We start from the raw sequence: 72,089 nt of genomic DNA on the forward strand, positions 1-72,089 counted from the left end.
CGTATGTTTCTTTAGGTATTGCAAGGACGGACACCGAACGCACAAATCGTTCTGTGTGCAACAAAAGTAACCAAGGTAAAACGACAACGCCGGAACGTTGTTAAGGAAATAACCCAAGATGCACTATGATTTCCATGCCGCAAATCTCCGCTGTTGAAAACTAAATTGTAGTCCAAAAGAAATGTGAGATAATGTCTAGATGCTTTTTATAGTGGAGATCAAGTTTATAAATTGCCTGGCTGGGTTGATGAGACAGTGGATTGATTGTGCAGTCAGATCTTTATTTAGTATATATTTTTTTTAATAGATTTTTCATACATATTTTTTTATTATAACATTTCAAATTACAATACAAACGTAGGACATCAATACATGTATATTTTATCTGAAGAAACATAAAATGACATTAAAAGTAAGAAATTAAAAAAAACACACAAAAATGTACTTTCAAAAATTAAAGTTACTAAAATAAAATAAAGGCCAGGGGTTACAGTTGTACAAACATATGATAGAGTTGTAAGAATACAGTGGTTTTTTTTGTTATTGATGAATTCTAGAGATTTTATTAAATATTGGATTTCAACTAAAAAATGTATTGCATTTGGGGACAGATTTCAAATATTTGTTTTTGTGTATATTAAATTTACCAGAGAGAATGAGGAATGAATGACTAATTCAGTGGTTTTGTTTTCATTTGAATAATAACATTACATTTTTCATTGTAAATACCTGGGTCTTATTGATTAAATAAAAAATGTACATACTTAACTCGCTCCAAAATAACTTCACAGAGTCACACTCATAAAAAAAAAATTGTAAAACAGTTTCCCCTTCTTTATCACAGAAAAGGCATATTTCTTGTAAGTCCATGAGTAGACAAGATATTGCAAGGGTATATTTTGTGCAAGATTTTAAAGTGAATTTCTTTTACTTTATTTGATTTGAACAAAAAAAATGTGTGCGGGAGCAACCAAGCTTTCTTCCATTAAATTTCAGTAATATATGCGTTCCAGAAGATTTTCCATCAAGGAGGGATCTTGTTGTTGGAGTGAAAAAGTATTATTACATTTTCTATCCAGCAGGGGGCAACCTTCTAACATAAATTGTGCATCTATCTTGACGTGTTTTCCAAAACACAAATCAGATTTAATTAATTGAGTAAATCCTGAAGGTATTGCTTTGCATATAGAATTTAAATAATTTATAATGTATTGGTAAGTTATATGTTTCTAAGACCTTCCTATAAGATAGTATATTCCCTTCTTTATCAAAAAAATCAAGCACAAATATAATATTTATTACAAACCACTTAAGAACAAAGACTTGGTTTTTTAACAACAATATCTTTGTTGTTCCACAGAAGTGCCTTGTGTGGTTGAAGAGTTGTAGACAACATAGTTTCCAGGATAGAAGAGCCAGTTCATGAAATTTGGACAGTTTGATGGTAATTCTGCTGGAGAATAATTGCACATCCACAAAAAAATTGAAGACCTCCCCATTTCATAAAAATATGACAGGGAATGAAGAACCATATAGATTCAGAGCGAAGCATACAGCTTTTTATCCAGTTTACCTTTAAAAAAGGTATTGTTGATATCAATGAATTCTAGTACATCAAGCCCACCATAAGCTCTATGGTTTGATATTACAGACTTATTAAGTTTGCGTCGTTTATTTTTCCATATAAAGTCTAGGAAAGTTTTGTTGATATCCTTGCTGGTTTGATCAGATAGGGATAGAGCATGGTAGACAAACCGTGACAGACCATCTGCTTTGGACAGTAAAACCCTTCCAATAATAGAGAGAGAAATTGAGATGTTGACGGACAATATGATTTTTCGCCATGTGCACCCCTAAATATTTCACATTACCTTTCACTGGAATATTCTCAACAGATTGGTAATTTGAGTTATTATGGGACAATATTTCGCATTTATTTAAGTTAAATTCCAGACCAGAAGCAGAAGATAATGATTTGATAATATTAAGTCCAATAGGAACTTGATTCTTGTCTTTTAGAAGCAGAGCTGTATCGTCTCCTAATTGAGATATTTGTATTTATTTTCCAAAAATTGAAATACCTTGTAATTCAAGGGTTGTTTAAAATGCTAATAAATAGTAATTCTACAACTAAACGGAATAAGAAAGCTGAAAAAGGGCAACCCTGGCGTACACTACGGTGAATATTAAATATTTTAGATGTTCTATTATGATTCATCTTAACACAATTAATATCGTTATAAAAACAGATCGATCACAGAGAAAAGCTAGTACCGAAACCAAACGTGTGCAACGAATGTATTAGGGACTTGTGTTCTATTGTATAAAATGCTTTACAAAAGTTGAGGAATATTATAATACTGTCGGAGTCAACTGAATCAGCGCGAACAATCAAGTCTAAAACTAAACTAACGTTACAGCTGATGTGGCGACATTTCATGAAACCAATTTGGGTTTCATTAATAAGGTGGTTTTTGGCCCATTTTAAGTCTATTAGCTTATGCTAAAATTATCAATTTATTATCTGTATTTAATAATCTAATAGGTCTCCAATTAGAACAACACATTTTTGGTGAGTGTCCCTTGGACTGTTTAAAGTGGAACTGACAGCGTTTTAACTACTTTGCAGTCAAAAAGATCAAATTCTCAGTTTATGCTCAGAAACCAGGTTTTACAAATAGGTTATATTTGACTCAACATTCCATGACACACATGAAGGCATTGTTTTTGGTCGGCCAAAACATATTGCTATCACATTGTAAATTACAGCTGCCCTGGTACATTGTTCCTGCCTCCATTCGATATATACTGTTTCACTTTCAACGACTCAATATTTTGGACAGAATTTGACGAATGTAACTAAGGCTGGGAATGTCAATACAATCAAACTAGTAAGGCCAAGGCCAGTGGTCACAAGTCAGTTAAAATGTGGCTGATAGGCTAGCGTATCTATTTATGTAGCAAGCTAAAACACAGAGACTGAACTTAGCTAGCTGCTAGGAGGATGTCATCGGAGGAGTGGGTGAGTGACTGAATTTTCCGGTGGCTACAGAGATGGGGATGCAGGTGTCATTTGGTTTGCTAGCAAGACATGTTAATCGTTTAGCTATTCTGAAATTGAACGACTGTTATCCAGTTAGCATATCTCTTGCGTTTTGCAAATTCACTCTTGACTATTGTTAAGGCTGCATGTGTTCGAATCTGATATAGGAACAAAGAGTCAATTATATTTTATACTAATGTCAATATTTATTCATCAGTTAATAAATGGTAAATGCAAATTCCGTATATACGGGTTCACTGTAACATCACGCAGGATGAAAACAGAGAAGTCCCAACACCCCAACATCCCCTTGATTTATACTCTAACAGAGATAGTTCCTGTTTGCGAACAGGCCTATTAGAGTAGAGGCTCAGCATGGTTTAAACTTACTGGCCTATCGCTGGTGTTGGCGCTAAAGCTAGTCCAGCCCCTTAGCGCTGTAGCTCCGTGGTCATCTTTGCAGAAGCAGGGTCTCGGGTTGGCGCTCTCGTTGTTTGCACTGAAGTTTCCTGTTATGTTCTTTCTCAGTGTATTTCCATTGTTCTTTCACACTCTTTAAGCTGTTGCATTTAACACAGTTTAGATCGCACCCCACTTCCCTCGCATGCTCATATCTATGCATAGCACAAGTTCTTCAGTTTATTATACTCCATTATACTTAATAGCTTAAAAGTATAGCTTAAAGCTTAGCGCCCCATTATGAAGGGCCAAATCTCACAATATTTACTTCGATTTCAGAGCACTCTTGCCAGAGCCAAAATAACTGATGAATTCACCAATGCAACACCTGCTGAATAAGACTGGTGTCAGTAAATGTAGGCAATGAAAGTAAGTTAGTCACAAACATGCTAAATAACATGCAAACAGCCTAACAAGGGTGTTTGCATTCTGGGGTGAGTCAAAAGGTCAGAGTGAGGTGTTCTCTCATTTGTGTAGCTAGCTAGCCAACTTTTATTTTTTATTTAACCTTTATTTAACTAGGCAAGTCAGTTAAGAACAAATTCTTATTTACAAGGACGGCCTAGGAACAGTCTGTTAACCTCTATGGGCTACTCAACAGCCAGTTGAATCCTGTGGCGCGTTATTCAAATACCTTAAATATGATATTACTTCAATTTTTCAAAAATATGACTATTTTACACCATTTTAAAGATAAGACTCTCGTTAATCTAACCACACTGTCCGATTTCAAAAAGGCTTTACAACGAAAGCAAAACATAAGATTATGTCAGCAGAGTACCGAGCCAGAAATAATCAGACACCCATTTTTCAAGCTAGCATATAATGTCACAAAAACCAAAACCACAGCTAAATGCAGCACTAACCTTTGATCTTCATCAGATGACAAACCTAGGACATTATGTTATACAATACATGCATGTTTTGTTCAATCAAGTTCATATTTATATCAAAAACCAGCTTTTTACATTAGCATGTGACTAGCATGTGACTAGCATTCCCACCGAACACTGCCGGTGAATTTACTAAATTACTCACGATAAACGTTCACAAAAAGCATAACAATTATTTTAAGAATTATAGATACAGAACTCCTCTATGCACTCGATATGTCCGATTTTAAAATAGCTTTTCGGTGAAAGCACATTTTGCAATATTCTCAGTAGATAGCCCGGCATCACAGGGCTAGCTATTTAGACACCTAGCAGGTTTAGCACTCATCAAAGTCAGATTTACTATAAGAAAAATGTTATTACCTTTGTTGTCTTCGTCAGAATGCACTCCCAGGACTTCTACTTCAATAACAAATGTTGGTTTGGTTCAAAATAATCCATCGTTATATCCAAACAGCGGCGTTTTGTTCGTGCGTTCTAGACACTATCCTAAAGGGTAACTAAGGGTGACCAGCATTGCGCAATTCGTGACAAAAGAATTCTAAATATTACATTACCGTACTTCGAAGCATGTCAACCGCTGTTTAAAATCAATTTTTATGCCATTTTTCTCATAAAAAAGCGATAATATTCTGACCGGGAATCTGCGTTTAAATAAACAGACAAAAGAAAAGAAAGCATTCGGTCGACGCGGGCGCGCGCCTAAGCCCATAGTACTCTGAGTGGCCACTTGCCAAAAGCGATAAAGTGTTTCAGCCAGAGCCTGCCTCGATATCGTTCAACTTTTTCCCGGGCTCTGAGACCCTATGGAAGACGTAGGAAGTGTCACGTTATTGCACAGATCCTGAGTCTTCAATAAAAAGAGCCAAGATGAAACACTACTTCTCAGACAGGCCACTTCCTGCTTGAAATCTTCTCAGGTTTTGGCCTGCCATAGGAGTTCTGTTATACTCACAGACACCATTCAAACAGTTTTAGAAACTTTAGGGTGTTTTCTATGCAAAGCCAATAATTATATGCATATTCTAGTTACTGGGCAGGAGTAGTAACCAGATTAAATCGGGTAAGTTTTTTTATCCAGCTGTGTCAATACTGCCCCCTAGCCCTAACAGGTTTTAACTGCCTTGTTCAGGGGCAGATTTTTACCTTGTCAACAGATTTTTAACCTTGTCAGCTCAGGGACTTGATCCACCAACCTTTCGGTTACTGGCCCAACACTCTAACCACTAGGTTACCTGCCGCCCAACTTTAGCCAGTTAGCCTGGGTGCTTGGTTGGGACAAGCATGCATTGGCAGGCAAGCAGCAGAAGGACGAGGAGGCTACAATTCCCCGTTGCTTATCAGTGCAGGTTTGACGACCAACTCGCTGAAACAGTTTGAGAGGGTTTATCTAATGTTCCTCCATTAGATTTGAGATAATCTTGCTCTGACTAGCATTAGTTGTTGATCTTGTTGTCGATGTGCATATAGGAAAAGATAGCCTACTTTGTCATGATTGTTTGATCAACAGGACTATAAAAGTTCCCAAATGTAAGAGGACTCCCATGGTATTTACATATTTACAGAAATCCATTCAGGTGTATTTTGTGGCTTTTGGTGAATGTGTTCTATTGACCTAAAGTCGCTCTGTTGCTACTTCCTGTAAACACACAGTCCAGTTCATAGTGAATGATGACAGGCCCTACTTCCTGTAAACACACAGTCCAGTTCATAGTGAATGATGGCAGGCCCTACTGCCTGTAAACACAGTCCAGTTCATAGTGAATGATGACAGGCCTGTGTGCAAATGGCATGTTTGTATATAGTCCTACTGTAGTTCTGATTGGCTATGGTGCACCAGTCTGCATAGACTCTGGTCCTGGACAAGAAATATGGTTTATTTACTGCAGTGTCTAATAAATTGTCCAAACGCAAGTCCACTTTCCCACTCTATATTGCTATGGAATTTTCACAAATGACTTACTATACATAATTCCCAAACATTCTATGAATTTATGAAACCGTGAAAATTACCAAATCTAAGTGCTCTCTTGTCAGAAATTCCTGGGTTGTAAATGAACAGATTTTAATATGATTTCATGTTTCTAAAACGCAGTCAGTTCCACTTTAAACCCAGGAAGCAGCCTTTCAATTTGACATTCACCAGCTTTTCAAGCTTAATACTGTCAAAATATATTTGGGAATTAGCTACCAAAGAATGGAGTTTCTCTGAGCAACTATCGTCATTACTGCCGTCACGACCTTTATGTACTTCCAAATAAGGTCTGAATAAAAAGATGCAAGCAACTGAAAAAATGCCTTGTCTGGAAAGAATCTATATTACGTTCTGGGTAGAGCAGGTGGAATATTATTACATTCTGGGTAGAGCAGGTGGAATATTATTTCGTTCTGGGTAGAGCAGGTGGAATATTATTTCGTTCTGGGTAGAGCAGGCGGAATATTATTTCATTCTGGGTAGAGCAGGTGGAATATTATTTCGTTCTGGGTAGAGCAGGTGGAATATTATTTCGTTCTGGGTAGGGCAGGTGGAATATTATTACGTTCTGGGTAGAGCAGGTGGAATATTATTACGTTCTGGGTAGGGCAGGTGGAATATTATTACGTTCTGGGTAGGGCAGGTGGAATATTACGCTCTGGGTAGAGCAGGTGGAATATTATTACGTTCTGGGTAGAGCAGGTGGAATATTATTACGTTCTGGGTAGACCTGGTGAATTAACTGATTAGATGTTATGTTCCTACACTGTTGTAGGTGATAAAACTGAGATCTTCTTTAATTACGAGATGCTCATGCCTCTGCTCTACCATTGGGAATCGTTGTCACAAAGGCGACAAGCTTAGGTCCAATATAAGCCAATAGAAACGATATCTGGCCATCCAGAAATACGACAATACAGATTTATTTCCCCATTGAAGCGAGCGTGTGGTTTTCGTGACGTTGTCAACTAACCCTAACTATTTGACCGATGTTTGCTGCTCCTCTTTCCTCTTGTATTTCAGCTAGCTATGGCCAGCCTGTCCAACTATGCTGTGCGTATGACACGTCTCAGCGCTCATATGTGATAAAGGAATTTCTATGTTTAAAGATAATGACTAAAGTATTCCACCCTGAAACCATATAACTGTTGTGTAAATGTATGTGAGACTGTTTCTGCTTGGAACAGATTAGCACGTTGTGAAAAAAGTGCCCAAAGGTGGCAGGAACTAAAATATTTATTGATTATTATGTCCACGATAATACATTTAACCTGTTATGGCTAGGGGGCAGTATTTTCACGGCTGGATAAAAAACGTACCCGATTTAATCTGGTTACTACTCCTGCCCAGTAACTAGAATATGCATATAATTATTGGCTTTGGATAGAAAACACTCCAAAGTTTCTAAAACTGTTTGAATGGTGTCTGAGTATAACAGAACTCAAATGGCAGGTCAAAACCTGAGAGATTCCTTTACAGGAAGTGGCCTGTCTGACCATTTCTTGAACTTCTTTGCCATCTCTATCTTTTACAAAGGATCTCTGCTCTAACGTGACACTTCCTACGTCTTCCATGGGCGCTCAGAGCCCGGGAAAAACCTGAATGTCGTCATCCCAGCCCCAGGCTGAAACACATTATCGCCTTTCTCAAGTGGCCGATCAAGGGACTGTGGGCTTAGGCGCGTGCCCTGGCCGCCCCCGTCTTTGTGATTTTTTCCTCTGTTTGCCGAAAAGGAGATTCCCGGTCGGAATATTATTGCTTTTTTGCGAGATAAATTGCATAAAAATGTATTTTAAACAGCGGTTGACATGCTTCGAAGTACGGTAATGGAATATTTAGATTTTTTTTGTCACGAATTGCGCCATGCGCCCGACCCTGATTTACCATTTCGGATAGTGTCTGGTACGCACGAACAAAACGCCGCTATTCGGATATAACGATGGATTATTTTGGACCAAACCAACATTTGTTATTGAAGTAGCAGTCCTGGGAGTGCATTCTGACGAAGACAACAAAAGGTAATCAAACTTTTATAATAGTAAATCTGATTTTGGTGAAGGCTAAACTTGCCGGGTGTCTAAATAGCTAGCCCGTGATGGCTGGGCTATGTACTTAGAATATTGCAAAATGTGCTTTCACCAAAAAGCTATTTTAAAATCGGACATATCGAGTGCATAGAGGAGTTCTGTATCTATAATTCTTAAAATAATTGTTATGCTTTTTGTGAACGTTTATCGTGAGTAATTTAGTAAATTGTTAGCAAATTCCCCGGAAGTTTGCGGGGGGTATGCTAGTTCTGAACGTCACATGCTAATGTAAAAAGCTGTTTTTTGATATAAATATGAACTTGATTGAACAAAACATGCATGTATTGTATAACATAATGTCCTAGGTGTGTCATCTGATGAAGATCATCAAAGGTTAGTGCTGCATTTAGCTGTCTTCTGGGTTTTTGTGACATTATATGCTAGCTTGAAAAATGGGTGTCTGATTATTTCTGGCTTGGTACTCTGCTGACATAATCTAATGTTTTGCTTTCGCTGTACAGCCTTTTTGAAATCGGACAGTGTGCTTAGATAAAGGAGAGTCTTGTCTTTAAAATGCTGTGAAATAGTCATATGTTTGAAAAATTGAAGTTTTTGTATTTTTGAGGAATTTGTAATTCGCGCCACGCCTATCATTGGATATTGGAGCAGGTGTTCCGCTAGCGGAACGTCTAGATGTAAGAGGTTAACATAACCCCAATGATAGGTTTCAGTCCGTGAATGTAGGACTTGTAAGATGTGTTGTTTTTGACTATGTCCCCCCCTGGTGTGCACTCAGAATGGTGTGTCGTAGGCTCAAAGGAGAGATGAGGAGATGCAGCCCTTGTACACTGAACAAAAATATAAACACAACATGTAAGGTGTTGGTTCCATGAGCTGAAATAAAAGATCCCAGAAATGTTCTATACGCACAAAAAGCTACCTCCGCCTTTGTGCAAGGAGGAGCAGGAGGAGCACTGCAAGAGCCCTGCAAAATGACCTCCAGCAGGCCACAAATGTGCACGTGTCTGCTCAAACGGTCAGAAACAGACTCCATGAGGGTGGCATGAGGGCCCGACGTCCACAGGTGGGGGTTGTGCTTACAGCCCAACACCGTGCAGGACGTTTGGCATTTGCCAGAGAACACCAAGATTGGCAAATTCGCCACTGGCGCCCTGTGCTCTTCACCGATGAAAGCAGGTTCACACTGAGCACGTGACAGATGTGACAGAGTCTGGAGACGCCGTGGAGAACTTTCTGCTGCCTGCAACATCCTCCAGCATGACCTGTTTGGCGGTGGGTCAGTCATGGTGTGGGGTGGCATTTTTTGGGGGGCCGCACAGCCCTCCATGTGCTCGCCAGATGTAGCCTGACTGCCATTAGGTACCGAGATGAGATCCTCAGACCCCTTGTGAGACCATATGCTGGTGTGGTTGGCCCTGGGTTCCTCCTAATGCAAGACAATGCTAGACCTCATGTGGCTGGAGTGTGTCAGCAGTTCCTGCAAGAGGAAGGCATTGATGCTATGGACTGGCCCGCCCGTTCCCCAGACCAGAATCCAATTGAGCACATCTGGGACATCATGTCTCGCTCCATCCACCAACGCCACGTTGCACCACAGACTGTCCAGGAGTTGGCGGATGCTTTAGTCCAGGTCTGGGAGGAGATCCCTCAGGAGACCATCCGCCACCTCATCAGGAGCATGCCCAGGCGTTGTAGGGAGGTCATACAGGCACGTGGAGGCCACACACACTACTGAGCCTCATTTTGACTTGTTTTAAGGACATTACATCAAAGTTGGATCAGCCTGTAGTGTGGTTTTCCACTTTAATTTTGAGTGTGACTCCAAATCCAGACCTCCATGGGTTGATAAATTGGATTTCCATTGATTATTTTGGTGTGATTTTGTTGTCAGCACATTCAACTATGTAAAGAAAAAAGTATTTAATAAGATTATTTCATTCATTCAGATCTAGGATGTTATTTTAGTGTTCCCTTTATTTTTTTGAACAGTATACTTCCCAAATGCACTGTACTGCTCTGTTCTGTGCTAGCTCTGGTTATTTAAAACATTTTAAAAACTTCTACCATTACCACGAAATACTTTTAGAGTTAAAGCAAGTCTCATAAATTGTACCTCATGTACATTTTACCATCTATTTATTATTATTATTATTTCTGCTGTTGAACAAATGTCCAAAAGGTTTTGTCTTTGAGAAGTTAGGAGGGATGTGATGTTCATGTTAAATGGGTGTCTGCCCCTTTTAAGAGCCCCTAAGACTGGGATAAGGGAGAGATGACCAGATAGAGAAACCTGTATTTGCAAACAAAGGACAGAATGTACATTTGATATCTGACTTTTTAACTTACAACAAATAACTTTAACTAGGACCTAAGTTCTCGCCAAGGATTTACTTACTGGTGAAAGAGTTATTTAATATTACACTTGTTGCCAATCCATGGGAGCATCTGCTAAATGACTACATTGTAATGTAAATTTAGTGCTATGTATATTATGTAGGTTATGTATTTGTTGTGTTGTTTCCTGTTTGGTCCCCGAGAAGAGTAGATCATTAGGAATCCTAATTAATGCTAAATATGAGGCCTTATTTGACCTTATTTGGTCATATTTGACCTTATTTGACTCTACTTTCTTATTTGGATGGATACTACATGTACAACTGGTTAGGGTTGGTTGGTAAAGGACTCTATTTTCAGGTTATTTCTGGTTTGGGTGTGGGTTACCGTGGTGATGTGTGTATATGTCCATGGAGGTACAGTTCAAAGGACTGAGGCTCCTCCTCCTCATTTGACTAGGCGTGCTGATTAGATCCACTAGTTTCATTTGAGATATCTTCATTTGATTGGACATTGCTTCTAGTGTAGCATAAGCTAAATATTTGCTGTCACTATTGGAGGAACAATGCGTTTCAGTTCAAATGTAAAGCAGTTTGTTCTCCTTATCATTGTTGGAATCTTCTTGCTTCTGGGGTATGTGTTTTTCTATATTTTATGTAATTACTGTGCATGTGCTATGTGTGTATGTAAATGGTGTTATTTTGGAACATCTAAATCTGTACTAAATAAATTGAAGTTGAATTAAAGTGATGTTATAGTACAATTTCATGTCAACTAAGTGTACTGAGTAAAGTATACTGACCCACCTAAAAGTGTTTGTAATACCCACCTTATCTACCCACCTTAAAACCTCTTGGGGCTAGGTGGGACGCTAGCGTGCCACCTGTGGTGCACTCCATCAACAGCAGGTGCATTTCAAGAGCGGCAAATTTGAATCCAAATAAATGTCAAAATTCAAATTTTTCAAAAATACAACTATGTTACACCATTTGAAAGATAAACATCTCCTTAATCTAACCACGTTTTACGATTTCAAAAAGGTTTTACGGCGAAAGCATAAATTTAGAGTATGTTAGGACAGTACATTTACAAGAGTTGTGTGTAATGTTTTGTCAAGTCAAAGACAGGGTCACCAAAACCATAAAACCAGCTAAAATGATACACTAACCTTTTACAATCTCCATCAGATGACACTCCTAGGACATTATGTTAGACAATGCATGCATTTTTAGTTCTATCAAGTTCATATTTATATACAAAAACAGCGTTTTACTATGGCATTGATGTTGAGGAAATCGTTTCCCTCCAATAACCGGCAGTCAAGTCAGCGTCAGAAATTAAATAATTAAAATTAGAAAACATTGTTAAAATATTATATTGTCATTTAAAGAATTATAGATTTACATCTTTTGAACGCAATCAACTTGCCAGATTTAAAAATAACCTTACTGGGAAATCACACTTTGCAATAATCTGAGCACTGTGCCCAGAAAAATACGCGTTGCGATACAGACTAGACGTCATGTTGGGGAGATCTAAAATCGAAAATACTATGTAAATAATCCATTACCTTTGATTCTCTTCATCAGATGTCACTTCCAGGTATCACAGGTCCATAACGAATGTAGTTTTGTTCAAAAAAGCTCATCATTTATGTCCAAAAATCTCCGTCTCGTTAGCACATGATGTAAGCCAGCCGGACTTCTCGTCATGAACGAGGGGAAAAAATATATTTCCGTTCGTTCAAACATGTCAAACGTTGTATAGCATAAATCATTAGGGCCTTTTTTAACCAGAACATGAATAATATTCAAGGTGGACGAATGCATAGCCTTTTATAACGTATTGGAACGAGGGTACCCAACATGAAGTAGCGCGCCAGGTGTCTAATGGGACATCACCGTTCCATGGCTCTTGTTCGGTCAGATCTCCCTCCAGAAGACTCAAAACACTTTGTAAAGGCTGGTGACATCTAGTGGAAGCAATAGGAAGTGCCAAAATATTCCTAAACCCCTGTGTCTTTCAATGGGATAGCTTTAAAGTCAATACAACACATCAGGTATCCACTTCCTGTCAGAAAATGTCTCAGGGTTTTGCCTGCCAAATGAGTTCTGTTATACTCACAGACACCATTCAAACAGTTTTGGAAACTTTAGAGTGTTTTCTATCCATATATAATAAGTATATGCATATTCTAGTTACTGGGTAGGATTAGTAACCAGATTAAATCGGGTACATTTTTTTTATCCAGACGTGCAAATGCTGCCCCCTAGACCCAACAGGTTAAACTGTACTTGAAAGATTTTATTTGAGTGTTCTCTATATACAGTCGGTGAATTTGTAGTGGCACTGAAAGATAATTGCAAATAGTAATGTTGCTAGCATATCCCATGTATACTAAAGGTGCACTTTATCTAGCTTTGGTGTACTATGTCAGTATACTTTTCATGGTTGTATTTTTATATACTATGCATGTATTTAATGTTACTTAAATGGTGTTACTTTGGGACACCTACATTTAAAGTAGAATTCAAGTAGTGTTTTTGTACTATTTCATGTCAACTAAGTGTACTTTGCGTGCTAATTTGTCCCACCTTAAAGTATACTTGCAATACCCACCTCATAGAGGATCTGAACCAGAAAAACAACTTCACTGGTTGAAATCATCCCGTGGCATCAATATTAGTCAAACATTGATTCAAGGGCCAAAGTTGACTACAAAGTGTAAATAGCATAATTCTGGTCTTAATAAAGATAGTATCTTCCAAAGATTTGCAATATTTAGGGAAAACTATGATGTTCCTAAATCCTTGCATAATGTCAGTCTCTGTAATAGCGTGTGGTTTCATAGCGTAGTGGGCTGAAATGTTTTCATGACAGACTTGAACTGATTCTCTCCTCTCTCCCCAAAGGTATATGGTCTTCAACCACTTCAATGAAAGGCAAAACATGTAAGCTTAAGTTTCTGTTAATTTATTACACCCTAATGAAGCTATAATGTGATATGGATTTTCTGATTGATTCTTATTCACAGGGTTTGGTTTGACACTTCCAAAATACATATCCCAGTTGATGAGGACCAGAGGAACACCAGGTTAGTTGATGTCTGTGCCTCGATCTAGGTTGGGCAAAATTAAAAATGTCGGTGTTCGCTTTAGCAATCTCACTAGTATAAAGACCTCCTCCATTCCTGCCATTATTGAAAGAGATTGTGATACCTCACATCTCAAAATTGGGTTACTTAATGTTAGATCCCTCACTTCCAAGGCAGTTATAGTCAATGAACTAATCACTGATCATAATCTTGATGTGATTGGCCTGACTGAAACATGGCTTAAGCCTGATGAATTTACTGTGTTAAATGAGGCCTCACCCCCTGGTTACACTAGTGACCATACCCCCCGTGCATCCGGCAAAGGCGGAGGTGTTGCTAACATTTACGATAGCAAATTTCAATTTACCAAAAAAAAAACAATGACGTTTTCATCTTTTGAGCTTCTAGTCATGAAATCTATGCAGCCTACTCACTCACTTTTTATAGCTACTGTTTACAGGCCTCCTGGGCCATATGCAGTGTTCCTCACTGAGTTCCCTGAATTCCTATCAGATCTTGTAGTCACAGCAGATAATATTCAAATTTTTGGTGACTTTAACATTCACATGGAAAAGTCCACAGACCCACTCCAAAAGGCTTTCGGAGCCATCATCGACTCAGTGGGTTTTGTCCAACATGTCTCTGGACCTACTCACTGCCACAGTCATACTCTGGACCTAGTTTTGTCCCATGGAATAAATGTTGTGGATCTTAATGTTTTTCCTCATAATCCTGGACTATCGGACCACCATTTTATTGCGTTTGCAATCGCAACAAATAATCTGCTCAGACCCCAACCAAGGAGCATTAAAAGTCATGCTATAAATTCTCAGACTGCCTACCCAAGGACGTCAGAGGACAAAAATCAGTTAACCACCTAACTGAGGAACTCAATTTAACCTTGCGCAATACCCTAGATGCAGTTGCACCCCTAAACTAAAAACATCTGTCATAAGAAACTAGCTCCCTGGTATACAGAAAATACACGAGCTCTGAAGCAAGCTTCCAGAAAATTGGAACGGAAATGGCGCCACACCAAACTGGAAGTCTTCCGACTAGCTTGGAAAGACAGTACCGTGCAGTATCGAAGAGCCCTCACTGCTGCTCGATCATCCTATTTTTCCAACTTAATTGAGGAAAATAAGAACAATCCGAAATTTCTTTTTGATACTGTCGCAAAGCTAACTAAAAAGCAGCCTTCGCAAATGGAGGATGGCTTTCACTTCAGCAGTAATACATTTATGAACTTCTTTGAGGAAAAGATCATGATCATTAGAAAGCAAATTACAGACTCCTCTTTAAATCTGGGTATTCCTCCAAAGCTCCATTGTCCTGAGTCTACACAACTCTGCCAGGACCTAGGATCAAGGGAGATACTAAAGTGTTTTAGTGCTATATCTCTTGACACAATGATGAAAATAATCATGGCCTCCAAACCCTCAAGCTGCATACTGGACCCAATTCCAACTAAACTACTGAAAAAGCTGCTTCCTGTGCTTGGCCCTCCTATGTTGAACATAATAAACGGCTCTCTATCCACCGGATGTGTACCAAGCTCACTAAAAGTGGCAGTAATAAAGCCTCTCTTGAAAAAGCCGAATCTTGATCCATAAATTATAAAAAACTATCGGCCTATATCGAATCTTCCATTCCTCTCAATTTTTTTTGAAAAAGCTGTTGCACAGCAACTCACTGCCTTCCTGAAGACAAACAATGTATACGAAACGCTTCAGTCTGGTTTTAGACCCCATCATAGCACTGAGACTGCACTTGTGAAGGTGGTAAATTACCTTTTAATGACGTCAGACCGAGGCTCTGCATCTGTCCTCGTGCTCCTAGATCTTAGTGCCGCTTTTGATACCATCGATCACCACATTCTTTTGGAGAGATTGGAAACCCAAATTGGTCTACATGGACAAGTTCTGGCCTGGTTTAGATCTTATCTGTCGGAAAGATATCAGTTTGTCTCTGTGAATGGTTTGTCCTCTGACAAATCAATTGTAAATTTCGGTGTTCCTCAAGGTTCCGTTTTAGGACCACTATTATTTTCACTATATATTTTACCTCGTGGGGATGTCATTCGAAAACATAATGTTAAATTTCACTGCTATGCGGACGACACACAGCTGTACATTTCAATGAAACATGGTGAAGCCCCAAAATTGCCCTCGCTAGAAGCCTGTGTTTCAGACATAAAGAAGTGGATGGCTGCAAACTTTCTACTTTTAAACTCGGACAAAACAGAGATGCTTGTTCTAGGTCCCAAGAAACAAAGAGATCTTCTGTTGAATCTGACAATTAATCTGGATGGTTGTACAGTCGTCTCAAATAAAACTGTGAAGGACCTCGGCGTTACTCTGGACCCTGATCTCTCTTTTGAAGAACATATCAAGACTGTTTCAAGGACAGCTTTTTTCCATCTACGTAACATTGCAAAAATCAGAAACTTTCTGTCCAAAAATGACACAGAAAAATGTATCCATGCTTTTGTTACTTCTAGGCTGGACTACTGCAATGCTCTACTTTCCGGCTACCCGGATAAAGCACTAAATAAACTTCAGTTAGTGCTAAATACGGCTGCTAGAATCCTGACTAGAACCAAAAAATTTGATCATATTACTCCAGTGCTAGCCTCCCTACACTGGCTTCCTGTTAAGGCAAGGGCTGATTTCAAGGTTTTACTGCTAACCTACAAAGCATTACATGGGCTTGCTCCTACCTATCTTTCCGATTTGGTCCTGCCGTACATACCTACACGTACGCTACGGTCACAAGACGCAGGCCTCCTAATTGTCCCTAGAATTTCTAAGCAAACGGCTGGAGGTAGGGCTTTCTCCTATAGAGCTCCATTTTTATGGAATGGTCTGCCTACCAATGTGAGAGACGCAGACTCAGTCTCAACCTTTAAGTCTTTACTGAAGACTTATCTCTTCAGTAGGTCCTATGATTAAGTATAGTCTGGCCCAGGAGTGTGAAGGTGAACGGAAAGGCTTTGATATAAACTGAGAAATTCTGGCAACAAGTCATGGTACTTGATACTTTTAATAAACACTCCTTTCTTTTTCCTTAATGTTACCCGTTAGATCATTTTCAGAGATGACATCACTTCTATGGGCTAGGTGGGACGGTAGCGTCCCACTCTGCGGGACACGCCAGTGAAATATCAGGGCGGCAAATTGAAAAACAACAAAATGTCATTCAGCTTTCTCAAACATACGACTATTTTAAACCATTTTAAAGATACACGTCTCCTTGATGTAACCACATTGTCCGATTTTAAAAAGGCTTTACAGCGAAAGCAAAACATTAGATTATGTTAGGAGAGTACATAGACAAAAATAATCACACAGCCATTTTCCAAGCAAGGACATGTGTCAATAAAACCCAAAACACAGCTGAAATGAAACACTAACCTTTGACGATCTTCATCAGATGACACTCCTAGGACATTATGTTACACAATACATGTATGTTTTGTTCCATAAAGTTCATATTTATATCCAAAAACAGCATTTTACATTGGCGCCTGACGTTCAGAAAATATTTTGCCTCCAATACTGCCGGTGAATCAGCACAGCAATTTACAAAAATTCTCATCATAAACGTTGATAAAATATTAAACTGTTATTCAAAGAATTATAGATGAACATCTCCTTTATGCAACCGCTGTGACAGATTTCAAAAAGGCTTCACGGGGAAAGCACACTTTGCAATAATCTGAGTACTGCGCTCAGAAAAATACACCAGGCTATACAGATACCCGCCATTTTGGAGTCATTTAAAATCATAAATAGCATTAGAAATATTCACTTACCTTTGATCTTCATCAGAAGGCACTTCCAGGAATCCCAGGTCCACAATAAATGTTGTTTTGTTCGATAAAGTCCATAATTTATGTCCAAATAACTCCTTGTTGTTTGTGCGTTCAGTAAGCTATTCCAAATGTAGGAAGCGCACCGAAAATTTCACGACAAAAAGTTATATTTACGTTCGTTGAAACATGTCAAACGTTGTAAAACATCAATCTTTAGGGCCTTTTTAACCTGTTAGGGCTAGGGGGCAGTATTGACACGGCTGGATAAAAAAACGTACCCGATTTAATCTGGTTACTACTCCTGCCCAGTAACTAGAATATGCATATAATTATTGGCTTTGGATAGAAAACACTCCAAAGTTTCTAAAACTGTTTGAATGGTGTCTGTGAGTATAACAGAACTCAAATGGCAGGTCAAAACCTGAGAGATTCCTTTACAGGAAGTGGCCTGTCTGACCATTTATTGTCTTTCTTTGACATCTCATTCCATTACAAAGGATCTCTGCGGTAACGTGACACTTCCCACGGCTCCAATAGGCTCTCAGAGCCCGGGAAAAACCTGAATGTCGTCATTCCAGCCCCAGGCTGAAACACATTATCGCCTTTCTCAAGTGGCCGATCAAGGGACTGTGGGCTTAGGCGCGTGCACTGGCCGCCCCCGTCTTTGTGTTTTTTCCTCTGTTTGCCGAAAAGGAGATTCCCGGTCGGAATATTATCGCTTTTTTACGAGATAAATTGCATAAAAATTGATTTTAAACAGCGGTTGACATGCTTCGAAGTACGGTAATGGAATATTTAGAATTTTTTTGTCACGAAATGCGCCATGCGCACGACCCTGATTTACCATTTCGGATAGTTTCTGGAACGCACGAACAAAACGCCGCTATTCGGATATAACGATGGATTATTTTGGACCAAACCAACATTTGCTATTGAAGTAGAAGTCCTGGGAGTGCATTCTGACGAAGACAACAAAAGGTAATCAAACTTTTGTAATAGTAAATCTGATTTTGGTGAAGGCTAAACTTGCCGGGTGTCTAAATAGCTAGCCCATGATGGCTGGGCTATGTACTTAGAATATTGCAAAATGTGCTTTCACCAAAAAGCTATTTCAAAATCGGACATATCGAGTGCATAGAGGAGTTCTGTATCTATAATACTTAAAATAATTGTTATGCTTTTTGTGAACGTTTATCGTGAGTAATTTAGTAAATTGTTAGTAAATTCCCCGGAAGTTTGCGGGGGGTATGCTAGTTCTGAACGTCACATGCTAATGTAAAAAGCTGTTTTTTGATATAAATATGAACTTGATTGAACAAAACATGCATGTATTGTATAACATAATGTCCTAGGGTTGTCATCTGATGAAGATCATCAAAGGTTAGTGCTGCATTTAGCTGTCTTCTGGGTTTTTGTGACATTATATGCTAGCTTGAAAAATGGGTGTCTGATTATTTCTGGCTGGGTACTCTGCTGACATAATCTAATGTTTTGCTTTCGTTGTAAAGCCTTTTTGAAATCGGACAGTGTGGTTAGATTAACGAGAGTCTTGTCTTTAAAATGCTGTAAAATAGTCATATGTTTGAGAAATTGAAGTAATAGGATTTTTAAGGTATTTGAAAATCGCACCACTGGATTACACTGGCTGTTACGTAGGTGGGACGATTACGTCCCGCCTAGCCCATAGAGGTTAACTTAGAACTTCAATAATATTCCAACCGGACGATTCCAGTGTCTTGAAAAACGTTTTGGAACACAGCTACCTCCTCACGTGAATGAGCGTAATTGTGGCCTGTCATTCTCTCGGTCATCAGACTCCAGGAGGTCTTGATCGCTCTCTGTTGACTGCAAAAGCCTGAAAGACGTTCTAAAGACTGTTGACATCTAGTGGAAGCCTTAGGAAGTGCAAACTGAACCCTAAGTCACTGTATACTGAATAGGCCCAGTCTTGAAAAACTACAATCCACTTCCTGGTAGGTTTTTTTTTCAGGTTTTTGCCTGCCATATGAGTTCTGTTATACTCACAGACACCATTCAAACAGTATTAGAAACTTCAGAGTGTTTTCTATCCAAATCTACTAATAATATGCATATTCTAGTCTCTGAGCCAGAGTAGTAACCTGTTTAAATTGGGTACGTTTTTCATCCGGCCGTGAAAATACTGCCCCCTAGCCCAGACAGGATAACAGAGATGTACTGTACACAGTTACTAATGGTGAGCACCAATAAGGATGTGAACAAGTCACATTGTGATATTGGTTCATCGTTGCTGTTACCCTACACTATTATGAAAGAGAGCAAACATGACTGTTCCTGGAGGAACAAAACCATCTCATAGGCCTTCAACGTAGCATACTTAACGGCCTGCTGATGGGCCATCAACAAGCTTCCCATTGCTTTCAAACTGGTTCAGAGGTTCAACTGGATAAAACCAACAAATTATAGTCCCACTAAGAGCAAACCAACAACCATTAGCTTTGGTTCCAACAAACCCAGACCCATCGGAAAATCCCAACCCCATGACCCAACTAGCAATTTGGATCAGTCTGTTGTTATCACAATGGCATGCATAAAAAAGGGGCATTTTCTTACAGTTTGTTTGCTATAGTGAAATCAAGGTTTGATTATTTGTTCCATAGTATTTTTTTCCATTTGGTTTGGTTGTTTTCACATTGTGAAAAAATGGTTTAACAAACTACAATACTTAATGAAAACCATATGTGTGTATCAGACGTCACACTACTTGCTTAGTGAGTACCAGTTCTTCCTGACTTGGCTCACACTTGGAGCCTGTTGGACGTACTACCAAATTCTTTAAAACAACATTGGAGGCGGCTTATGTTAGAGAAATGAACATTCAATTCTCTGGCAGTAGCTCTGGTGGAGTCAGCATGCCAATTGCACACTCCCTCAAAACATGAGACATCTGTAGCATTGTGTTGTGTGACAAAACTACACATTTTAGAGTGGCCTTTTATTGTCCCCAGCAGAAGGTGCACCTGTGTAATGATCTTTAATCAGCTTCTTGATATGACACACCTGTCAGGTGGATGGATATCTTGGCAAATGAGAAATGCTCACCAACAGGGATGTAAACACATTTGTGCACAACATTTGAGAGAAATAACATTTCTGAGATGTTTTATTTCAGCTCATGAAACATGGGACCAACACTTTACATGCTGCGTTTACTCACTGAGTGTACAAAACATTAAGGACACTGTCTTTCCATGACATAAACTGACAGGTGAATCCAGGTGAAAGCTATGATCCCTTACTGATGTCACTTACTACATCCACTTCAATCAGTGTAGATGAAAGGGAGGAGACAGGTTAAAGAAGGATTTATGACTCGAGAGAATTGAGACATGGATTGCATATGTGTGCCATTCAAAGGGTGAATGGAAAAAACAAAAGATTTAAGTGTCTTTGAACGGGGTTTGGTAGTAGGTGAGAGGCTCACCGGTTTGTGTCAAGAATTGCAACGTTGCTGGGTTTTTCATGCTCAACAGTTTCCAATGTGTATTAAGGTTAAACCATCATGTATTGGTTCTCTCATTGTGTCTGTGAGTAGGCTATCCATGAACTATCCATTAACAATTATGTTTGTTGAAATAAAGTTATGCCGACAGAAAATTCCCAGTTGTCCTAATGGGAAATCAGCATGCAGTTGTCTGGACTTCATAAAATCGATATGACATTGATATCAGTTTGAAAAAAATGCAACTGACATCGATATAGAGTTTCCATATCGGTGCCCATCACTAAGAGCTACACAGATACTGTATGTGTATTATGTATACTGTACAGCCATAGCTGTCATTAATCATTGTACTATGTCTTTCTACTCATACAGCCTGAGTAAGCCCATATTCAGGAGCAGAGTACAGAACATCGTCTCTCCAGAAAGGTGTGTATCAGTATTTTACTGTCCCATCATTCACCATTTGGCTGGCAACCCAAACTCCATGCTCCTGGCCAAACTCTACGCCACGCCCATGGGCGTTAGTTTCTTCACCGCAATGAATCTGGCTCTGAGTACATCAGCAACAATTTCTAGAACAAAACAATTAGTGGAATTTAAATGTAGTTTTTTTTATCCACATGGATGAAAATCTCTTGCACATTTAACTGCCAACCCAGACCAAACCCCTTCCCCTCCCCGAACACAAGGACACAGACAAACAGTTAAATATTCCACCAGACCAGCCATCAAACCGCAGACTCCAATCTCAAGCAGACAAAATCCATTTATCAACAAACAACATGCAAAAAAAAAAACTCTAGATCACCGCTATTCTACACACAGAGACACATACAAAGCTCTTCCTCACCTTGCATTTGGCAAATCTGGCCATAACACCATCCTCTTAATTTCTGTTTATAAGCAAAAACTCAAACAGGATGTACCAGCGATACGGAAGTTGTCCATAGCAAACAGTAAGTTTCAGGACTGTTTTGCACTGATTGGATTATGCATCGACAACGTCGTCCCCACAGTGACCGTACGTACATATCCTAAACAACAGTCATGGATTAAAGGCAACATCTGCAGTAAGCTAAAGGCTAGAGCTACCGCTTTCAAAGAGTGGGACACTAATCCGTAAATCTCACAAAGCCCTCAGACGAACCATCAAACAGGCAAAGCATCAATACAGGATTAAGATTGAATCGTACTACACCGGCTCTGTTGCTCGTCAGATGTGTCAGGGCTTGGAAACTATTACGGATTACAAAGGGAAACCCAGACGCAAGCTGCACCAGTGACGCGAGCCTAACAACCAAGCTAAATGCCTTCTATGCTCGCTTCGAGGCAAGCAACACTGAACCATGAATGAGAGCACCAGCTGTTACGGACAACTGTGTGATTACACTCTCCATAGCCAATGTGAGTAAGACCTTTAAACAGGTTAACATTCACAAGGCTGCAGGACCGGGATGGATAACCACGACATGTACTCAGAGCATGCGCTGACCAGCTGGCAAGTATCTTCACTGACATTTTCAACCTCTCCATATTTATGTGTTCCCTGATGTGGAAGAGCCTGGAGGTCACTGTTAAGATCCTCTTTTTCCACAATGACTTTGACTTTGACTTTGGTTGCCATTTACTTCAAATTCCTTTTTCATGTTACACTTCGTCAATCTTGGAAAGATACATACATTTTGTGGCGACAGGTAGTGGTTAGAGCGTTGGGCCAGTAACCGAAAATGTTGCTAGATCTAATCCCTGAGCTGACAATGTAAAGTTTAGTCATTCTGCCCCTGAACAAGGCAGTTCCTAGGCTGTTCCTAGGCTGTTATTGTAAATAACAATTTGTTCTTAACTGACTTGCCCAGTTAAATAAAGGTTAAATAAAAAAATAAAAAAAATTGTCTTATGTGACATTAGATAGTGTGACAGCCATTTGCTCTGATCTGTCTATTCTGTCGAGATACATAATACAAATGTTGAGTTACGTAGAGTACCAGTTTGGACACACCTACTCATTCCAGGATTTTTCTTTATTTTTACTATTTTCTACATTGTAGAATAATAGTGAAGACATCACAACTATGAAATAACACATATGGAATCAGTTAAGAACAAATGATTATTTACAAGGACATCCTACTCCTTCTTCCCCGTCAGGGAATTGAACCCCGGTCTCCTGTCCGCACTACACAGGGTTTCTTTAGCTAAATAGCCCAGTACTGTACTGCCGACCGTCACGTTGTACAGCGCCACATTTTCCGTTCCATCCTAACAGAAACCCAGAGGTTTTTTCATTTTTCATGGAATAGAAAACACCGTAATATTAATCAAATGAATTACTAATTCAAAAGTTACCAACCCCAAGTCAGTCCTCCACAAACATTTCATCGTTTAATCGTCAAATGATTATAAATGACGTGGCACACGCCGTAGTGTAGACTTTTTGTCTTCCACCAAAACCAATACCAAACCAATCAGGTGGTTGTTTTCGAAGCTTTGGACGTCATTGAACACATGTTTACGATAAAGCGATACAAGCATCGGCACACTGCTTCAAAATAAACTGCTTAGCGATTTCGATGCAGGTGTAACGGTCGTCGTATGAAAGGGACCAAGTCGCAGTGGGTTGAGTGCTCATGTTAACTTTACAAACCTCAATCACTCTAACTTAAAGGGTCTTAACGTAACTATATCTCACAGCCTCTGGAGAACACACCACTACCTAATTACCAACCCCCCAAATCAGTTCTCCACAAACCTCATGTTTACATCCAAGGGTGAAACCACGTGGATTAAAAAACTACACGGAAATTATACAAATGTTATTATCGCAACCACCCTTATACATTTTTTTTAAAAGCAACCTAGATTAGACTGGGTTGACTGGAACGAACTACAAAAATCTCTGAAACTGGAAACACTTATCTCCCTCACTGGCTTTAAGCACCAGCTGTCAGAGCAGCTCACAGATCACTGAACCTGTACATAGCCCATCTATAATTTAGCCCAAACAACTACCCCTTCCCCTACTGTAATTATTTATTTTATTTATTTTATTTTGCTCCTTTGCACCCAATTATTTATATTTCTACTTTGCACTTTCTTCTACTACAAATCTACCATTCCAGTGTTTTACTTGCTATATTGTATTTACTTTGCCACCATGGCCTTTTTTGCCTTTACCTCCCTTATCTCACCTCATTTTCTCACATTGTATATAGACTTATTTTCCTACTGTATTATTGACTGTATGTTTGTTTTACTCCATGTGTAACTCTGTGTTGTTGTATGTTGTCGAACTGCTTTGCTTTATCTTGGCCAGGTCGCAATTGTAAATGAGAACTTGTTCTCAACTTGCCTACCTGGTTAAATAAAGGTGAAACAAAATAAAATAAAAAAAATGAACTACTATCCTATTATAGCATTTTTTAATGAATTATTATCCAAAGAAAGAATAAAAAGGTTCTCCACAGCCCAAAAAAGGTTTCCCTTACAGTGAAGTTAAAACCCCTTTTTGGTACTAGCACCTTTTTATGAGAGAACAATAACATCAGCCCATATCTTCATTAACTAATGAATTACGTTTTCTTCTCCCAGGCTATTGTACAAGCAGCCCAGTGTCTTGGTGGGGTGATTAGTGGTTTTATCTTATGTTAGTTACTTATCATTGTTAACTTCCACATCAGCGTGTAGCCTAGTATACCACACACCTTTTCAAGGACCTTTATTTGCAAAACTATTGAGATCATAATCAGTACAACACATTCCAGCTTGATCTGTATATCTGTAAACATTGAGATCATAATCAGTACCACACAGTCAGGCTTGATCTGTATATCTGTAAACATTGAGATCATAATCAGTACAACACAGTCAGGCTTGATCTTGTTCTGTTTCTTTAGTCGTACTGATGTGGTGGCAGTCACCCCATGGTTGGCACCCATCGTCTGGGAAGGAACCTTTGACCCTGACCTTGTCGACATAATCTACAAGTCCATGAACCTCACCATAGCAACCACAGTGTTTGACGTTGGAAAGTGAGTAGCCTACAACTTTTCCCAAATATTCAAAAGGGAAGTTAAACTATCATTATTTTTACAACATTGAAACTACAGTGAGTGTACAAACATTATGAACACGTGCTTTCTCCATAACAGATTGACTAGGTGATCCAGGTGAAAGCTATGATCCCTTATTGATGTCACTTGTTAAATCCACTTCAATCAGTGTAGAGGAAGGGGAGGAGACAGGTTAAAGAAGGATTGTTAAGCCTCGACACAATTGAGACATGGATTGTGTATGTGTGCCATTCCGATGGTGAATGGGCAAGACAACAAAAAAACCACTCAGTGTATGAGAACATAACCAGCTAATGTCACATGGCAGGTAATACAATATCATGATGTCATGATTCACAGCTTGGCTAAGATTTGAGGTGGCTGGTGGTGGCCAAAGGTGGCTCGTGGTGGCCCAAGGTTGCGGGTGGTGGCCCAAGGTGGCTGGTGGTGGCCCAACTCTCTATTAAGTACCCTTTATGTTGATATTTCCTATATTTTGTCAGTTACCTGTGTGTCTTTAAATTCTGACAGATACGTCCACTTTCTCCAAGATTTCCTGGAGACAGCAGAGAAGCACTTCATGGTCGACTTCAACGTGCGCTACTACGTTTTCACTGATCGTCCCGATGATGTTCCATCAGTGAACCTGTCCCAGGGGAGACATTTGAGTGTGATCCAGGTCCCAGGTTCAAACCGCTGGCAGGAGATATCAGCCCGGAGGATGGAGAATATTCAGACAGCCATCGAACGTCAGATCAGCAGGGAGGCCGACTACATCTTCTGTCTGGACGTGGACAGCAAGTTCCACGCTCGCTGGGGGGCCGAGTCTCTGGGCAGGCTGGTTGCTGTGATTCACCCATGGTTTTACCAGGCGACACGTGACCTCTTCACATATGAACGGCGCCCAGCCTCGACAGCCTACATCCCAATGGATGAGGGAGACTACTACTACGCCGGGGCTGTGTTCGGAGGGTCCGTGGAGGATGTGTACACACTAACGTCACATTGGGTATACAGATGTCTGGCGCCATTCATTTTCTGTTGGTGAAATACATACCCTTTGTTTTATACCCTGATGAAGACAGGGCTCCTAGAGTGTGCGGCTCTCCTTTATTTTCATGAAATATATACTCTAACATAAAACTACCATTTTTAATGTACTATATATATCAGTCACTGTTGTAGTTTAGGGATAATAACATTCTTCATTTATAGGAAAATATATATATTTTATAACCTCATTCATCCTGTATTCTGTAGACTAACTATTGTGTATGTTGATTATTGGGAAAAATCTCAAATGTTTTTTTTAAAAATACGATTATGTGTATTTTTCTTGAAATAAATATTTAACCGCTTTCAGAATGTTTGTGTTATTTCACTACTTGTTATATTTTCTATAGCCTAACTAAAAACAACATCTCCCCTGTTACAACGATATGCGGTGTATGAGTAACAAACCAGTGGTTTAGTGGAGAAATAGGGAATGTTAAATGGATTCCATCTATAGATTTGTACATCAGACAAGACACAGTGGTGGACTGAATTTCCATTAAGAAAAACTTCAGCATAATGTCAAAGTGGACCTGGCATTCCTGTCCAGAAACAACCCCTAACCACAATACATATACTGTAAACTGTAAGAAAACACAGAAAAATACCCTTTTAAAAAGGTAATATGGAGGATTCACTTCCTTGTGTAAAAACATCCTGCCAATGTCAAGGCAAAAGGGAAAATCCTTCAATTCAAGTCATACCATCTAATCAATGTTATGTGAGGGATAATCAACCAGGGGCTATGGGTTCAATGGAAAATAATGAACAACGTGGAAGGTGCCTTCCGTGACCCGCTTGAGGATTAGATTTAACAATGTAAAAACACAATACAACCACAGATGTATAAAATCCATTTAAAATGATTGAAGATGACAAGTTAAAATTGAAAATACATAAAAACAAATTATATACACCAAATTATAATATGAAAACAAATAGTTTCATTAATACTACATTGAACAGAAAATATCAACTCAACATGCAACAATTTAAAAGATTTTACTGAGTTAGTTCTTATAAGGAAACCAGTCAATGTAAATTCATTCATCAGGCCCTTATCTATGGATTCAACATGACTGCAAATACAGATATGCATCTGTTGGTCAAAGATAACTTTAAAAAAGGTATGGGTGTGGATCAGAAAACTAGTCCGTATCTGGTGTAACCATCATTTGCCACAAACATCTCCTTCACCTAGAGTTGATCAGGCTGTTGATTGTGGCAGGTGGAATGCTGTTTTTTGGGGGGGTTTGTTTTTTTCACCTTTATTTAACCAGGTAGGCCAGTTGAGAACAAGTTCTCATTTACAACTGTAACCTGGCCAAGTTAAAGCAAAGCAGTGTGACAAAAACAACAACACAGTTACACATGGGATAAACAAAAGTACTGTCAATAACAAAATAGAAAAATCTATATACAGTGTGTGCAAATGGAGTAAGGAGGTAAAGCAATAAATGGGCCATAGTAAGTAAACTTTTAGTACAATAGCTGTGTGTTTGTGCGCATAGTGCAGTTTAGTGCAGATGTATTGGAGGAGCTGTTTAATCTCACTCAATCCTACAGAGTTCTCCTGTCCTCTGAGGACTTCCGTGTAGCTGCGTTGGTCCTTGTGGAGTGGACAGGGGCCAGGTCTGGGCCAGGGGGGCTTCCTCTCTGGTCTGGTAGAGGTGGTGGTCTGCTGCAGGGTAATAGGCTGGGCCCGGTCCAGTCTGGCTAAGCTGATGGAGGTGATGATACTCTGGTGGTGGGTGGGGACTGTGGGGTGCGCTGGGTCTGGTTGGGGGTCTCTGGGTGATCCTCTGTCCAGTGCGTCATGGGGTGTTTGTCTACCAAGTACCACGTCCTTTAGAGACTTGGTAAATATCCCAACTGTCTGCTTCCTCAGGTGGGAGTGGTCATGCAGGTGCTCTCGGGTGACTGTTGGGTGGTGAGCAATGTGCACGTTCGGGAGTAGGCCACACCCTCTGGTGATGTCAGCGTTGACTTTCTGAATGGTACGGGGATGAAAGTCTTTGCGGGGCAGCAGAGTGGAGATGGTGATGTGGGAGTTGGGGAACCACTCAGAGGCCCTCTCTGCTACTCTGTTGACCAGGCTGCCTACTCTCTCCTTCTCCTCTCGCAGGTTGTTGGTGCAAGTGTGATTAATAATGTGGCCTGGTGTGCCAAAGTCAGGCTGGGACAGGATGTGGAGTGCATCCTGCGTTTTTGGGCACCATATTTTGGACACCTTGTGGTGGGGGAAGAGTTTCTCCTCTTGGATGAATTTCCCATTTGAGTCAAGGAGGATGGCCACCTCAGTGGGTTTTACCAGAGTAGTTGGTTTACGGTCTGGGGCTGGGCTACACAGGGCTTGTGTTTAAGGAGGGGTGTGTGGGGGTGTGTCAGGGGGGGCCAGAGAGCTTCTCTCTGTAGTAGGTGTCCCCATGTGAGCCTCCTTCTTGACTGGGGTGTGTGTAAAGGGTGGTCGGTATGGGATGGTTGTGGGTAAAGGTAAAGGCTGCACTATCTCTCTCCTCATGGTGGCCTTTACCTCCTCCAGAGCTGTGGTAAGGCTCTCTCCTCATGGTGGCCTTCACCTCCTCAAGTGCTGTGGTAAGGCTCTCTCCTCATGGTGGCCTTTACCTCCTCAAGTGCTGTGGTAAGGCTCTCTCCTCATGGTGGCCTTTACCTCCTCAAGAGCTGTGGTAAGGCTCTCTCCTCATGGTGGCCTTCACCTCCTCAAGCGCTGTGGTAAGGCTCTCTCCTCATGGTGGCCTTTACCTCCTCAAGCGCTGTGGTAAGGCTCTCTCCTCATGGTGGCCTTTACCTCCTCAAGCGCTGTGGTAAGGCTCTCTCCTCATGGTGGCCTTTACCTCCTCAAGTGCTGTGGTAAGGCTCTCTCCTCATGGTGGCCTTTACCTCCTCAAGCGCTGTGGTAAGGCTCTCTCCTCATGGTGGCCTTTACCTCCTCAAGCGCTGTGGTAAGGCTCTCTCCTCATGGTGGCCTTTACCTCCTCAAGCGCTGTGGTAAGGCTCTCTCCTCATGGTGGCCTTTACCTCCTCAAGAGCTGTGGTAAGGCTCTCTCCTCATGGTGGCCTTTACCTCCTCAAGCGCTGTGGTAAGGCTCTCTCCTCATGGTGGCCTTCGCCTCCTCAAGTGCTGTGGTAAGGCTCTCTCCTCATGGTGGCCTTTACCTCCTCAAGCGCTGTGGTAAGGCTCTCTCTCAGCTCCTGGACAGAGTTCTTCAGCTGGGTCCTGCACTGGTTGATCTGGTCCTGTAGAAGCTCTGTGTCTAAGCTGGAGGTGGTGTAGCTGGGGGGCTGATCCTTTAGCTCTCTCTCTCCATCTCTCTGTATCTCTGTCTCTCTCTCCTCCCTCTCTGTCTCTCTGTCTCTCTCTCTGTCTCTCTCTCCTCCCTCTCTCTCTCTCTGTCTCTCTGTCTCTCTGTCTCTCTCTCCTCCCTCTCTGTCTCTCTGTCTCTCTCTCTGTCACTCTCTCCTCCCTCTCTCTCTCTCTGTCTCTCTGTCTCTCTCTGTCTCTCTCTGTCACTCTCTCACTCTCTGTCTCCCTCCATCTGTACATGTGATTATGCAGCACATGAGCTATTTGTTTTTAAAGTGGGGTGGGAGTGTGGGGAGGTTTTAATGAAATGAAATGAGAATGTATCAGTAAAGAAAGTCTCCCTCTCTCTCCCTCTCTTTATTTCTCTCTCTCCCTCTCTTTCTCTCTCTCCCTCTTCTCTCTCTCACTCACGCAATGTTTTACTTAAAAACTGCACTGTTGGTTAGGGCCTGTAAGTAAGCGTTTCACTGTAAGGTGTACTACAACTGTTGTATTCGGCGCAGGTGACAAATACGATTTGATTTGATTTGACTTTCACTCTCTCTCTCCTCTTGTCCCTTTACATCAGGGTGGGTTTAATAGTAATTTTGGCTTAAGGGCCACATGGGGATTTTGAAAGAGAGAGACCGTTTTTGGACTGATTTGTTTGTCAAAATCAATTTGCAGGTCCATCATCATTTGTCAAACGATCCATCTGGTTTTAGACATTCAAGTGTAGCCCGAAGTCCTTTTTCAATCCTAAATAATAATTTGTTGAGATGCAAAGATGTTTTTTTTTTGCAACCAAGTTTCTTTGTACATTAACATGCACTATAATATGTAAGTGTGATACAGCGAGAGAGCGAGTGTGTGACCTTACTTAAGGTTAGTGCGTGTCTGAGGGGTTTGCTCTGTGTCTTCTGTCAGAACAGGAGATGTGTTGTTAGAACTAGCAGGATGTTGATGTGATTCTAGTCTGTCAGAACAGGAGATGTGTTGTTAGAACTAGCAGGATGTTGATGTGATTCTAGTCTGTCAGAACAGGAGATGTGTTGTTAGAACTAGCAGGATGTTGATGTGATTCTAGTCTGTCAGAACAGGAGATGTGTTGTTAGAACTAGCAGGATGTTGATGTGATTCTAGTCTGTCAGAACAGGAGATGTGTTGTTAGAACTAGCAGGATGTTGATGTGATTCTAGTCTGACTGATAATGAGAGTGGGCAGGGCTGAGGCTTTTAGGACACAACCACTAGTGTAGAGAGGACGATATGGGCTGGTTGCTGTTCTGCAGTACCATATCATTTCCTCATCTCTTCTCCTCACGTCATCTGAATTCACTCCTCCTCCTCCTCAACAGTGACTAATCCAAGCCAGAAGCAGGTAGAAAAGAGCAGATGCTCTGAGCTATCCTACCAGGACCAAGCTACTACTACTGTCACAGTGTTACTGGCTAGCTCAGGTACTCTCAACATTCTCTGATCTATGTACAGGTAATGTACTATGTTACAGATGGAGCTGCTCTCTTATGTCATGTTAACTTATGTCACTTAAAAGTTGTGTTATGTTTTGTCATGTTATGCAATGTCATTTTAAATTAAGTTATGTTAAATGCATAATGTACGATTCTAGCGCAATGACTGGAAGTCTACAGGTACATTTGCAATGCTACCGTACCTGGAGACTTCACAGTCATTGTGCTAATGCTAGATAGCATTTGCTCGTGAAACAACCACTACCTTCCTTCATAATGCACACAGAGACGTTAAAATGGTATTCATGATCCCTTTAACACTATTAAAGGTTATTAAATGTAAAGCTAAGTTGTTATGTAATATAATATCATTGTTTCCTCTGTAGATCGGTTGGTAGAATGTCTCTGCTGCTTTGTTGGGCAGTGATGGCTCTGCACCTCGCAACAGGCAAATATAAAAGTTGAAACTTGAAATGAAACAGTGTGTGTGTAAATAGTTTAATTCAATGATAAAGAACACCCTCTGTGTTCTGTAATTAAAAAACCATGTAACCTTTATTTAACTAGGCAGGTCAGGTAACTCTTTATCCACAATATAGCAGGTGGTGTAAAGCCATAACACATACGTTTTTCCAGTATCAGACTTTGATTGATAATGTCAAAGGCCACACTGAAGTCTAACAAAACAGCTCCCACAATCTTTTTATCATGATTTTCACTCAGCCAATCATCAACCATTTTTGTAAGCGTCGTACATGTTCAATGTCCACCTCTATAAGCATGCTGAAAGTCTGTTGTCAATTTGTTAACTGTAAAATTGCATTGTATCTGGTCAAACACAACTCTAAATGCTATAAAGTATTTGAGGTGCTACTTGATCTAGTTTATTTTGCACTTTTGGGATTATTCCATTAATTGCTTTAATGTACCAGGTAAACTAAGTCAACCACAGCTCTTTAACAGTACATACTGTCGGTGTGTGTAGTTGTTGTTCCAGGGGTGGATGCTGCCTCGGGGGTGGTGAACACTACAGAGGAGGAGGTGGAAGGGGTGGACTCCCAGTCACCATGCCCAGCCGGGTGGCATCAGAATGAGCATCGCTGCTTCTCCTTCTACCCCGTCTGGGCCACCTGGGCCACTGCAGAGGTAACACTTGTAACAGGGAGAGACAATTACTAATTACTACTACTATTTCACAACCATTGATACTTCAAGACTAGCAAGCACACATTTACATCAGGAAATGTCCATTTCTAGCCTGCATTGATCTTTGCTCCCTGAGGTACTGCCTGGGCTTTAGCTCAGCGGGCTAACACAGTGTTTTCTGGGTGTCCCTCTAGTCGTACTGCTCCCAGCACAGAGGGAACCTGGTGTCGGTTCACAGCCCTGGTCAACAGATGTTTGTCCAGGATCTGGTCAGGAGACACACAGACCAGCCGGTCTGGATAGGAGGCTACGACGCAGCTCAGGTAAACTGGGTCAATAATTCATCAGTCAGTCAGTCTGTCAATCAATCTGTCAAATGTCTACAGGTTACACAGGAAAAGCTCAATGTACTTTCTGTTTAAAAACAAAAAGTAGTGGAATCAATCAATCAATGTTTTTCTGTGATAAGGAGGGGATGTGGCTGTGGAGTGACGGCTCAGCTGTTGACCGTTTTTACTGGGAGGAGGATGAGCCCAGTAACTCTGGACAGGGGGAGAACTGTATGGAGCTACACACAGGAGGTACACACACACACACACACACACACACACACACACACACTCTGAGCACATTGAAATAACTGAAGTGTGATTTGTTGTTGCCTTGACAACAGGTGGGCAGGGCTGGAATGATGTGTCCTGTGGAGAGCTGAGGTTCTATGTGTGTTCTATGGAGACAAGGTAGCAGGACAACACTGTCTTGTATCTGGACATGTTCTTACAGAGACCATATTAACACTAAATTACATTCATGTATTTTTTTTCATTTTCTTTTAGATCTGGTTTAGCAGGAATGCAAAGTCAGAAGAAAGCACACGAGAGAGGTAGGCTTGCCTTGGCCCATTGCCTAGGCTAGACAATATGTTTATTGTGTTACAGGTACAGTTCCTTGTTGAATGGCACTCTGACATTTAGAAGATGATTAATGACACTTGTGAACGCATTGCCCTTTAACACTTTAAAACGTGTTGACCAGTCTGGAATTGTTTTTAAACTATTAAGCTTTTTGTCCTCCTAGAAAACCTCTTCCTCTTTAATGGGATATCTTCAACATTATAAAGCTCCCTTTATTTAAATCTCCCATTTTAAATCTGACTTCCAACATTCTGTTCACTCAAAACAATGTGACTTTGACACTAATCAGCTATTTTGACCCCTTTCCCAGTAGCTTCGACAAAAACATAGAGCATATTATTAGTCTACTCTGCTATTCAAATCTAAAATTAGAACAGAAATAACTTTTACCAGTCAAACTATACAGCTGTTTTGGTAACTGCATCAACTAGTTTAATGTAGCTAACTTCCTACTGTTGAATTAACTGCTATAGAACTAGTTTAATGTAGCTAACTTCCCACTGTTGAATTAACTGCTATAGAACTAGTTTAATGTAGCTAACTTCCCACTGTTGAATTAACTGCTATAGAACTAGTTTAATGTAGCTAACTTCCCACTGTTGAATTAACTGCTATAGAACTAGTTTAATGTAGCTAACTTCCCACTGTTGAATTAACTGCTATAGAACTAGTTTAATGTAGCTAACTTCCCACTGTTGAAGTAACTGCTATAGAACTAGTTTAATGTAGCTAACTTCCTACTGTTGAATTAACTGCTATAGAACTAGTTTAATGTAGCTAACTTCCCACTGTTGAATTAACTGCTATAGAACTAGTTTAATGTAGCTAACTTCCCACTGTTGAATTAACTGCTATAGAACTAGTTTAATGTAGCTAACTTCCCACTGTTGAATTAACTGCTATAGAACTAGTTTAATGTAGCTAACTTCCCACTGTTGAATTAACTGCTATATAACTAGTTTAATGTAGCTAACTTCCCACTGTTGAATTAACTGCTATAGAACTAGTTTAATGTAGCTAACTTCCCACTGTTGAATTAACTGCTATAGAACTAGTTTAATGTAGCTAACTTCCCACTGTTGAATTAACTGCTATAGAACTAGTTTAATGTAACTAACTTCCCACTGTTGAATTAACTGCTATAGAACTAGTTTAATGTAGCTAACTTCCTACTGTTGAATTAACTGCTATAGAACTAGTTTAATGTAGCTAACTTCCCACTGTTGAATTAACTGCTATAGAACTAGTTTAATGTAGCTAACTTCCCACTGTTGAATTAACTGCTATATAACTAGTTTAATGTAGCTAACTTCCCACTGTTGAATTAACTGCTATAGAACTAGTTTAATGTAGCTAACTTCCCACTGATGAATTAACTGCTATAGAACTAGTTTAATGTAGCTAACTTCCTACTGTTGAATTAACTGCTATAGAACTAGTTTAATGTAGCTAACTTCCCACTGTTGAATTAACTGCTATAGAACTAGTTTAATGTAGCTAACTTCCCACTGTTGAATTAACTGCATCAACTAGTTTAATGTAGCTAACTTCCTACTGTTGAATTAACTGCTATAGAACTAGTTTAATGTAGCTAACTTCCCACTGTTGAATTAACTGCTATATAGCTAGTTTAATGTAGCTAACTTCCCACTGTTGAATTAACTGCATCAACTAGTTTAATGTAGCTAACTTCCTACTGTTGAATTAACTGCTATAGAACTAGTTTAATGTAGCTAACTTCCCACTGTTGAATTAACTGCTATAGAACTAGTTTAATGTAGCTAACTTCCCACTGTTGAATTAACTGCTATAGAACTAGTTTAATGTAGCTAACTTCCTACTGTTGAATTAACTGCTATAGAACTAGTTTAATGTAGCTAACTTCCCACTGTTGAACTAACTGCTATAGAACTAGTTTAATGTAGCTAACTTCCTACTGTTGAATTAACTGCTATAGAACTAGTTTAATGTAGCTAACTTCCTACTGTTGAATTAACTGCTATAGAACTAGTTTAATGTAGCTAACTTCCCACTGTTGAATTAACTGCTATAGAACTAGTTTAATGTAGCTAACTTCCCACTGTTGAATTAACTGCTATAGAACTAGTTTAATGTAGCTAACTTCCCACTGTTGAATTAACTGCTATAGAACTAGTTTAATGTAGCTAACTTCCCACTGTTGAATTAACTGCTATAGAACTAGTTTAATGTAGCTAACTTCCCACTGTTGAATTAACTGCTATAGAACTAGTTTAATGTAGCTAACTTCCCAATGTTGAATTAACTGCTATAGAACTAGTTTAATGTAGCTAACTTCCCACTGTTGAATTAACTGCTATAGAACTAGTTTAATGTAGCTAACTTCCCACTGTTGAATTAACTGCTATAGAACTAGTTTAATGTAGCTAACTTCCTACTGTTGAATTAACTGCTATAGAACTAGTTTAATGTAGCTAACTTCCCACTGTTGAATTAACTGCTATAGAACTAGTTTAATGTAGCTAACTTCCCACTGTTGAATTAACTGCTATAGAACTAGTTTAATGTAGCTAACTTCCCACTGTTGAATTAACTGCTATAGAACTAGTTTAATGTAGCTAACATCCCACTGTTGAATTAACTGCTATAGAACTAGTTTAATGTAGCTAACTTCCTACTGTTGAATTAACTGCTATAGAACTAGTTTAATGTAGCTAACTTCCCACTGTTGAATTAACTGCTATAGAACTAGTTTAATGTAGCTAACTTCCCACTGTTGAATTAACTGCTATAGAACTAGTTTAATGTAGCTAACTTCCCACTGTTGAATCAACTGCTATAGAACTAGTTTAATGTAGCTAACTTCCTACTGTTGAATTAACTGCTATAGAACTAGTTTAATGTAGCTAACATCCCACTGTTGAATTAACTGCATCAACTAGTTTAATGTAGCTAACATCCCACTGTTGAATTAACTGCTATAGAACTAGTTTAATGTAGCTAACTTCCCACTGTTGAATTAACTGCTATAGAACTAGTTTAATGTAGCTAACATCCCACTGTTGAATTAACTGCTATAGAACTAGTTTAATGTAGCTAACTTCCCACTGTTGAATTAACTGCTATAGAACTAGTTTAATGTAGCTAACTTCCCACTGTTGAATTAACTGCTATAGAACTAGTTTAATGTAGCTAACTTCCCACTGTTGAATTAACTGCTATAGAACTAGTTTAATGTAGCTAACTTCCCACTGTTGAATTAACTGCTATAGAACTAGTTTAATGTAGCTAACTTCCCACTGTTGAATTAACTGCTATAGAACTAGTTTAATGTAGCTAACATCCCACTGTTGAATTAACTGCTATAGAACTAGTTTAATGTAGCTAACTTCCCACTGATGAATTAACTGCTATAGAACTAGCAATGTGAAACATGTATTTCTAGATGAAACACTGATTAAGTTTGGTGAATAAGTGACTGTATGATTGTATGTGTTGTAATAGTCAATTAAAAAATGTGCTTAGAGTTTTGAAACAACTGTCTTTTTGATTAACGGTTTTGAGTTTTGTACAAAGCATTGCTAAAATTTACCACATACTTGTGAAAACTGCACCAAAGCAATACAAACACAAATATATATCTTTCTCTCTCCTCCCTCCCTCCCCCAGAGCTGGTTGAAGAGGTGAGTATTTATGACGTCCTGTGGGAGACCAGTAAGAGAGTAGCAGATGAGACCCTCTACTCAGCCTTCCTCAGAGGGATGTATTCCAGACGTCTGCCTGCCCGCTGCTATGCTGACTTCTGCCACCAGGAGATGCTATACCTGGACAGAGTCATCACCATGCTGCAGGTGAAAAGAAAATACATTAAATAAAACAAATACCGTAACGTTTTACTTACTATGACTGTGATACGTGGTTGTCATCCCTAGCTATCTTAAGATAAGTTGCTCTGTGTGTGTAAATGTGTGTATGCGTGTGTGTGAGCCAGGTGCTGATCAGAACAGTCCAGGGTCCTCCAGACATCATGCAGTTTCTCCAGAGAACACATCAACGCTACCAGGAGTCTCTGAAGGAGGCCCAGAACCAAACTCCACCACACCTGGTAAGAAGCTGTTATAACAATCACCCTTAATATACCATTTAAGATAATATATCTTAATATACAATTTAAGATAATATTTCTTAATATACAATTTAAGATAATATATCTTAATATACAGTATATTACGCAGTAGCTAAAGCTTAATAATAGCCACACCATACCAAACCTTCACAAACGTTTCTTAACTTTATTAGGGTAATATCTCAAGTAAATCAAGTCATTGTTTATAGGGAAAATACAAGCAGAAGAGTGAATGTAAACCTGGGAAAAAATGCACTTCCCTCCACTGTGCCCAATAAAATACCATACAACCCTCCCCAAAGCAAAAAAACATTGACAACCCTGCCCTATTTTGGACCCCCCCTCCCAACCTGTAAATGTAGATCTGTCCCGTAGACTATAGAAAAGTAGGTAGTCTTTGAATTTGTAGTCTCACTCAACCCTCACACTTTCACCACTGCATTTCAAATACAAATTCTGTAGCTAAGTCTCCCTCTTTTTCTCAGAGAAAATGGCTTGATTCTACTGTTCAAAAGACATGACCCATAACACCGGTGGTACGTTTTTTTCTTTTTATCATGATTTGGCAGGCCGCATTTTACATTCATAAAGCATATCGCGGGCCGTTCTAAAACTAGGCTACTTGTGGACTGTTAACCATTTGTTTAGGCTACACCTTGATCAGTCATGTTACCTCATTAGCTAGCAATAGTTAACTACCTAGGGGTGTGTTCAGCAGGATCAAGAATAAACATCCCTCTCTGACTGTTGAAAAAGGAATAATGGTGGTAATATTCATAGAATTTCTATCTGCAACGTTCCAGAACGTTTTTCAACTGATAAATTTACCAGTAGCCTATATTGTTGTCTTAGGTCTCTCTTTATGTAGTGTCGTGTTGTCTGTCTTGTTGTGGTGTGTGTGTGTGTGCATATATATACACATATATACAGTTGAAGTCGGAAGTTTACATACACTTAGGTTTCTTGTTAACAAACTATAGTTTTTGCAAGACGGTTAGGACATCTACTTTGGGCATGACACAAGTCATTTTTCCAACAATTGTTTACAGACAGATTATTTCACTTATAACTCACTGTATCACAATTCCAGTGGGTCAGAAGTTTACATAAACTAAGTTGACTATGACTTTAAACAGCTTGGAAAATTCCAGAAAATGATGTCATGGCTTTAGAAGCTTCTGATAGGCTAATTGACATCATTTGAGTCAATTGGAGGTGTACCTGTGGATGTATTTAAAGGCCTACCTTCAAACTTAGTGCCTCTTTGCTTGACATCATGGGAAAATCAAGAGAAATCAGTCAAGACCTCAGAAACAAATTGTAGACCTCCACAAGTCTGGTTCATCCTTGGGAGCAATTTCCAAACGCCTGAAGGTACGCATCCGTCATACTGCTCAGGAAGGAGATGCGTTCTGTCTCCTAGAGATGAATTTAATTTGGTGCGAGAAGTGCAAATCAATTCCAGAACAACAGCAAAGGACCTAGTGAAGATGCTGGAGAAAACAGGTAGAAAAGTATCTATGTCCATAGTAAAACGAGTCCTATATCGACATAACCTGAAAGGCCGCTCAGCAAGAAAGAAGCCCCTGCTCCAAAACCGCCATAAAAAAATGCCAGACTATGGTTTGCAACTCCACATGGGGACAAAGATTGTACTTTTTGGAGAAATGTCCTCTTGTCTGATGAAACAAAAATAGAACTGTTTGGCCATAATGACCATCGTTATGTTTGGAGGAAAAAGGGGGAGGCTTGCAAGCCGAAGAACACCATACCAACCGTGAAACACGGGAATGGCAGCATGATGTTGTGGGGGTGCTTTGCTGCAGGAGAGACTGGTGCACTTCACAAAATAGATGGCATCATGAGGGAGGAAAATTATGTGGATATATTGAAGCAACATCTCAAGACATCAGTCAGGAAGTTAAACCTTGGTCGCAAATGGGTCTTCCAAATGGACAATGACCCAAGCATACTTGCAAAGTTGTGGCAAAATGACTTAAGGTTAAAAAAGTCAAGGTATTGGAGTGGCCATCACAAATCCCTGACCTCAATCCCATAGAAAATGTGTGGGCAGAACTGAAAAAGTGTGTGCGAGCGAGGAGGCCTACAAACCTGACTCAGTTACACCAGCTCTGTCAGGAGTAAAGGGCCAAAATTCACCCAACTTATTGTGGGAAGTTTGTAGAAGGCTACACGAAACATTTGACCCAAGTTAAACATTTTGAAGGCAATGCTACCAAATACTAATTGAGTTTATGTAAACTTCTGACCCACTGGGAATGTGATGAAAGAAATAAAAGCTGAAATATATAAATCTCTCTACTATTATTCTGACATTTCACATTCTTAAAATAAAGTTGTGATCCTAACTGACCTAAAACAGGGAATTTGTACTGGGATTAAATGTCAGGAATTGTGAAAACTGAGTTTAAATGTATTTGGCTAAGGTGTATGTAAACTTCTGACTTCAACTGCATGTACATGAAGGCAGGGTAAAGTGACAAGGCATCAGGATAGATGTCAAGCAAAGAGGCACTGAGTTTGTAGGCCTTGAAATACATCCACAAGTACATCTCCAATTGACTCAAATGATGTAAATTAGCCTATCAGTCCACAGTTATCTTCTGGGTGACTCTCAAAAAACTTGGCTTGACCACAAACCCAAGGGCTCTTTTAAATGTAACCAGTGCAACCATTGCAGAAATATTGCACAGAAAAAGTGTTTTGTTGACACAGCTTCCAAAATGGAGTATTACGCCAAGCATTTCATTAACTGCAAAACCACTCATGTCATCTATAGATTGGAATGTCCACAGTGCAAGGTGTTCTAAATTGGATGGACAAAGAGACGCCTTCAAGACTGCTTAGCGGAACACAAGTATGCCATACGGGTAGGCAATAAAGACTACCCCATGGCAAGGCACTACAAGTCCTTACACCATGGCAACCCTGCCTCCCTACAAGCTATGGGTATTGATCATGTTCCGGCCTCTATTAGAAAAGGGGACCGTCTAAAACAGTTAAACTAAAGGGAAAGTTTTTGGATTTATAAACTACAGGCCACTAAGTACCCTGGTTTAAATGAAGATATGGATTTCTCACCCTTCCTGTAGGGTCGTGATAGGTCCATTTGCTGTCATCTAGTGGACATTTTGCTCAATTGCCCTCAGCTATGTTTAGACTGTTGTTGTTCATGTTTGGCTGTGGTCTAGTGTACTATGGAATACATTGCTTTCTTATTCTTCACACTTCTCCCAGTCATATTTAAGGTTAGAACTACCTTTCTAAGTGTTCTGATACTTCTAGCTTGGAGTTGTATTTTTATGATAACATAGCTACAGTATTTCACTTTTTAATGTGTATAGTATTGCTTACTAGGTGTGTCCAATCAATTTTGTAACCACTCCCTCTTCAAATTAGGGCTAATAGGAAAAGCTGTTCAAAAGAGGACATTGTATTATTTCTTTGTACTCCCTGACGAAGGCCATGCAGGCGAAACACGTCGGATTTTTTAAACTTTTTCTATTGAACATGCCATACAAATAAAGGTATTTTAATTAATTATATGAAGAGTGCCTTGGTCCTCCTTTCTTTTTGATGACCAATTCACCCCTTTTGCCAAAGAGCACCTTCTGTCTACCAAAATGTACTATTGTGTACCTTAGTAGCGCTTCCCTTCCTCATCTTTCTACTAGCCTATCAGAAGCTTCCAAAGCCATGACATCATTTTCTGGAATTTTCCCAACTGTTTAAAGGCACAGTCAACTTAGTGTATGTAAACTTCTGACCCACTGGAATTGTGATACAGTGAGATATAAGTGAAAAATATCTGGCTGTTAACAATTGTTGGAAAAATTACTTGTGTCATGTACAAAGTAGATGTCCTAACCGACTTGACAAAACTATAGTTTGTTGACAAGAAATTTGTGGAGTGGTTGAAAAACAAGTTTTAATGACTCCAACCTAAGTGTATGTAAACTTCTGACTTCTACTTCAAATACCTTACTAATATCTATCCTGATGCATAGTCACTTTACCCTGCCTTCATGTACATACTGTATCAACATCAAATGCCTTATAACTATGAACATTGATCTGGTACTGGTACTTCCTGTATATAGCTCCACATTGATCTGGTACTGGTACTCCCTGTATATAGCTCCACATTGATCTGGTACTGGTACTTCCTGTATATAGCTCCACATTGATCTGGTACTGGTACTTCCTGTATATAGCTCCACATTGATCTGGTACTGGTGTTCCCTGTATATAGCTCCACATTGATCTGGTACTGGTACTCCCTGTATATAGCTCCACATTGATCTGGTACTGGTACTCCCTGTATATAGCTCCACATTGATCTGGTACTGGTACTTCCTGTATATAGCTCCACATTGATCTGGTACTGGTATTCCCTGTATATAGCTCCACATTGATCTGGTACTTCCTGTATATAGCTCCACATTGATCTGGTACTGTTGTTCCCTGTATATAGCTCCACATTGATCTGGTACTGTTGTTCCCTGTATATAGCTCCACATTGATCTGGTACTGGTACTTCCTGTATATAGCTCCACATTGATCTGGTACTGGTACTTCCTGTATATAGCTCCACATTGATCTGGTACTGGTATTCCCTGTATATAGCTCCACATTGATCTGGTACTGGTACTTCCTGTATATAGCTCCACATTGATCTGGTACTGGTACTTCCTGTATATAGCTCCACATTGATCTGGTACTGGTACTTCCTGTATATAGCTCCACATTGATCTGGTACTTCCTGTATATAGCTCCACATTGATCTGGTACTGGTATTCCCTGTATATAGCTCCACATTGATCTGGTACTGTTGTTCCCTGTATATAGCTCCACATTGATCTGGTACTGGTACTTCCTGTATATAGCTCCACATTGATCTGATACTGGTGTTCCCTGTATATAGCTCCACATTGATCTGGTACTGGTACTTCCTGTATATAGCTCCACATTGATCTGGTACTGGTATTCCCTGTATATAGCTCCACATTGATCTGGTACTGGTACTTCCTGTATATAGCTCCACATTGATCTGGTACTGGTATTCCCTGTATATAGCTCCACATTGATCTGGTACTGGTATTCCGTGATAATACCTCTACATTGATATGGTACTGGTACTACCTGTATATAGCTCCACATTGATCTGGTACTGGTACTTCCTGTATATAGCTCCACATTGATCTGGTACTGGTACTTCCTGTATATAGCTCCACATTGATCTGGTACTGGTACTTCCTGTATATAGCTCCACATTGATCTGGTACTGGTACTACCTGTATATAGCTCCACATTGATCTGGTACTGGTACTTCCTGTATATAGCTCCACATTGATCTGGTACTGGTATTCCCTGTATATAGCTCCACATTGATCTGGTACTGGTATTCCGTGATAATACCTCTACATTGATCTGGTACTCCCTGTATATAGCTCCACATTGATCTGGTACTGGTACTTCCTGTATATAGCTCCACATTGATCTGGTACTGGTATTCCCTGTATATAGCTGAATGTTGATCTGGTACTACCTGTATATAGCTCCACATTGATCTGGTACTGGTACTTCCTGTATATAGCTCCATATTGATCTACTACTGTTACTTCCTGTATATAGCTCCACATTGATCTGGTACTGGTACTTCCTGTATATAGCTCCACATTGATCTGGTACTGGTACTTCCTGTATATAGCTCCATATTGATCTACTACTGTTACTTCCTGTATATAGCTCCACATTGATCTGGTACTGGTACTTCCTGTATATAGTTCCACATTTATTTTATTCCTCCTGTTACTTTTATTTGTGTTATTATTTTTTAACTCTGCATCGTTTGGAAGGGCTCGTAAGCATTTCACAGTAAAGTCTACACCAGTTGTATTCAGCACATGTGACAAATAAATGTAATTCGATTTTCCTCATCCTCCGCCTGCCTACAGAACCGGTCCTCCATCCAGCCCTCTGCAGCTGTGTTTCAGTACCTTCACACCTTCCATAACCACATAGTAAACTCCCTGTCTCTCTTCCTCCTCCATCTCCTCCTCCTCCTCCTCCTGCCTACAGAACCTGTCCTCCATCCAGCCCTCTGCAGCCGTGCGTCAGTACCTCCAGAGCTTCCATGACATTGTGAATGAGGAGCCCATCTACTGGCTGGTGTCTCTGCTGCCCAGAGCCCTGCTCAGACCTTACCTGGCAAAGAACCTGCCCCTGGGAGAGAGGACCAGACCAGGCCCCAGGCCCTGCCTCTACCCCTGGCTAAGCCTCTTCCCCTGCCCCTGCTACCAGTGGGGGGGAGAGGACATGAAGTCAGACCAGAGGAACCAGAAAGACAAGTCAGGGGCATATTACAGGTATCTTGAAGTTTATAGCCTATGGAGGTTTATAGTGTCTCAACTCAACTCACAAAACATTGTTGTGTTTAATCTTGTCAAGTGTGGTGATATTGTGGAGTGACTCTTTTCTAACCTGTTTCTCTCTCCAGGCCTCTACTGGAGAAGTACCAGGATGTGATAGATGTCTATAAGGCTGTCAACATCTTCAGACTCCAGATGATCAACGAGAAGGCTCTCTTCACCTCCAGGTGCGGTTAGCCTGACTTAGGTCTACAGTTAGCCCGACTTAGGTCTACAGTTAGCCCGACTTAGGTCTACAGTTAGCCCGACTTAGGTCTACAGTTAGCCCGACTTAGGTCTACAGTTAGCCCGACTTAGGTCTACAGTTAGCCCGACTTAGGTCTACAGTTAGCTCGACTTAGGTCTACAGTTAGCCTGGTCCTGCTTTCTCATTCTACAGTTAGCCAGGTCCTGCTTACTAAGTATACAGTTAGCCAGGTCCTGCTTACTAAGTATACAGTTAGCTTGGTCCTGCTATTTAATTCTACAGTTAGCCAGGTCCTGCTTACTAAGTATACAGTTAGCTTGGTCCTGCTAAACAAGTCTTGCCAAGTCTCCCTCGCAAAACAGGCTCTCAACCCTACGGACCTCCATAGCCTGGGTGCCAGTCTAATTAGTGATATCATTCTATTCCTTGTCAACATAATTTGGCATATGACATAGAGTACAGGAAGTGGAATCCCAACCAGGGAATTTGGTTTGTTGAAGTTGTGGGAACGTACATTTTTGGTTTACCATTGGTTCTGGGGAGGAAGCAATAACTTTACTGAACGGTAAAACGGAATTCTGAAAACTTAGCCTGTTCTGGGAACGTTAAGTTTTAGGTTGCAGGGAGGTTTCTGAGAACATCTTACTATGGTTCCAGTGACGTTTCTGAGAACGTCTTACTATGGTTCCAGGGAGGTTCTGAGAACGTCTTACTATGGTTCCAGGGAGGTTTCTGAGAACGTCTTACTATGGTTCCAGTGACGTTTCTGAGAATGTCTTACTATGGTTCCAGGGAGGTTCTGAGAACGTCTTACTATGGTTCCAGGGAGGTTTCTGAGAACGTCTTACTATGGTTCCAGGGAGGTTCTGAGAATGTCTTACTATGGTTCCAGGGAGGTTCTGAGAACGTCTTACTATGGTTCCAGGGAGGTTCTGAGAATGTCTTACTATGGTTCCAGGGAGGTTCTGAGAACGTCTTACTATGGTTCCAGGGAGGTTTCTGAGAATGTCTTACTATGGTTCTAGGGAGGTTCTGAGAACGTCTTACTATGGTTCCAGGGAGGTTTCTGAGAATGTCTTACTATAGTTCCAAGGAGGTTCTGAGAACGTCTTACTATGGTTCCAGGGAGGTTCTGAGAACGTCTTACTATGGTTCCCCGAACATTTTCCTGGGAGGTTTTATTTTAACGCTCAGAGAAACGGAATTATTGGTTATTTGGAGTTATTTTTTTTTGTTCCTTAAAACGTTCACTGAATGTTTCAATAATACTTTTAACAAAAGTTTTAGCTTTTTTTGGCTTAACTTTTTTAAAGTCCAAGCACAAATAGGACAAGGGCCGCAACTTTATGAGCTAGCTGGGATGTTAGCACAAAACAGGTCTGGATTTCAGGGTCTCAGTGAAACACTACAGTAGAACACGTGTATCACATTAACCTGGTGATCTCTGTATTAATGTTAAATATCTCTGTGATGTTCATCTCTGTATTACTAGCTGGCAGCGTAATATAACTGAGGTCATATATAATGTTGTCTCTGGCTGGAGCGTCCTAATACTTTTAAATATCAAATCAATTCTATAAATCAATGAATATCTGATGTAATCTAATCCGTCTGTGTAATATTATCCTAGTTGGTTTCCCACTGGTGACGAGGAGGAAGTGGAAGACCAACCCAACCTGTGGAGTCTGGACCTGACGTTAGCGTGAGTGACGTATTTACTTATGACATGTTTATCTTGTATTGAAATCAGTCGAGGATTGTGTACAACTGATAATGTGACTGTTTTTCTTTTTAACTTTCACATTTATTTTCTAACACACGGTCCCCCCTCCCCCCCCTCCCCCCTCCCAAAACAGTTATTCTTTGCAAAACTCCCAATTTAGACCAGCCCACTGTGCTTAAAGATGGACCGGCCCATCTGGCCCCAAACTGTCTTATGGCCAGTTCGTTTCTGGTTTATAGTGACTCTAGGGACAGCTATGTCAGGAGAGCCTTTCAGATAAGATGTGTTATCGTTCATTGGTCTTGTTTGTCCTGTCCCTTAAATCTGGTTGTTTCTGTCTCTCTTCTCTAGGTGAAGCTGTAGCAGTGCAGCTGTATAATACAGGGAGCTGTGTGTGTTTGGCTGTGTGTGTTGGTTTTCACACTGGGCAGGACTGTTCCTCTTGTCAGACATATTCCAATATTCCACTTTTATGTTTGAAACTTCTCCCCAACAACTACTGTTTAAACTGTATTAATGCAATAACACAATGAATGTACACATCTAATAAATGTCAACAAAGGAGCTACAATAAAATAAAAAACATTTAGATAAAATCAATCAAACTGTGTGAACTGTAAAATGGTATTTTCTTATGGGTGTTGCAATATGAATATTATACAGCCAATCACATTGCTGTTCTCTTCCACAATCAGAAGAATTGCTCTGGCTAGCCAATAAACAGATGGTATTGCTTCCAAGAATTGACCAATCAGAAAAAGCTAAGGTTGCCCGACTGGCACTTGGCCAATATTTGAATTCTCCATTGTATAAACTGTTGTATTTTTCCTGTGTTCATGTTTTATATTCATGTTGGATCCACTGATTTCAAACAATTAGACAATAGTTGTCCTTATCACGCCTAATTTCTGTGTCTTTAATTATTTCCTGGATTTACAATCAAAACAACTTGGCTAACATTATGGTTTCTATGTAAACCTGTTCTTAAATGAATAGATCAAACCCTTTCTCTTTGGGAAATACCAAACGTAACTCCTGTTAACACTTTCACCCTTCTGGGTATAACGTGTGAAGTTCCAATCCTGACGAGTGGATTGAGAAAAATAGAGGGTTTTAAATCAGAATTTATGGTCTGGATGACAATGACAGATTTACATGGCGAGGAGCGAGGATGTGACGTTCGTCATTAAGGGTAGACGAAGGCGCTGCGCGAGTTGGGTTCATTATTTTATTTTCAATGTGAACCAGCAAAAACAAACAATACAACGAACGAAAAGCTATGCGTGTAAACACATGCAACACCAAGACAAGATCCCACAACTGACTGTGGGGAAAAAAAAACACTAAACAAGCAAAAGGAAGAGTTATCTATTCAAAACGTAGATCAAAAAAAGTCCAGTTGCCAAGACAACCAGTACAAATTCCATCTAGACACTGTTGCTCTAGAGCACACAAAAACTATACATACTTCGGCCTAAACATCAGCGCCACAAGTAACTTCCACAAAGCTGTTGTCATGGCTTTCTTCAGAATGAGAGGACCAAAGCGCAGCTTGGTAAGTGCTCATGATTTATTCCACTATGAAACACTTGAACAAAAAGAAAACAAGCCAACAGTTCTGTTATGTACAGAAAACTAAACAGAAAACTACCCACAAACACAGGTGGGGAAAAAGGCTGTTTAAGTATGATTCCCAATCAGAGACAACAATAGACAGCTGCCTCTGATTGGAAACCATACTAGGCCAATCAAAGAAAAAGACAACATAGAAATATAACACATAGAATGCCCACCCCATGTCACACCCTGACCTAACCAAACAGAGAAAAACGTCTCTCTCATGTCAGGGCGTGACAGAGGATAGTTAGAAGCCCGATGGTTTCTCCCATAAAATTTGCACGGTAAGAAAAAATAAGCAGAAAATCAATGGTTCTAGAGTGAATACAGCAGCTGATGTCAGGATTCCATACCAGGTCTGTGTCTGTGAGTGTGTCAATGTTGGTAGAACATGAGCCCCGAATTCGCTCCAATGATTAATTATTGGTAGCGCAACCACTACCTCCAAACGTGTGTGTGTGTGTGTGTGTGTGTGTGTGTGTGTGTGTGTGTGTGTGTGTGCGTGTGAGTGGCTCTACCAGTGACTTCTTACCTGCTCCTGTATTACTGAGTGGTAGATGGACAGTCCTCTCTGTTTCCCTATCTCTCTCTCTCTCTCTCTCTCTCTCTCTCTCTCTCTCTCTCCAAGACTGGTGATAGTAGGATTTAATATTTTTTCATAAAAACATGTTAACCTGTTATGGTATAGGGGTCAGTATTTTCACGCCCGGATAAAAAACGTACCCGAATTAATCTGGTTACTACTCCTGCCCAGAAACTAGAATATGCATATAATTAGTAGATTTGGATAGAAAACATTCTAAAGTTTCTAAAACTGTTTGAATGGTGTCTGTGAGTATAACAGAACTCATATGGCAGGCCAAAACCTGAGAAGATTCTATACAGGATGTGTCCTGTCTGTCAATTTGTTCTCCTTCTAGGGCATCTCTATCAAAAATACAGAATCTCTGCTGTAACGTGACATTTTCTAAGGCTTTCATTGGCTCTCAGAAGGCGCCTGAAAGTGGAATGAGAGCTCTCCAGTCTCAGGGCGAAAAACAGCAGGAGTTTTTGTGAGTGGTTCTGCTGAGAACAATGACAATGGAGCGCGCGTGCACGAGAGTACTCCATTTTTTTCTTTCAGTATTTGAACGAATACAACGTCGCCCGGTTGGAATATTATCGCTATTTTACGAGAAAAATAGCATACAAATTTATTTTAAACAGCGTTTAACATGATTCAAAATACGGTAATGGAATATTTTAAAAAATGTTGTCACGAAATGTGCAGGCGCGTCACCCTTCGGATAGTGACTTGAACGCACGAACAAAACGGAGCTATTTGGATATAACTATGGATTATTTCGAACCAAAACAACATTTGTTGTTGAAGTAGAAGTCCTGGGAGTGCATTCTGATGAAGAACAGCAAAGGTAATCCAATATTTCTCATAGTAAATCTGAGTTTGGTGAGGGCCAAACTTGGTGGGTGTCAAATTAGCTAGCCATGATGGCCGGGCTATGTACTCAGAATATTGCAAAATGTGCTTTCACCGAAAAGCTATTTTAAAATCTGACACCGCGATTGCATAAAGGAGTTCTGTATCTATAATTATTTTAAGAATTATGTTTTTTGTCAACGTTTATCATGAGTAATTTAATAAATTCACCGGAAGTTTTCGGTGGGTATGCTAGTTCTGAACATCACATGCTAATGTAAAAAGCTGGTTTTTGATATAAGTATGAACTTGATTGAACAAAACATGCATGTATTGTATAACATAATGTCCTAGGAGTGTCATCTGATGAAGATCAAAGGTTAGTGCTGCATTTAACTGTGTTTTGTGTTTTATTGACACATGTCCTTGCTTGGAAAATGGCTTTGTGATTATTTTTGTCTATGTACTCTCCTAACATAATCTAATGTTTTGCTTTCGCTGTAACGCCTTTTTGAAATCGGACAATGTGGTTACATCAAGGAGAAGTGTATCTTTAAAATGGTGTAAAATAGTTGTATGTTTGAGAAAGTTGAATTATGACATTTTGTTGTTTTTGAATTTGCCGCCCTGATATTACACTGGCTGTGTCCCGCAGGTCTAGCGTCCCACCTAGCCCATAGAAGTTAAGGGGAAACATTTAAATGTCTTGGAATGGCCTAGTCAAAGCCCAGACCTCAATCCAATTGAGAATATGTGGTATGACTTAACCTGTTATGGCTAGGGGGCAGTATTTTCACGGCTGGATAAAAAACGTACCCGATTTAATCTGGTTACTACTCCTGCCCAGTAACTACAATATGCATATAATTATTGGCTTTGGATAGAAAACACTCCAAAGTTTCTAAAACTGTTTGAATGGTGTCTGTGAGTATAACAGAACTCATATGGCAGGCAAAAACCTGAGAAGATTTCATGCAGGAAGTGGCCTGTCTGACAAGGTGTCGTTCTTCTTGTCTCTGTTTATTGAAGAGTGAGGATCTTAGCTGTCCCGTGACACTTCCTACGGCTGCCATAGGCTCTCAGAAGGCAGCAAAATAATGAATCGTGGCTTTGCAGGCTCTGGCTGAAACAAAGTAGCGCGTTTGGGTAGTGGCTGGTTACAGTACTGTGAGACTCAGGCTCGTGCCCGCGTCGACCGAAAGCTTTGTTTACTTTCCTCTGTTTAGCTAAATGGACATTCCCGGTCGGAATATTATCGCTTTTTTACGATAAAAATGGCATAAAAATGGATTTTAAACAGCGGTTGACATGCTTCGAGGTACGGTAATGGAATATTTAGATTTTTTTTGTCACGAATTGCGCCATGCGCACGACCCTGATTTACCATTTTGGATAGTGTCTGGGACGCACGAACAAAACGACGCTATTCGGATATAACGATGGATTATTTTGGACCAAACCAACATTTGTTATTGAAGTAGCAGTCCTGGGAGTGCATTCTGACGAAGACAACAAAAGGTAATCAAACTTTTATAATAGTAAATCTGATATTGGTGAGTGCTAAACTTGCCGGGTGTCTAAATAGCTAGCCTGTGATGGCTGGGCTATGTACTTAGAATATTGCAAAATGTGCTTTCACCAAAAAGCTATTTTAAAATCGGACATATCGAGTGCATAGAGGAGTTCTGTATCTATAATTCTTAAAATAATTGTTATGCTTTTTGTGAACTTTTATCGTGAGTAATTTAGTAAATTGTTAGCGAATTCCTCCGGAAGTTTGCGGGGGGTATGCTTGTTCTGAACGTCACATGCTAATGTAAAAAGCTGTTTTTTTATATAAATATGAACTTGATTGAACAAAACATGCATGTATTGTATAACATAATGTCCTAGGTGTGTCATCTGATGAAGATCATCAAAGGTTAGTGCTGCATTTAGCTGTCTTCTGGGTTTTTGTGACATTATATGCTAGCTTGAAAAATGGGTGTCTGATTATTTCTGGCTTGGTACTCTGCTGACATAATCTAATGTTTTGCTTTCGCTGTAAAGCCTTTTTGAAATCGGACAGTGTGGTTAGATAAAGGAGAGTCTTGTCTTTAAAATGCTGTGAAATAGTCATATGTTTGAAAAATTGAAGTTTTTGTATTTTTGAGGAATTTGTAATTCGCGCCACGCCTATCATTGGATATTGGAGCAGGTGTTCCGCTAGCAGAACGTCTAGATGTAAGAGGTTAAAGATTGCTGTACCACAGCGGAACCTATCCTACTTGAAGGAGCTGGAGAAGTTTTTCCTTGAAGAATGGGCAAAAATCCCAGTGGCTAGATGTACCAAGCTTATAGAGACATACCCCAAGAGACTTGCAGCTGTAATTTCTGCAAAAGGAGGCTCAACAAAGTATTGACTTTTGGGGGGTGAATAGTTATGCACGCTCAAGTTCTGTCTGTCTTATTTCTTGTTTGTTTCACAATAAAAAATGTTTTGCATCTTCAAAGTGGTAGGCATGTTGTGTAAATCAAATGATACAAACTTTTAATTCCAGGATGTAAGGAAACAAAATAGGAAAAATGCCAAGGGGGGTGAATACTTTCGCAAGCCACTACAGCTGCTGCATATGCTGTAGTTAACCTCTCTAGGGTAGGAGGCAGTATTTTCACATCCGGATAAAAAACGTACCTGATTTAATCTGGTTATTACTCCTGCCCAGAAACTAGAATATGCATATAATTGTTTGATTTGGATAGAAAACACCCTAAAGTTTCTAAAACTGTTTGAATGGTGTCTGAGTATAACATAACTCATATGGCAGGCCAAAACCTGAGAAGATTCTATACAGGAAGTGCCCTCTCTGACCATTTCTTGGCCTTCTATAGCCTCTTTATCGAAAACAGAGGATCTCTGCTGTAACGTGACATTTTCTAAGGCTCCCATAGGCTCTCAGAAGGCGCCAGAACGGGGAATGATGACTCTGCAGTCCCTGGCTGAAAAACAGTAGCGCATTTGGAAAGTGGTCGATCTGAGAACAATGAAATACGCGCGTGCACATGAAGAGTCCATTTTCTTCTTTGAGTCTTTGAACGAAAACAACGTCTCCCGGTCGGAATATTATCGCTATTTTACGAGAAAAATCGCATAAAAATTGATTTTAAACAGGGTTTGACATGCTTCGAAGTACGGTAATGGAATATTTAGAATTTTTTTGTCACGACATGCGTCCGCACGTCACCGTTCGGATAGGGATCTGAACACACGAACAAAACAGAGGATATTTGAACATAACTATGGATTATTTTGAACCAAAACAACATTTGTGGTTGAAGTAGAAGTCCTGGGAGTGCATTCTGACGAAGAACAGCAAAGGTAATCCAATTTTTCTTATAGTAAATCTGAGTTTAGTGAACGCCAAACTTGGTGGGTGTCAAATTAGCTAGCCAGTGATGACACCGTGATTGCATAAAGGAGTTCTGTATCTATAATTCTTAAAATAATTGTTATGTTTTTTTGTGAACGTTTATCGTGAGTTATTTAGTAAGTTTTCGGTATGTTTGCTAGTTCTGAAAGTCACATGCTAATGTAAAAAGCTGTTTTTTGATATAAATATGAACTTGATTGAACAAAACATGCATGATTGAACAAAACAGATGACACTCCTAGGACATAATGTCCTAGGAGTGTCATCTGATGAAGATCATCAAAGGTTAGTGTTGCATTTAGCTGTGGTTTTGTTTTTTTTACATTATATGCTAGCTTGAAAAATGGGTGTGTGATTATTTCTGGCTGGGTACTCTCCTGACATAATCTAATGTTTTGCTTTCGTTGTAAAGCCTTTTTGAAATCGGACAATGTGGTTAGATTAACGAGAGTCTTGTCTTTAAAATGGTGTAAAATAGTCATATGTTTGAGAAATTGAAGTTAGCATTTTTAACCTGTTAGGGGTAGGGGGCAGTATTGACACGGCTGGATAAAAAACATACCCGATTTAATCTGGTTACTACTCCTGCCCAGTAACTGGAATATGCATATAATTATTGGCTTTGGATAGAAAACACTCCAAAGTTTCTAAAACTGTTTGAATGGTGTCTGTGAGTATAACAGAACTCAAATGGCAGGTCAAAACCTGAGAAGATTCCTTTACAGGAAGTACCCTGTCTGACCATTTCTTGGCCTTATTTGTCATCTCTATCCAAAACAAAGGATCTCTGCTGTTACGTGATACTTCCTACGGCTCCAATGCGCTCTCAGAAGGCGGCAAAAAGCTGAATCATGACTTTGCAGGCTCTGGTTGAAAAAAAGTAGAGCGTTTGGGTAGTGGCTGGTTACATTACTGTGAGACTCAGGCGCATGCCCGCGTCGACCGAATGCTTGTTTTCTTTCCTCTGTTTACCTAAACGCAGATTCCCGGTCGGAATATTATCGCTTTTTTAACGAGAAAAATGGCATAAAAATGGATTTTAAACAGCGGTTGACATGCTTCGAAGTACGGTAATGGAATATTTAGAATTTTTTTGTCACGAATTGCGCCATGCTCGTCACCCTTATTTACACTTCGGATAGTGTCTTGGAACGCACGAACAAAACGTCGCTATTTGGATATAACGATGGATTATTTTGGACCAAACCAACATTTGTTATTGAAGTAGCAGTCCTGGGAGTGCAAATAAGCTATTTTAAAATCGGACATATCGAGTGCATAGAGGAGGTCTGTATCTATAATTCTTAAAATAATTGTTATGCTTTTTGTGAACGTTTATCGTGAGTAATTTAGTAAAATGTTAGCAAATTCCCCGGAAGTTTGCGGGGGTATGCTAGTTCTGAACGTCACATGCTAATGTAAAAAGCTGGTTTTTGATATAAATATGAACTTGATTGAACAAAACATGCATGTATTGTAACATAATGTCCTAGGGTTGTCATCTGATGAAGATCATCAAAGGTGAGTGCTGCATTTAGCTGTCTTCTGGGTTTTGGTGACATTATATGCTGGCTTGAAAAATGGGTGTCTGATTATTTCTGGCTTGGTACTATGCTGACATAATCTAATGTTTTGCTTTCGTTGTAAAGCCTTTTTGAAATCGGACAGTGTGGTTAGATTAACGAGAGTCTTGTCTTTAAATAGCTGTAAAATAGTCATATGTTTGAGAAATTGAAGTAATAGGATTTTTAAGGTTTTGAAAATCGCGCCACAGGCTTAAAGTGGCTGTTACGTAGGTGGGACAAATTCGTCCCGCCTAGCCCAGAGAGGTTAACTGCCTTGTTCAGGGGCAGAATGACAGATTTTGTGTCCAGAAACATCAAAATCCCGAAATCATAATGGATCACAATGCCACAAAAGGAGGGGTGGAAAATTTGGACAAGTTGGTGACTGGCTACATCTGCAAAAGAAGAACCCTACGCTGGCCACTTGTGATATTCTCCAACATCTTGGACATCTCGGTGAACAACACATTTGTCATCTGGATGGAGTTGAACCCATATTGGAACAGAGGGAAGCTCCAGAGGAGATGGCTCTTTCTCGAGGAGTTGGGCATGGCATTGGTAAGACCTCAAATCCAGAGGAGGCAACATATCCCAAGGACCCCAGCTTCTGCAGCCATCGTGAGGAGGATTCAGGAGGAAGATGCTGGTGTCACATCCGCCCAATCGATTATTAATGGATAATGATTTTACCATTATCCTTTACATGTGTTTAAATCAGTCATTTTGACTGTAAAAAGTCATGTTTTGTTAACCTCTACTCAACAGCCAGTGGAATCCCGTGGCGCGATATTGAAATACCTTAGAAATGATATTACTTCAATTTCTCAAACATATGACTATTTCACAGCATTTTAAAGACAAGACCCTCCTTTATCTAACCACACTGTCCGATTTCAAAAAGGCTTTACAACGAAAGCAAAACATTAGATTATGTCAGCAGAGTACCAAGCCAGAAATAATCAGACACCCATTTTTCAAGCTAGCATATAATGTCACATAAACCCAGAAGACAGCTAAATGCAGCACTAACCTTTGATGATCTTCATCAGATGACAACCCTAGGACATTATGTTATACAATACATGCATGTTTTGTTCAATCAAGTTCATATTTATATCATAAAACAGCTTTTTACATTAGCATGTGACGTTCAGAACTAGCATACCCCCCCCGCAAACTTCCTGGGAATTTGCTAACAATTTACTAAATTACTCACGATAAACGTTCACAAAAAGCATAACAATTATTTTAAGAATTATAGATACAGAACTCCTCTATGCACTCGATATGTCCGATTTTAAAATAGCTTTTTGGTGAAAGCACATTTTGCAATATTCTAAGTACATAGCCCAGCCATCACGGGCTAGCTATTTAGACACCCGGCAAGTTTAGCACTCACCAATATCAGATTTACTATTATAAAAGTTTGATTACCTTTTGTTGTCTTCGTCAGAATGCACTCCCAGGACTGCTACTTCAATAACAAATGTTGGTTTGGTCCAAAATAATCCATCGTTATATCCGAATAGCGGCGTTTTGTTCGTGCGTCCCAGACACTATCCGAAATGGTAAATCAGGGTCGTGCGCATGGCGCAATTCGTGACAAAAAAAACCTAAATATTCAATTACCGTACTTCGAAGCATGTCAACCGCTGTTTAAAATCCATTTTTATGCCATTTTTCTCGTAAAAAAGGGATAATATTCCGACCGGGAATCTCCTTTTCGGCAAACAGAGGAAAAATCACAAAGACGGGGGCGGCCAGGTCACGCGCCTAAGCCCACAGTCCCTTGATCGGCCACTTGAGAAAGGCGATAATGTGTTTCAGCCTGGGGCTGGGATGACGACATTCTGTTTTTTCCCGGGCTCTGAGCGCCCATGGAAGACGTAGGAAGTGTCACGTTAGAGCAGAGATCCTTAGTAAAAGATAGAGATGGCAAAGAAGTTCAAGAAATGGTCAGACAGGCCACTTCCTGTAAAGGAATCTCTCAGGTTTTGACCTGCCATTTGAGTTCTGTTATACTCACAGACACCATTCAAACAGTTTTAGAAACTTTGGAGTGTTTTCTATCCAAAGCCAATAATTATATGCATATTCAAGTTACTGGGCAGGAGTAGTAACCAGATTAAATCGGGTACGTTTTTTATCCAGCCGTGAAAATACTGCCCCCTAGCCATAACAGGTTAACCCACTGTATGCCATCATTGTAAAAAGGGTTTGTTCTTAAATAAAGGTTAAATACATTTTTTTACATAAAATTCTCCCACCCCTATGCAGCGTACTCACGAGTACCACATTTTTGCTTTTCTTTGGCGGTAGCACACTAGGGACATGTCGGCCGTGAACACAAACTTAGAGGAATTGATAGGCCTGTTCCATTTATTCAACTGCTGAGGTGGGAGCTCTGGCTTGTTTTTTCATACTGTTCCTACCATCGTCAGCTTCCTCTTGAGGAGCTCCTGTCCCATCTTTTGGGAAATAAAGAAGTTATTGCATGTGATGTTGGGGCCACTGTGTCCCTGTGTCACGTCCAGGACAACCTGCATGCCTTGGTTCTTCTCAGGGGCTCCTCCATCTGGCTTCCCTGTATACACTTGCAAGTTCCACGCATATGATGAAGCAGCATCACAGGCAGCCCAGATCTTGATTCCATATTTTGCGGGTTTAGACGGAATGAACTGTCTGAAGGGGCAGCGGACCCTAAATGGCATAAACTGCTCATCAACAGTAATGTTGGGCCCAGGGTTTTAAAACAGGGGAAAGCAGTCCACCTACTTGTCCCACACTGACCTGATTGCAGCTAGCTTGTCTCTCTGCCGCCGAGCTAGTCTGGTGTCTCGGTTATCGAAGCGGATAATCCTGGAAACAAAGTGGAAATTTTCCAGAGACATTGTTGCACAGAAAAGTTCTCTGTCAGTTTCTGAATCCCACAGGGATTCTGTAGATTCACATTGGATCTGAAAACACCAGCAAGGATAAGACCCCCAAAGTATGCATGTAAATGAGTTTGGTCCATCTCCTTCCATCTCTTTCCAAAAACACGCCTTCCCTCCAAGTTTGTGCAGTCCAGAATTATTTTTTTGGATGGTGTCTGGGATGAACAGTTCAAAAGAAGACTTTATGTTGTGTACATAAGGAACCTCCATCCACGTCGGCCCTGGTTACATCCTTATCACATTGGCAACCGGGGTGTCTTAAGCCTTGTCCAAGAAGACCATTCATTTTCAAACATTTTTAACATCCATATTTCTCCAGCCTGACGGGCTGGTCCTGGGGCTGGCGGCTGACGGGCTGGTCATGGGGCTGGCTGCTGACGGGCTGGTCCTGGGGCTGGCTGCTGATGGGCTGGTCCTGGGGCTGGCTGCTGACGGGCTGGTCCTGGGGCTGGCTGCTGACGGGCTGGTCCTGGGGCTGGCTGCTGATGGGCTGGTCCTGGGGCTGGCTGCTGACGGGCTGGTCATGGGGCTGGCGGCTGATGGGCTGGTCATGGGGATGGCGGCTGATGGGCTGGTCCTGGGGCTGGCTGCTAACGGGCTGGTCCTGGGGCTGGTTGCTGACGGGCTGGTCCTGGGGCTTGTTGCTGACGGGCAGGTTCAGGGGCTGGCGCCTGAAGGGCTGGTCCTGGGGCTGGCTGCTGAAGGGCTGGTCCTGGGGCTGGCCGCTGAAGGGCTGGTCCTGGGGCTGGCTGCTGAAGGGCTGGTCCTGGAGTTAGCTGAGGGTCAATCTCATCCTCTTCGTCCAACTCACTGTCAGACTCCGAATTGACAGAGACATGATCATCATATTCATAAAATGCTTAATGTTGCAAGGTGGAAGGCGCTCCTTCCACACTAGCTTCTCTATCTTCAAAAATCTTTCTAAGGCCCTCTGAGCAGAGATTATTTTTGCCATACTGATTGATTGTGGTAATGAGCCACACATGCAAAGCTATTTATTTGTTGTTTCCTTCCTCCAAGTTGCACCTGGCTGGGGTAGAGAGTTTTACAATGTATTGGAATAATGTATTGAAGTAATGTATTGTAATAACATTGAAAAGGTTCCTGCAAGACATTGTGTAGTTTCACACGCTACAAAGGGTTAAGAGTATGAGATAAACGGGAGACGGGCAGACAAGGCAGGGAGACAAACAGGTTTTGGTGCTATATTGAAACAGCAGGCCCAGGGAAGACGAAGACAGAGTGTAGGCACACAACAAACATTTGTTTCATTTGTAATTGTTTTCACCTACACACACACACACACACACACACACACACACACACACACACACACACACACACACACACACACACACACACACACACACACACACACACACACACACACTTCAACACTTTTATTACCCTCTGGTCCAGTGGACCAGAACACCACATATGTAATTTAAATGTGTAGGGGGGTCCAGTGGACCAGAACACCACATATGTAATTTAAATGTGTAGGGGGGTCCAGTGGACCAGAACACCACATATGTAATATAAATGTGTATGGGGGTCCAGTGGACCAGAACACCACATATGTAATATAAATGTGTAGGGGGGGGTCCAGTGGACCAGAACACCACATATGTAATATAAATGTGTAGGGGGGGGGTCCAGAGGACCAGAACACCACCTATGTAATATAAATGTGTAGGGGGTGCACAATTTGCACACAATGAAAATGTGTTATTTGTCACAGAAAATGACCAAAAAATTATAATTGTATAATTTTTCTTTTAGTAAACATTGAAAATGGGTTCAACAGACCTGAACACCACACAAGGGTGAAGCATCCTCACACCAGCTCTACACACCCTGCTGGCTTGCTAACTTCAACTGTGGTCTCAACCACATGGAATGCAGCCTAGCAGATACTGTTGTGGGAATCTACCTCTACGTTGTTATTATCAGAACATTAAAGTCTTTCCCTACTATTGTAAGTGAGATAGAAAGGCCTTGCTGGGTGCAACGTACTTCAACATCTTTACATACTCTTATAATTGAGATAGAAAGGCCTGGGCGGGTGCAACTTGTCAAGAAGGTAAATGCCTGGGCAACACCCTATCATGCAGTGGCATGCAAATATAACACTGGTATCTATCTATCTATCTATCTATCTATCTATCTATCTATCTATCTATCTATCTATCTATCTATCTATCTATCTATCTATCTATCTATCTATCTATCTATCTATCTATCTATCTATCTATCTATCTATCTATCTATCTATATGTATGAGCAGTACTCACTGACAATACTTCCTGAAACAGGAGGTAAAAATGTATAACATAGTTTCACAATATTAACATTCAGTGTATCAAAATATATGATCATACACAGAGAATGTGATCAATATTTAGTAATATACACACACAACTTTCAATCAGTATAAAAATTTTTTTTTTAGAATTATTGATACTATAAGAAAGTTTTCTTTGTCTTTATCCATGGTGATGGATCACTAATGGGTTTTACAAGTGTGTTACCTTATTTTTATACCCCAGTGAAACAGGAAGCCATGAAAGGTCACAATACAGTTCCTTAGACTGAGATTAAAAGTAGAATGTTAATCCAGATAACATTTTGTTGGATTTAATTTATAAGAATTGTTAGGACTGCCAATATTTTCAGATCTGACTGTAATTTATTAAGGTCCCAGCTAGCACATTTGGTTCCTTGTAAGTTGTGGGAACGTTTGTTTTTGTATTGGTTGTGAGAAGGAAGCCATACGTTTCCTGACTGGAAAAACAGAACGTTTTTATGCGTTCTGAGAACAGAAGCGAACATATCACCTGTTCTGGAAATGTTTCTTTTTAGGATGCAGGGAGGTTCTGAGAACGTCTTACTATGGTTCCAGGGAGGTTCTGAGAACGTCTTACTATGGTTCCAGGGAGGTTCTGAGAACGTCTTACTATGGTTCCAGGGAGGTTCTGAGAACGTCTTACTATGGTTCCTTGAAAGTTTTCGTGGGAGGTTTTATTAACGCTCAGAGAATACACATTTTAGATCATTTTGAGATTTTTGAGTTTCCCCACTTGCGCCAGCGAATAGCTAGCTTTTCGCGTGGCGCCGACTGGTAAGACAATTTAGGAGGGCGGTCACATGTGCTAGCAAGGCAGAGGTACTCGCCAAGCAAGCAGCGTGACGTCCTTAAGGGCTGAGACACAACATTGTTGTTGGAATGCAGTGGGAATTTACCATTCCCTTGTTATTCAACATCTGTTTCCTCATTTCATTACTATTATTACTGAGGTAAAAAGGCCTAGGGCGCTGCAACTGGGCACGAAGATACTATTATTACTGAGGTAAAAAGGCCTAGGAGGGTGCAACTCAGCAAGAAGATAAATGCCTATAGGCCACACCCTCTCATGCAATGCCATGCAAATATAACACTGGCTTACAAACTTCTACATGCCAACTTCAACATGAAGAGGACCAGAGTGTCACAGTATCTAACGAAGGTGGCGCCCCTCCTCGGTCGGGCGGCGCTTGGCGGTCGTCGTCGCCGGCCTATTAGCTGCCACCGATCGTTGTTTCTGTGTCTTTTGGTTTTGTCTGTCTATCCCGCACCTGTTTTGTGTTTGTCATTAGTGGGGTGTTATTTAGTGTGTATTTTCAGTTGGGGTTCTCGTGCGGGATTGTTTATTGTCCACTCAGGACAGTTGCGAGTGTAAACTGTTATTGTCCATTATATTGCCGGGCTGCGCCCCGTGCGCTTTTTTTTCAGTGCGCTTATTTTGGGAAGGTGTTTTCCCCTGGCGGACTTCGCCACGCGCCCTGTGCCCTACGGCTATTGCGTTTTGCTATTATTATTAAAACACAGTTGCTCCGGCCCTCTGTCTCCTGCTCCTGATTCCACATCTCCACTGGTCCTAGACAGCCGTGACAGAATCCCGCACCCGAATGGAGTCAGCAGGAGCAGAAGCGCCGTCCATGGCTGAGCAGTGTCTCTCAACACGCCAGCCTCCTCCACCGCCTAGGCTCGGCCATGGACCAGGTGTTGGCCCGGTTGTAGAACTGGGAGAGAGGTGCTTCCCCAGCTGGACCAGCTCCGGTCCCTCGCCCTGCGCCCCTACACACACACCCTGAAGCGGGCGCCGGTGGTATCCGGATTACTCCTCCCCGGGAGTTCGATGGGACGGCCGCTGGGTGCAAGGGGTTCTTGCTCCAATTGGAACTATACCTGGCGACCGTCCGCCCCCCCCTCCGACGAAGAGAGGGTGAGCGTCCTCGTCTCCTGTCTCACGGGTCGAGCCCTGGAATGGGCCAATGCGGTCTGGGATGGCCCAGACTCGGCTCGGGCCGACTACCCTGAGTTCACCCGCCGCTTCCGGGCGGTTTTCGATCATCCCCCGGAGGGCAGGGCGGCGGGTGAGCGGCTATTCCATTTGAGACAGGAGACGAGGAGCGATCAGGATTTCGCCCTGGAATTCCGGACACTCGCCGCTGGATCGGGGTGGAACGAGCGGGCCTTGATAGACCACTATAGGTGTAGCCTTCGCGAGGACGTCCGCCAGGAGCTGGCCTGTAGGGACAACGCCTCCACCCTAGACCAACTGGTGGATTTGTCCATTAGACTGGACAACCTGCTGGCTTCCCGGGGACGTTCCAGTCGGGGCCTGTTCGTTCCGCCTCCCAGTCCCCCCGCTCCACAGCCCATGGAGATAGGGGGGGCTGCGTCGAGGAGGACCGGAGGGGGGGGGGGGTCTCTCCTGCACCCGATGTGGACGCAGAGGATACACTGTGGACCGGTGCTGGAGTGGTCCCCCCGGGAGTTCGGAGGGCAGGCAGAGCACTACTTCGACCCCCCAGGTGAGTCCGCACCAGCCACACCCAGAGCCCCCTGTCGACCACATGTACACCTCTGTTTGTTTTCCTGATTTTTCCCCTCACTTCCAGTATAAGGCACTAGTCGATTCAGGTGCAGCTGGGAGTTTTATGGATCGTGGGTTAGCGAAGAGGTTAAGGATTCCCCTGGTTCAGCTGGACCACCCCTTCCCCGTGCACGCCCTAGATAGTCGACCGCTAGGGTCAGGCCAAGTAGAGGAGGTCACAGTGCCACTGGTTATGCAGACGTGGGGGGGTCATGAGGAGCGTATCAGCCTGTTCCGCATTGACTCCCCAGCGTTTCCGGTGGTACTGGGAATCCCCTGGCTAGCCACACACAACCCTCAGATTTCATGGAGACAGAGGGCTCTAACGGGGTGGTCGAGGGAGTGCTCAGGTAGGTGCATAGGAGTTTCCATCGGTGCGACTACGGTGGAGAGTCCAGACCAAGTCTCCACCGTGCACATTCCCTCAGAGTATGCCGATTTGGCTATCGCCTTCAGTAAGACGAAGGCGACTATATTACCCCCCCATCGACGAGGGGATTGTGCGATAAACCTCCAGGCCGACGCGGTTCTTCCTAGGAGTCACGTGTATCCTCTGTCTCAGGAGGAGACAGTGGCTATGGATACATACGTCACTGAGTCCTTGAGACAGGGATACATTCGGCCATCTAAGTCCCCCGTCTCCTCAAGCTTTTTTTTCGTGAAGAAGAAGGAGGGAGGTCTGCGCCCGTGCATTGACTATAGAGGTCTAAATGCTATCACAGTGGGTTTCAGTTACCCGCTACCTCTCATTGCTACGGCAGTGGAGTCATTTCACGGGGCGCGCTTCTTCACGAAATTAGATATCTGGAGCGCATATAACCTGGTACGTATCCGAGATGGAGACGAGTGGAAAACCGCATTTAGTACCACATCGGGCCATTATGAGTACCGCGTCATGCCGTATGGATTAAAGAACGCTCCCGCTGTCTTCCAATCCTTTGTGGACGAGGTCCTTCGGGACATGCTCGGGCAGGGTGTGGTGGTGTACATCGATGACATCCTGATTTGCTCCGCCACACGCGCCGAGCATGTGTCCCTGGTGCGTAAAGTGCTTGGGCGGCTGCTGGAGCATAACCTATACGTCAAGGCTGAGAAATGTGAGTTCTCCAAACGAGCTGTCTCATTTCTAGGATATCGCATTTCCACCTCGGGGGTGGAGGTGGAGTTTGACCGCGTGACGGCTGTGCGTAATTGGCCAACCCCAACCACTGTGAAGGAAGTGCAGCGGTTCTTGGGGTTCGCTAATTATTATCGGAGGTTTATCCGGGGTTTTGGCCAGGTGGCAGCTCCCATTACCTCACTGATGAAGGGGGGGCCGGTGCGGCTACGATGGTCAGCAGAGGCGGACAGAGCCTTCCATCGTCTGAAGGTTCTGTTTACCAACGCACCTGTCCTGGCGCATCCGGACCCCTCTTTGCCATTCATAGTGGAGGTGGACGCGCCCGAGGCTGGGGTAGGAGCTGTGCTATCGCAGCGCTCGGGCGTTCCTCCGAAGCTCCGCCCATGTGCCTTCTTTTCTAAGAAGCTGAGCCCGGCGGAGCGCAACTATGATGTGGGGGACCGGGAGCTGTTAGCCGTGGTCAGGGCTTTGACGGTGTGGAGACATTGGCTTGAGGGGGCACGTCACCCTTTTCTCATCTGGACCGACCACCGTAACCTGGAGTATATTCGGGCAGCGAGGAGGCTTAATCCCCGTCAGGCGAGGTGGGCCATGTTTTTTACGAGGTTTAACTTCACTCTCTCGTACATTCCAGGTTCCCGGAACCGGAAGGCTGACGCACTGTCGCGTCTCTACGACACCGAGAAGCGGACCATCGATCCTACTCCCATACTCCCTGCTTCCTGTCTGGTGGCACCGGTGGAATGGGAGGTGGATGCGGACATCGAGTGGGCGGGTCGGTCAGAACCCACTCCACCTCAGTGTCCCGTGGGCCTGAAATATGTTCCGCTTGGTGTTCGCGATCGCCTGATCCGATGGTCCCACACTCTACCCTCCTCGGGTCATCCTGGGGTGGAACGGACAGTGCGGGGCCTGAAGGGAAGGTACTGGTGGCCCACCTTGGCTGAGGATGTTCGGCGTTATGTCTCTTCCTGTTTGGTATGCGCTCAGTGCAAGGCTCCTAGGCACCTGCCTCGAGGGAAATTACAGCCCCTCCCCATCCACAGCGGCCTTGGTCTCACCTCTCGGTGGATATCCTCACGGATCTCCCGCCGTCCCAGGGGAATACGGCGATCCTGGTCGTTGTGGACAGGTTCTCTAAGTCCTGCCGTCTGCTCCCAGGGTGCATTTCAGATATAAATATACATTTTGGATCTTCGTGATTTGGACAGTTCTAATCTTACCGTGATCAAGTATAGAGGAAAACACATATTATGACTTTAAATGGAGGGGATATATTGTATAACATAAATACAATGTAACTTCAATATCCTTGTTGTAGGAAGTGCATGATTTTGGGAGTGGGAATGCTGCACAACAACATTTTGTCATTCGGAAAGTATTCAGCCCCCTTGACTTTTTCCACATTTTGTTACATTACAGCCTTATTCTAAAATGGATGTGATTAATGTTTTTCCACATCAATCTACACACTATACCCCATAATGACATCACAATACTTCATAATGACATCACAATACCCCATAATGACATCACAATACCCAATAATGACATCACAATACCCCATAATGACATCACAATACCCCATAATGACAAAGCGAAAACTGGTTTTTAGAAATGTTAGCAAATGTATAAAAATATATATATACACATGTATTTACATAAAGCTCCTGTCAAAAGTTTGGGACACACCTACTCATTCAAGGGTTTTTCTTTATTGGTACTATTTTCTACATTGTAGAAAGATAGTGACGACATCACAACTTTGAAATAACTCATATAGAATCATGTAGTAACCCATAAAATTGTTAAACAAATCAAAATACATTTAACATTTGAGATTATTCAAAGTAGCCACCCTTTGCCTTGATGACAGCTTTGATCAGTCTTGGCATTTTATCAACAAGTTTCACCTGTAACACTTTTCCAACAGTCTTGAAGGAGTTCCCACATATGCTGATAACTTGTTGGCTGATTTTACTTCACTCTGCGGTCCAACTAACCCTAAACGATCTCAATTGGTTGAGTGATTGTGGAGGCCAGGTCATCTGATGCAGCACTCCATCACTCTCATTCTTGGTCAAATAGTCCTTACACAGCCTGGAGGTGTGTTGGGTCTCTGTCCTGTTGAAAAACAAATTATAGTCCCACTAAACACAAACCAGATGGGATGGCGTATCGCTGTATAATGCTGTGGTAGCCATGCTGGTTAAGTGTGCCTTGAATTCTAAATAAATCACCAACAGTGGCACCAGCAAAGCACCCCCACAGCATAACACCTCCTCCTCCATGCTTCACGGTGGGAACCACACATGTGGAGATCATCCGTTCACCTACTCTGCGTTTCACAAAGACACGCCGTTTGCAACCAAAAGGACAGACTTCCACCGGTCTAATGTCCATTGATTGTGTTTCATGGCCCAAGCAAGTCTCTTCTTTTTGGTGTCCTTTAGTTAAATAAAGGTTAAATAAATAAATAGAAAATGTAATTTGTGTCCTTTAGTAGTGGTTTCTTTGTAGCAATTCGACCATGAAGGCCTGATTCATGCAGTCTCCTCTGAACAGTTGATGTTGAGATGTGTCTGTTACTTGAACTCCGTGAAGCATTTATTTGGGCTGCAATTTCTGAGGCTGGTAACTCTAATGAACTTATCCTCTGAAGCAGAGGTAACTCTGGGTCTTCCTTTCCTGTGGTGGTACTCATGAAAGCCAGTTTCATCATAGCGCTTGATGGTTTTTGCGACTGTACTTGAAGAAACTTTCAACGTTTTTGAAATTGTCCCGGTTGACCGACCTTCATGTCTTAAAGTAATGATGGACTGTTGTTTCTCTTTGCTTATTTGAGCTGTTGTTGCCATAATATGGACTTGGCTAAAACACATTTATTATTGGTAGCGCAACCTCAACCTCTAAACGTGTGTGTGTGTGTGTGTGTGTGTGTGTGTAAGCATGTAAGGTTAATGTTTGAATTTGTGCGTGTGTGTGTCTGTACAGTGTCTTCTTTCCTTAGCGCTGCTCTGTTCCTGTATTACTGAGTGGTAGATGGACAGTTCTCTGTTTCCCTCTCTCCCTCTAGGACAGGTGATCATTCGATATAAGAAAAATGTATAAAAATAATTTCAATAAAAACATGTGAATGAGTAAATTAATTGATTTAATCCTTCCACCAGATCATCCACTAACTGTACACATACTGAGTTGCTCCCCCCTTTTTCCCTCAGAACAGCCTACAATTTTTGGGGCATGGACTCTACAAGGTGTCAAAAGCGTTCCACGGGGATGCTGGCTCATGTTGACTCCAATGTTTCGCACAGTTATATCAAGTTGGCTGGATGTCCTTTGGGTGGTGGATCATTCTTGATATATACACAAAACTGTTCATCAGAATTTTCTGTCAGTGCAACAGGTCAAAATAACAATGGTTACAAGGTGGGTTTTTTACTTTAGAAGGTGCCTATTCAGCATGATGGAATACTGTATCATCTGATGTGTCTGAAGGAGAATTCTTTATAGGACTGATGGAATGTCCGCTACCAAGTTTTTTTCCCCTCATGTTTATCAATTATAGTGTATCTCTCCATTTGAGGCAAGTGCCTTAGGAGAGCAGTTAAAGTTACCCGGATCCAGCTGTTAAGGGAGCTCCCAAATTAAGTGAGGCCTGCCATTTTGTTTGACTTACCCTAACATTTTTACAATATACACACCAGCTCCTAGATACAACCCACCTCAAGCGTCCCACCCTAGTCAACAGCCAGTGGAATCGCGTGGCGCGAAATACAAATACCTCAAAAATGCTATAACTTCAATTTCTCAAACATATGACTATTTTACACCATTTTAAAGACAAGACTCTCGTTAATCTAACCACATTGTCCGATTTCAAAAAGGCTTTACAACGAAAGCAAAACATTAGATTATGTCAGCAGAGTACCCAGCCAGAAATAATCAGACACCCATTTTTCAAGCTAGCATATAATGTCACATAAACCCAAACCACAGCTAAATGCAGCACTAACCTTTGATGATCTGGTTTTTGATATAAATATGAACTTGATTGAACAAAACATGCATGAAAAGTCCAATATAAACCTGATTCACAAAATGTTTGAAATATCTGTAAATAATGTCTTAGGTACAGAAAAACAAACACTCACGTTTTTCAACAGAATCGGCAGAATGAATACACCCTGACCACACAGTTCATTTTCATAGCAGCTACATAAAAACACCATGATCAGTTTGCTCTCTCCTCCTCTCACCTTTTTCCTTCGCTTGTGAACTTCAACACATCATCTGTCTGTGAACAGGCAAAAAAACCTTTCCAAGCCAAACCTTCATATCATTACCACAAACCGCTACACACAGCCTACATCGTTGTCACCATATTAGCTGACGTCATACTCAACATAGCTACTAGAACTAATGCGTTAGTAAACCCGCTACTTTCATGCAAAAACAGTGTACAGTCAGCAAGCAGTTTAGCAATGACACCAGCAGGCCCCAGTGGCAATAAATTAATTAAACCAAAGAAGAAGAATTCCAGTCTTTGATAGCCATAGCCAGTTAGCCAACATAGCATCTCTCTGTTTGAGCAGGGTGAGTACATTTGATACACATTTGATACACTGCATGCTAGCTAGCTGTAGCTTATGATTTCAGTACTAGATTCATTCTCCGATCCTTTGATTGGGTGGACAGAGCTCTGATAGGTTGGAGGATGTCCTCCGGAAGTTGACATAATAACTGTGAAAGTCTATGGAAGGGGGTGAGAACCATAAGCCTCCTAGATTTTATACTGAAGTCAATGTACCCAGAGGACGATGGAAGCTAGCTGTCCTTCGGCAACACCATGGTGCTACCCTACAAAGTGCGGTCGAGACTACAGTAGAGCTGGTTTAATAAGTTATTTGGTGATGTGAATATATTTAGTATAGTTTTATCTATAAATGATACCCTTTTTAACGTATCACTATTTTTTTTATACATTTACTGAGTATGACCTGAGTGGTCATAGATGGACAGAGTTCTTTCTTTCTTTCTTTCTTTCTTTCTTTCTTTCTTTCTTTCTTTCTTTCTTTCTGTGACTCACAGAACCAAAAATCTCAAATTTGTACTCATCAGACCAAAGGACAGATTTCCACCGTTCCAATGTCCATGGTTCGTGTTTCATGGCCCAAGCAAGTCTCTTCTTATTATTGGTGTTCTTTAGTAGTGGTTTCTTTGCAGCAATTCCACCATGAAGATTTGATTCACACAGTCTCCTCTGAACAGTTGATGTTCAGATGTGTCTGTTACTTGAACTCTGTAAAACATTTATTTAGGCTGCAATTTCTGAAGCTGGTAACTCTAATGAACTTATCCTCTGCAGCAGAGGTAACTCTGGGTCTTTCTTTCCTGTGGCGGTCCTCATGAGAGCCGGTTTCATCATGATGGTTTTTGTGACTGCACTTGAAGAAACGTTCAAAGTTCTTGATTGACTGACCTTCATGTCTTAAAGTAATGGTAGACTGTCATTTCTCTTTGCTTATTTGAGCTGTTCTTGCCATAATATGGCCTTGGTCTTTTACCAAATAGGGCCATCTTCTGTATACACACCCTACCTTGTCACAGCACAACTGATTGGCTCAAAAGTTAAGGAAAGAAATTCCACAAATTAACTTTTAAGAAGGCACACCTGTTAATTGAAATGCATTCCAGGTGACTACCTCGTGAAGCTGGTTGTGAGAATGCCAGGAGTGTGCAACACTGGCTACTTTGAAGAATTTCAAATATATAATTTGGAATTGTTTAACACTTTTTTGTGTGTTGTGTTATTTCATAGTTTTGATGTCATCACTATTATTAAACAATGTAGAAAATAAAATAAAAATAAGAAAAACCCTGGAGTGAGTAGGTGTCCAACTTTTGACTGGTACTGTACATTTGCAAACATTTCTAAAAACCTGTTTTCGATTTGCCGTTATGGGTATTGTGTGTAGATTGATGAGGAAAAGCATTAATTTAATCCATTTTAGAATAAGGCTGTAATGTAATAAAATGTGGAAAAAGTCAAGGGGTCTGAATACTTTCCGAACGCAATGTATGATGGTGTACATAAAATGTTTTTGTGCAGTATTCCCACTCCCAAAATCATGCACTTCCTACAACAAGGATATTGAAGTTACATTGTATTTATGTTATACAATATATACCCTCCATTTAAAGTTATAATATGTGTTTTCCTCTATACTTGATCACGGTAAGAATAGAACTGTCCAAATCATGAAGATCCATAATTTATATTTATATCTGAAATGCACCCTGACTACCACATGAGGGCGCCAAACATAAAGACATGTTGATATCAGCAGTCAGCCTGCATTAATTCACCCCTACCTGCCTCAGCTCCTCATAGACACTCTCTCCTAGCTGGTAAAAATGCTGATTAAGAGAAAGAGCAATGAGTGGGTGGTCAGGGGACTCCGTCTGCATTCCAAATGGCACCCTATTCCCTACATGGTGCAGTCCACTACCTTTGACCAGGGTCCATAGGTAATAGGGTGCCATTTGGGACACAGCCTGTCCCATAATGTTCCTCAATTCACCATGGATCATCAGTTTAGACTGGTTGGTAGAAAAGAACAGATATGAATCAATGAAAGGAGGACAGTTGGGACATTCTTGAGAGAAGGAATGACACTACATTTACTAAACTGATTCAGTCGCTTATTTAGGTCCTTGCTTCCCAAAATAATCAGCATAAAATATGATGTAAGATTTACATCCAGCCAGCGCCTATGGAGTACCAACGGCTACATCAAATATTATGTAAGTGTCACGTATTCTCCCACTCTTCCCCCCCCGGCGCTCGAGGGCGTCAGGTTGCCCTGTGTCACGCCTCCCTCAGAATCTGGATTGACAGGCATCTTGCCTCAGCCGGATTGTCGGGCCCTCTTGCCTCAGCCGGCTCGCAAGGCTCTCACGCTCCTGCCGGTTCGTCGGGCACCCACGCCCCAACAGGCTTGCCCAAGCACCCATGTCTCGGCCGGTTCACCCAGGTGGGATGATGGATGGCGCCCCAAGAGGGGGTGTACAGTCACGTCTGCTCCTGCTCTTCCCCCCACCCTGGCGCATGGGGGCGCCAGGCTGTCCTGCATCACGCACTCCTTCTATCCATTAAGCACACCTGCCTTCCCTCATCACGCACAGCAGCGTTATTGGACTCACTCATCTGTTTATTTCCTCCCCTATATTTGTCAGTTCCTTTGCTTTGTTCCCTGCTGCTGCATTGATTGTCTTTTGTTTGTGTTACCTGTTTGCTGACGCTGTTCCTATCTCGTTCCATGTCCGTTATTCATTAAATGTTTTACTCCCCCGTACCTGCTTCGTCTCTCCAGCGTCATCCCATATGACAGTAAGTTTACACCCACCCAGCTCCTATGGAGTGTCAACGGCTAAATCAAATATGAGCGTGATGTTTTCAATAATCACTAACCCATGCTGTCAGTACATATCAGAACACATATATAACCTGCGGGAAAAGTCATGTTTGCGCTTTTTCATAATAGTGTAGGTTAACAGCAAGGACAAACAGATATGACGATATACCTTGTTCATATCGATATCAAACGATATCTATATCATACAGAAGGATCAATATTGATGCCCACCACTAGTAACATATGGTACAGAAGGATCAATATTGGTGCCCATGAGTAACATCTCTGTAATATAATGTCATCGCTGTAACATGATATCATGAATAACAGGAAACAGTGTTTAAAGTACCATGACTAACCCGGTGGTCCTCTGCTCCTCTTCAGGTTGAAGTTGGCATGTAGAAGTTGGTAAGCCAGTGTTATATTTGCATGCCACTGCATGATAGGGTGTTGCCCACAGGCATTTACCTTCTTGACAAGTTGCACCCGCCCAGGCCTTTCTATCTCACGTACAATAGTAAGGAAAGACTTTAATGTTCTGCCAATAACAACGTAGAGGTAGATTCCCACAACAGTATCTGCTAGGCTGCATTCCATGTGGTTGAGACCACAGTTGAAGTTAGCAAGCCAGCAGGGTGTATAGAGCTGGTGTGAGGATGCTTCACCCTTGTGTGGTGTTCAGGTCTGTCAGACCCATTTTCAATGTTTACTAAAAGAAAAATTATATATTTTTTGTCATTTTCTGTGACAAATAACACATTTTCATTGAGTGCACATTGTGTACCCCCCTACACATTTATATTACATATGAGGTGTTCTGGTCCACTGGACCCCCCTACACATTTATATTACATATGTGGTGTTCTGGTCCACTGGACCCCCCTACACATTTATATTACATATGTGGTGTTCTGGTCCACTGGACCCCCCTACACATTTATATTACATATGTGGTGTTCTGGTCCACTGGACCCCCCTACACATTAATATTACATATGTGGTGTTCTGGTCCACTGGACCCCCCTACACATTTATATTACATATGTGGTGTTCTGGTCCACTGGACCCCCCTACACATTTATATTACATATGAGATGTTCTGGTCCACTGTAGTCCCCTACACATTTATATTACATATGTGGTGTTCTGGTCCACTGGACCCCCATACACATTTATATGACATATGTGGTGTTCTGGTCCACTGGACCCCCCTACACATTTAAATTACATATGTGGTGTTCTGGTCTACTGGACCCCCCCTACACATTTATATCACATATGAGGTGTTCTGGTCCACTGGACCAGAGGGTAATAAAAGTGTTGAAGTGTGTGTGTGTGTGTGTGTGTGTGTGTGTGTGTGTGTGTGTGTAGGTGAAAACAATTAAAAATGAAACAAATGTTTGTTGTGTGCCTACACTCTGTCTTCGTCTTCCCTGGGCCTGCTGTTTCAATATAGCACCAAAACCTGTTTGTCTCCCTGCCTTGTCTGCCCGTCTCCCGTTTATCTCATACTCTTAACCCTTTGTAGCGTGTGAAACTACACAATGTCTTGCAGGAACCTTTTCAATGTTATTACAATACATTACTTCAATACATTATTCCAATACATTGTAAAACTCTCTACCCCAGCCAGGTGCAACTTGGAGGAGGGAAACAACAAATAAATAGCTTTGCATGTGTGGCTCATTACCACAATCAATCAGTATGGCAAAAATAATCTCTGCTCAGAGGACCTTAGAAAGATTTTTTTGAAGATAGAGAAGCTAGTGTGGAAGGAGCGCCTTCCACCTTGCAACATTAAGCATTTTATGAATATGATGATCATGTCTCTGTCAATTCGGAGTCTGACAGTGAGTTGGACGAAGAGGATGAGATTGACCCTCAGCTAACTCCAGGACCAGCCCTTCAGCAGCCAGCCCCAGGACCAGCCCTTCAGCGGCCAGCCCTTGAACCAGCCCGTCAGCCACCAGCCCCAGGATCAGCCCTTAAGCAGCCAGCCCTTGAACCAGCCCGTCAGCCACCAGCCCCAGGATCAGCCCTTAAGCAGCCAGCCCTTGAACCAGCCCATCAGCAGCCAGCCCCAGGACCAGCCCGTTAGTAGCCAGCCCCAGGACCAGCCCATCAGCCGCCAGCCCCATG

At 41.3% G+C, this 72,089-nt stretch overlaps 1 protein-coding gene and 1 long non-coding RNA gene across 6 annotated transcripts; both read left to right on the plus strand.

Moving 5' to 3' along the window:
* Positions 1-20,396: 20,396 nt before the first annotated feature.
* Positions 20,397-25,164, plus strand: LOC123743797 (uncharacterized). The gene is made up of 3 exons (XR_014381257.1): positions 20,397-21,570; positions 24,733-24,765; positions 25,038-25,164. It is a non-coding gene; the product is annotated as an uncharacterized LOC123743797 (long non-coding RNA).
* Positions 25,165-30,848: 5,684 nt separating this feature from the next.
* LOC123728279 (uncharacterized) lies at positions 30,849-46,144 on the plus strand. 5 transcript variants are annotated; one of them, XM_082964323.1, is made up of 13 exons: positions 30,849-31,040; positions 31,408-31,469; positions 32,019-32,167; positions 32,362-32,490; positions 32,637-32,748; positions 32,841-32,907; positions 33,004-33,050; positions 36,730-36,911; positions 37,052-37,165; positions 43,289-43,575; positions 43,707-43,805; positions 45,456-45,527; positions 45,900-46,144. In XM_082964323.1, the coding sequence occupies exons 1-13, from the start codon at positions 31,033-31,035 to the stop codon at positions 45,901-45,903; spliced, it is 1,332 nt and encodes a 443-aa protein (XP_082820449.1). In that variant the 5' UTR covers positions 30,849-31,032; the 3' UTR covers positions 45,904-46,144. The 5 variants fall into 5 exon arrangements, with proteins under 5 accessions (XP_082820449.1, XP_082820451.1, XP_082820452.1 ...); XM_082964325.1 differs by having other exon boundaries at positions 30,852-31,009; XM_082964321.1 differs by having other exon boundaries at positions 30,857-31,040; positions 32,007-32,167.
* The last annotated feature ends 25,945 nt before the right edge of the window (positions 46,145-72,089 follow it).

This window comes from Salmo salar, chromosome 17 (assembly GCF_965601325.2).
Source record: "Salmo salar chromosome 17, fSalSal1, whole genome shotgun sequence".
Taxonomy (NCBI): domain Eukaryota; kingdom Metazoa; phylum Chordata; class Actinopteri; order Salmoniformes; family Salmonidae; genus Salmo; species Salmo salar.

What these genes read in the sequence shown, in the direction of transcription:
- LOC123728279 (XM_082964321.1), top strand. An exon ending in TATGGAGCTACACACAGGAG is followed by an intron (nt 32,749 to 32,840) that starts GTACACACACAC and finishes CCTTGACAACAG; the next exon opens with GTGGGCAGGGCTGGAATGAT. An exon ending in AAGGCTCTCTTCACCTCCAG is followed by an intron (nt 43,806 to 45,455) that starts GTGCGGTTAGCC and finishes ATATTATCCTAG; the next exon opens with TTGGTTTCCCACTGGTGACG.